The following is a 72089-nucleotide window of genomic DNA, read 5'->3' on the forward strand; positions in this document are numbered from 1 at the left end:
AAAAGCCTTAAGGAAAAAGAAAGACTGGGTGAAGCAGAGGCTGATCTTCGTTCAGAACTTATTGCAGTGCGCGCTGAGTTAGAGCAAACTCGTAGCCAAGTTTCCACTTTCACAGGTTTGGTTCTTTTCCTTCGCCGTTTATCGTCATTCTTTTCTCTTAGTTGTTCTGTCTGAGTCTCCCCACCCTATGTCCAGTGGGTGGCATCCCCGAGCTGGTATGGCTTCGAAACGAAAGAGCTCGGCAAAAATCTCGTATTAGAGATTTGGTTGAGAAGATTAAGAGTGAGGCTAGGAAATGGGATGCTCGGGCTGAAGTATGGCGCGCGCGGCATGTTCAGATGGTCGACATGCAAAATCTGTACAACCATGATCGTGCTTTATTTGATGGCACACTGCTGTGGACCAGTGATAATCTGCGGGAATCCCGCGAGCATACTTCCTTGTTGGAATCTAGGATTCAGCTATTGGAAGAAGAATTACAGACGGCGCGGTCCATTCCTCTTTCGGGGGTCCAAGATAATATGCTAGGTCTTGCCAGGGAACGAGATGATGCTCGTGCTGAAGTCTATGCTCTCAGCAATGCTCTTTCCGCGTCTCGTGCCGATGTAGCCCGTCTTGCTGAGTCTGAGAGGAATCTTGAAGTGTGCATGTATAGACTCAGCAAAGGGGTCTCAGAGATAAATAAAGAGGTCGACCACCTTCGTCATATGGACTCGATGAAGCAGGTAGAGTTAGATGCCTGTCAATTTACTCTCACCAACCTTCAACTAGACTATAAGAAATTATCCGCGGAATATGATCATCTTGATGAAGCGCGAGATGCGGTTGTTAATGAATATGAAGAGGCTTCGGCTTGTGTCGAAGGTATAATCCCAATTCATCGAGTGTGATCTTGTTTGTTTTCTACTCTAACTCCGTGGTGTTGTCTTTTTCAGGGCTCGAGGAACGGCTTCGCGTCACAAATGAAGAACTTGAAAAGGCTCAATCTTCCTTAGCACAGCAAAAGGAACAAACCAATCACTTCAAGAATTTAGCAGCCACCCGCGAGGAGGCCGTTGGTGCTGCTTCCAGAGAAGTGAACCGGCTATCCTCGTTATTATCCCAAGCCCAACAGCGGACAACAGTTATTAAACATAAGGCTCGTTGTCAATTGGCTGAGGAGACGAACAGGATGCTGGAGAGGATTGAGCTTGGCCTAAGGAATGAACATGGTCTCGTGAAGAACTACCCTCGTCGTCCCGTTCCTGCTGCATTGCCCAGCTCCTCGGGCCCCTCTTCTGGTGGGAGCGTCCCATCAAGTCTGCGGAAAAATCCGGATGACGGGACCGCCACCTAGGTAGAGCTGGCAGCGTTCTGTAGGGTCCGCGGCATAATTGTGCTTTTTGTAACGATGTAAAAGGAATGTTTTTTGATTGTGTATCCTTGGCTTTGGCCGTTCACTTCTTGTAATCACCCTTTATGAAATGAATTCTCTTCTTGATAGACCTACAATGTTTTTGTATTTTAAGTTTGTGAAAAATCAAAACAAAAGTTAAGTGTTTTTGAGTGCGATACGAAAGGAAGGTACCTCCGTGATCGTCTTGAGACCTGTCACCCCGCTGGCAAATCCTGGGCCAGAGGATTCCCAGACGGTGGGGGCCTGGGCAACGTTCTAGGATATGGGGCGTAAAATATGTACGCACCCATTCCGTCGACCCGTTGCCTTAAGATTGGTTGGGTATCTCTTTCTGCTGGGTGCCTTCCCCCTGGTCCTACACTTATGGACACTGATGGGGGAGCCCTGAGAGATTGTAGATTAACTACTTTCCCCAATATTGTAGGTAGATTCCTCAGACTTGATAATTTGAAAGCTTGTTTAATTGATAAGTTGAGGTTTGCAATTCCTCTTCCAGAGATAGAAACATGTTGGGCGGGGGGGCTCCTTTCTTCTTCTGGTATATTCCCAGCAGATTCAAATCTGCGTTGCTTCTATGGGAAGTATGGTTTGAGCCATTTAGCATTCCAAGGATGCCGGAGAACCTCACCTTTTAGATTACGGAGGTAGTAAGAACCATTACCCGCAATGTCGTGGATCATAAACGGTCCTCCCCATGTAGGTGCTAACTTTCCCCATTTCTTTTCTTGCTGATATCGTGGGATTGTTCTCAACACATACTGTCCCTCTACAAAATTTCGTAGCTTTACCTTTTTGTTGTACTCCCTTGCTAGTCTTCGTTGATAATTTTCCATCTTTTGCAATGCTACTTCCCTCCTTCCCTCCAAATCGTCCAACCTTTCTAACATCATATCTGTTGTTAGGTTTTTCTCCCAGGCTTCAGTCTTCGTGGTTGGCATGAGGATTTCTGTAGGTATGACTGCTTCAGCTCCATAAGTAAGAAGAAACGGGGATTCTCCGGTAGCGGACCTTCGTGTTGTCCTGTATGCCCACAAGACATTGTGCAGTTGTTCGCACCATCTTCCCTTATGCTCGTCTAATTGTTTTTTGAGTATAAGGGCGAGGGTCTTGTTGGTAGCTTCCGCTTGTCCGTTGCTTTGAGGGTATAAGGGAGTGGACTTGTTCTTTCTTATTTTAAAGGTGTCGAAGAGCATGTCTATATTTTTCCCTGTAATTGCTTGCCGTTATCAGACACAATTTCAGCAGGTATACCAAATCTGCAAATGATGTTCTGGAATATGAAAGTGAACACATCCGCGTCTCTGATCCTGGCCAAGGCCTTAGCCTCCACCCATTTACTGAAGTAGTCCGTGGCTACTATCAAAAATCGTCTCTTCCTGGATCCTTCGATGAAAGGCCCGACGATGTCTACTCCCCATTTTGCAAATGGCCACGGGCTATCGACAGAGTTTAGCAATGTTGCCGGCGCGTGGATTTTTTTCGCGAAGCGCTGGCATTCTTCGCATCGTCGGGACATCCTCGCAGCATCTTGTATCATGGTCGGCCAGTAATATCCTTGCGTTTTTGCCTTGTCAGCTAGTGATCTCATACCGCTATGATTCCCTGCGTCACCATAATGGATATCCTTTAGAATTCGATGCCCTTCTTTTCGGGATAAGCAGCGTAGTAATGGTCCGAGGAAATATTTTCTATATAGGACCCCGTCCCGAAGATCGTATCTTCCCACTTTGGAGAGCGTCTTTCTAGCTTGCTTCCGATCCGCAGGTAGGCTTCCTTTGTCGAGGAAAGCATGTATTGTCACCCTCCAGTCATCTTCATTGCTGAAATCTTCGTCTTGATTTGCTTTTGACAAGATGTCTTCTTCATCAAAGTCGTTATGGATGTCTTCTCCTACTTGGTCTTCAATATCTTCTTCCATCGTATCTTGATTGGTAGCGAAGGAGAATTGAGATGCAATCGAAGGCTCGTATACCCTTGCTATTTTAATACCTTCGGCATTTTTATCCCTCAACATGGATGATATGTATGCTAGGGCATCCGCATGCCTGAGGTCCCTTCTGCATAAGTGCCGGAACTTAATGTTCGGGATTTGTGAAGCCAATGTTTGGACCAATGCCATGTAAGCTGAAAGGGTGTCGTCGTACACATTATATTCGAGCTCGATTTGCCGTATGACCAGCTGCGAATCACTTGTCAGCCTTACATCGGTTATCCCCATCTCTATTATTATACGTAGGGCATGTATGACAGCTTCGTATTCAACAATGTTATTGGTATGCTCTTTGAATTCCAATCTAAGTGCCTGTATGATTCTTTCTCCAGTTGGGGTGATGATGACAATACCTATTCCTGCCCCTTCCTTATTTTTAGATCCGTCGACGAAGACTTCCCATTGTCTATGACTCGCAGGTTCGAGGATATCCATTGGATCCTTGATTGCTTCTTCGGCTTCTGGTATTCCCTTGATCTCTTCGTCGTTGTCTAGAGGGAGGTCTGCTAAGAAATCTGCCAGAACTTGGGACTTCTGAGAATGCTGAATTTCATGAATGATGTTGAATTGGTCCAGATGGGTGTTCCATTTGGCTATTCGGCCCACTTTTCCTGTGCTTTTGAGGACTGCTTCCAATGGTGCTCTGCATGGTACCCTGACGAAGTGAGTTAGGAAGTAGGTTCTTAGTTTTTGGGTAGCCCATACCAGTGCGAGGATGAGTTGTTCAATCTTAGTATAATTTCTTTCCGCGGGATTGAGTGTCTTGCTGACGTAATAGATGGGCTGTTCTATCTTTGTATTGGTTTTGACTAATACCGCGCTGACTGCGTCCTCCGTTGCTGCTATGTACAGTGCCAAAACTTCATCAGGGTCAGGTTTCTGCAGGATAGGGATCGAAGCTAGATGTTCTTTGATCTTTTGGAATGCTTCCTCGCAATCGGCGGTCCATTCGAACCTGCTCCCTTTCTTAAGAATATTGAAGAAATGTTTGCACTTGTCCGAAGATCGTGCAATAAATCTGCCCAACGCTGCTATGGACCCATTGAGCTTCTGCACTTCCTTTAGATTCTTTGGTGACGGCATCTCTACTATGGCTTGAATCTTAGCTGGGTCTACCTCGATGCCCCTTTTCGTCACCAGATAACCGAGGAACTTCCCTGAGGTGACACCGAAAGTACATTTCTCCGGATTTACTTTCATGTGATGTTGTCTCATTGCATTGAAAATATTCCTCAGGTCCTGGTGGTGATTTTCACGCAGCTTGCTTTTGACGAGCATGTCGTCCACGTAGACTTCTAGGGTTCCTCCAATCCATGGTTTGAAGATAGCATCGACCATCCTTTGGTATGTTGCCCCTGCGTTTCGGAGCCCGAAAGGCATTCTGGTATAGCAATAAAGGCCATGTGGTGTATAGAATGTTGTGTGTTGCTGATCTTCTTCTGCCAGGGCTACTTGGTTGTAGCCAGAGTATCCTTCCATAAACGACAGCTCCTCGTACCATTCAACTGCTTCAACCAGTTGATCTATGCTCGGCAGGGGATAGATGTCCTTTGGACACGCCTTGTTGAGGTTAGTAAAGTCGATGCATATTCTAACCCCTCCATTTTTCTTAGGAACAATGACCATGTTGGATATCCAGGTAGGATACTTGACTTCCTTGATAAATCCTGCGTCTAGTAGCTTCCGAAGTTCTGTTTCTACCGCCTCATGATATTCTGGAGCCACTTTTCGTATTTTCTGCCTGAACGGGGGTGTGCCCTGTTTGATGCGTAGTTCATGTTGGATTACTTTTGGGTCGATCCCTGGCATATCTCCTAACTTCCAGGCGAACACATCCGCATATTCCTTGAGTAATTTGGTTAAGGAATGTTCTCTCCCTTCGCCCATGATGGTCCCGATTTTGACCCTCTTTGGGTCTTCTTCCGTTCCTATGTTGATTTCCTTAGTGGGTTCCACGGGTGTGAACATAGGCCTTGGGTTTCCGAGGACTGGGGCGCTCTTTAATTGCTATTTGGCGTGTTTCTGCTCTTTGTTGATTGTTGAGGTACTTGTTTCCGAGCCTCGGACATTACCCTGTATCATCAAGCCTTTTCCTGTGGTTTCCTTAAGGAATAGTTCTACGGCTTTCTCTTGCGTGGTTTCTTGATTTCTTACTCTTCGGATTTTTCGATGTTCTTCTTGCTCGTTGTTGATATGATCCTGAGTGGCCTGGCATTCTCGTGTAGCGATTCGATCTCTCTTGATCTCCATAATTCCCTCAGGTGTTGGAAATCTTAGGTACTGGTGGTATGTTGCCGCCACTTCTTTGAGCTTGTGTACCCACTGTCGTCCAATAATGGCGTTGTAGGGGGAAGGGGTATCCACCACACTGAATCGGGTATCCAGTTTCATGGGCCCTGCGTTAACCTGTAACACAATGTCTCCCAAGGGCTTCGTGGCCGCTCCATTGAATCCGTAGATGGTGTGATAAGAGGTCATCAACTGTTCATCATGGAGCTTCATCCGTTTGAATGCGTCATAGAATAGGACATTCACAGAGCTTCCCCCGTCTATGAGGATTTTTTTGAGGTTACACCCCGCTATTGGTAATGTCAGGACCAAGGGATCGTTATGGTCTTCCATATCTTCTTCGATATCCTCGGCATCGAAGATGACGGGTAATTCCATCCATTTTTCATGTTCGTCCACTGTTATCCCATCAACCTTATATAACTCGCAGCGATCTTCGAATTGCTTCCGTAACCTTTTTCCAATCTGTGCTGTGAGCGAGGGTCCTATGGCTGCGGAACACGAGATGGTGTTGATTGTTCGGTTTTCTTCCGGAAGTTGGACTGGCTTGGTTCGTTTGGATCTGTCCTCGGTAACCTCCTTCCGTATGTAATGTTTGAGCTCTCCCGCATCAATTAATTTTTGAATCATTATTTTAAGGTTCTTGCATTTTTCGGTCTGGTGTCCGTTGAAACAGTGATACTCACAGTAATCTTTAGACTTTTCGGATCTTGGGGGATGCTTTCCCTTAGACCATGGCCATTCTAAGTTTTCCCTCCCTTTGATCTCCCGCAGGATACGAGCATAGCTAGCGTTGAGTTTCGTGTAAACTTGGTCTTCGAATTTTCGGTCGCCTGTTCTTCGTTCATCCCTCCGTTCCTTTCTATCTTCGTGAGGTCTCTCATCTGAGGAACCCCTTTTGGCCCCATTGGTTTGTTCTGCTGAATTGGTGCGGTGAGACCTCTGCGGATATGCCCTCGGGTTTTCCCGTTGAATTTCTTCAAGTCGAGCGTGCTTCTCGATAATTATTCGGAGATCGCCTTCTGTCTTGGGCACGCTCCCGTGAATTTCAACAAATAGGGGACTCATTCGGTCCAAGCCCCACTTATAGCAATTGATGCTCACCACTGGGTCCACGCTTCCTATGGCTTGGCAGATCCTATGCCATCTGTTTGTGTATTCTCTCGTGGTTTCCTTGTAGCCGATTGCTAGTGAGAAAAGCTTATCCATCCCAGTGTTTACAGTCTTGTTGTACATGTATGTTCTTAAGAATTTCTCTGCCAGTTGGTCGTATGAGTGTATGGAGTTTGGTGGCAGATTATTAAACCATGATAACGCCGATCCCTTCAAACTTGACGGGAAGTATCTACAGAGTACGGCGTCGTTCTGTCCCCATCTTGCTAGGACGCGGTTGTAGTACCGAACATGTGCAGCAGGGTCGCTGGACCCATCATAGCATTCGAACGTCGGGACAGGGCATTTCAGGGGAATAGGGGTGTTGGCCAAGCGATGCGTCAGGGGCGTGGAGTTAGCTTCTCTCATAACCTCTTCTAACCTTCCCCCTCCTTGTTTATTTTTCAATTGCCTGATCTCTGCCATCATCTCATCTCGCAGTTCCTCCATTGCGCGTTGGTGTTCTAAGTTCTTCAGATCATTTCCGTTTGATTCTCCATCGTCATAGTCCGGGTCGGATACGCTATGTCTCCTTGTTGCGTCTTCATTAGTCGCTAGGACGACTCTGCAGTCTTGGTTTGGCTCTGGTGCTTTGGAGCTTGCTTCATCAAGTTGTTGGTTGGTCTTTGTGCTTAGAGCAATCCGCTCCTTTAAATCTTGATTTTCTCTGGCCAAAAGTGCTACAGCTTCTGCGTAAACCTGTTGGTTCCTTCTCAGTTCCTCGAGCTCAGCCATTAGCTGGTGTGATTGGTTGGACCCCTGATTGGGAGTCCCCGCACGTGCCGCTACAGCCGTGGCGCCACCCTCCTCCATGGTCTGTACCAAAGGTGGCAGGGGTTCAACTTCTGTTGCTGGTGTTTCCAAATTGGAGTGAGCGCCCCTTTGCGGTGCCCGAGCCGTCGGTATGGTTTGGTTCTGGTTATTTGTTAGCGGCATTCCAAAGGTTAGCAGATGCGCGGGTTGGAATGTTCTGGATTCATCCACCCTTTCCCTTGGTTGGTTAAGTTGACTCATGGCGAAGGTATTGCTAGCCTACGCGGCCTTCGGGACTACCGCGGCTTCCCCGTATTTTATCGTTGCTGCTCTGAGAGCCGCCATTGCAACTGAATTAGCGTTCATGGGTGAAGTGATTTCAGTTGTATCCTGCCTTCGATTGGTCATTTTAGTTTTATCTCCTTTCTGCTTGCTTCGGGTGATGATCGGGGTTGTCCGGGGTGTTTCTTTTGACAAAGCTTTGGATTTTCCTGCTTCCTGCGTCTTCTCCATCACGTGCCTTTTTGTTGACGAAATCTAGCGTAAACTCGCCTTCTTTACTCACAACACGTTCTCTCTGTATAAATTTATTCAAACAGAAACGGGAATATCCGCGTGAAGCGGGTTAGTTGTCGAAATACAATTTTTCAAAAGCGGGTTTATTAAAGGCGATCTTTAGTATATATAAAAAAAACTATGAAAACTGTAAATCCGACGGATTAGGACAATAACCCATGCTTGGAACACTAACTCTTATCGAAGGCAAAAGGTGGGTTTTTGAATATAATACTGTTGACGAATGATCTATACAGTCAGAGCTGATAAAATCGGAGCAATCGTATGCCAAATTAGAATGAAATCACAGGACAAGATAAATCTTTTACCGGGACGAAGTCCCTGTTTCTAGCGCCAAATTGTGGACACACGAACTACGCGGGGTCCGAATGCCCGCAATCAATTGTTAAAGTCTAAAGAGATTACGATGATGATACCCGGATGTGGGTTCATTGGCTCAAAACCCACGGGTTTATCATGGCCTCCTCCAACTTCCCCATGCGTAGCGATTATGCATGGGGTACAAATATAAAAGGAAAACAACATATATAAGCAAATGCATGCGGAACTAAATAAATGCAAAGTGCTGAAATGTAAATAAGACCAAGGTTTACGTGGTTCAGCACTAAGGCCTACGTCCACGGGGTTTGTTGTTCTGCTATATTATTCACGGTTACACGAATAGTTTGAATGACTTGGGGTTTACATATTTCTCTCCACTATGGGATTCCTTACCTTTGCTATTCTCTCTCTCTCTCTCTCTCTCTCTCCTCTGATGTTTTTTCGATCCCCTTCCCCCTTTGTGGAGATTGGGTATTTATAAGGTAGGAATGTGGGACCCATCTCTGAAGACCGTTGGAACCTTATCTTCTAGTGTCTTGTGTCCATCACGCAGAGGTCTGCGTTTCCCCTAGATCCCGCGGAGGCATCTTCGCTCGTTCCACAGGTCGGTCGACACGTGCACTGCTCAGAGTGTTTAATGCGGGTGGTTGAGGGGTCTGCTCGTGTCAGACAAGTGTCTTCTGCCCCTGTCAGTCCGTGTCAGCTGACTTTCTCCCCACCGTTGATCTTAGCTCCTCTTCTGGGGATGAGATAAAGCAACTCCTAGGGGTTTATTTGGTGCTTCGCGACACATCGTGTTTTGATGTCTTGGCTTGCATGCTTTCCACGTACCTTTCTGTATCCACGTGTCCGATAGTGAGATATATGTGTACACAAGTTGTGTGTTATGATTTTAATTGTTCTATCGTATTGAGTACTATCTTCTCTAAGATTTGATTGAGATTTATCTCCGATAGGTAAGATATAAAAAATAATTACAAAGCTCTTCGTCTCATTCTTTGCGATTCCACAATAACTTCTTCTACTACCATATAGTTAAGTTATTGTGAGGTGATTGATATTTCTAGGTTGTTCTTCGGGAATATAAGACCGGATTATCAATTGGTTCCTGTTCACCTTGATTTATCAAAATACGGAACAAAATTTCATAGGTACTTCTGTGGGAGACAAATTTATCTATCAGAATAGACTTATCCGTGGGAGACAGATTTGTTTATAAGTCTTCGATTTTAGGTCGTAGCAACTCTTAGTTGTGGGTGAGATCATCTAAGGGAATCAAGTGCGTAGAGTCCTGCTAGGATTCAGAGACGTAAGGAACGCGATTGTACCTTAATCAGTGTGAGACTTGGTTAGGGATCAAATACATTCCAGTCCAAAGTTAACTTGTAATAGGCTAGTGTCTGTAGCGGCTTAATACAATGTGGTATTCAAAACTGGACAAGGTCCGGGATTTTTCTGCATTTGCGGTTTCCTCGTCTACAAAACTTCTGGTGTCTGTGTTATTTCTTTTTCGCATTATATTTGTGTATATAGTTGAAATATCACAGGTTGCGTATAATTCAATCAATTGGTAAATCCAATCTTTGGATGCTAATATAAATTGATTGACACTTGGACATTGGTCTTTGATACCGTCCAAGTTATTTCTCATATCAATCAGGATCACAGATTTCTATCTGTTAGATTGCAGACTGTATCGAAAAATTGAGATATAACTCTTGGATATTTTTCCTTGATTGAGTCTGACTGCCTAGTTGATTCTCTTGGAATTATATTGGAGTTAGTCCATAGAGATTGCCAAACAAAATATTGGGCTTGATTGTTAGACCCCCACTTTTTCACATGTGACAGCGTTAAATCTCCAAGCTTTGAAATGATGCAGAACTTTATCTGACATTTCTCAAGAGGCCTTAAAATCATGAATAAAATTCTCCCAAATTTCACTTGAAAACTTATAATGTAAAAACATGTGGTTTTCCTTCTCCTCTGTTTCCTGACAAAAATCACAACAATCATTTTGTATATTTTTATCCATATGCTTAAGCATCGAGTGAGTAGGCAAAGAGTAACTGAAATTATCCCATAACATGAAGTTAACCTTATCTGGAATATTCTTCTTCCACAAATACTTCTCAAACCCACAAGCTATGTTATCTTGTATTAGCAGAAAAATCTTCCATTATACACACTTTTTCCTCCATATCTCCCTCCAAAACAGGAACTGGACCAAGTTCATTACAAAGAAGGTTCCACTGAAGTTGTTCTATGTGTGACAAATTTCTCCTTGAAAAGCACACCAATCTCCCATCCTGCACCATGTCGGCTATAAAAGCATATGTCTTACTACAAACTCTATAGATATCAGGGTACTTGTTCTTTAAAGGACCGTCAATGGTCCATTTATCACGCCAAAACCTTGTTGCTTCACCATTATTAACCTTAAAAAAAAACATAATCCTGTAGAAAATAAGTAGATTTCAACACTGTCTTCTACAAACATCTACCCTGAGGCTTAGCATCATCTGAAGGCAGCAAAATAACACTCTTATTCCAGAATTTTTGTTATACCACTTTTCTCCAAAGTGCTTTCTTCTTCCTAGAATACCTACAAATCCATTTCGAATGCAGAGCCTTATTGACATGTCTGATATTTTTCACTCCCAGACCACCAGCTTCTTGCACATACAAATCTTAACCTATGACATCGAACACATCTTCCGTTTATTAGGTGTATCATTCCAAAAAAAGTTCCTCACTAACCTAGAGTTTCAACTCAACTGAAGCAGGCATATGAATTAAAGACAGAAAATAAACGGGCATACTTGACAAGCAACTTTTAATGAACACTAACCTCCCTGTTTTATTAAAAAAAAATTTCTTCCATGACGCCAATTTCCTCTTGCAAGGATGAGGAAAGATCCACTCATACTTTTATTCATACAATATCTCACAATGTGGACGTCTTTTTTTTTTTTTAAATTTTATCCTATTAAAACTTGAGCGGTAACGGATTCGTAGCTAACATTTTAGGAATATGTTTTCTTATAAAGTTGTATATACCCACCCAAAATGAGCATCTGAGACGTATAACACAACCGTCTCATACTTTGAAAATCTACTATTGAGAATTACCAATATTTTGACTTGTTGGTAAATAGTGAGGTTTTCAAATCCATTACCGTTTAGGTTTTATTCGAAAAAGTGGCGCCCAAAATGTGAGATTGTGCGGGAATAAAAGTGTGAATGGATCCCCCTCATTAAAAATTATTGTAATTTGTTCGGAAAAGCATAAGTTAACTATAAAAAAAAAAAGTACATCAAGAGGGTTATGGTGGTTGAGGCTATCAAAGATCATAAGATCATAGATAATTCTAAGTTGTCCATGTTTGAAATCACAGGCTATCCTTGCATTAGCTCACTTTGCTATCTGGTTTCTCTTGTTTGTTAAATGATTAAGTTTCTTTGAGTATATAATTGAGACCAAAAAGATAATTTTACTGTTGTATTAAAGAGAAGTTACAAATACAATTGTTTTCTTTTAGTATATGAATGCTTATCGAGGGGTCTGATTTTCCTTTCCAGAAATAATTTTAATTAAGTTGATGTAGTTAGACTCGATCGTGATTGTTGAAGTTTCACTCTCCTCTCCTAATTTCATTTCTTCAGTAGTTTTAATCACCTCTCTTTCATTGCTGGTTTTATTTTTTGTTAACTTGATCCTTACTTTCCAGTAAATACCAAAGACATATCTGAGCGATGCAGCTACGATATGGTCGGACCATATGCTTGAAATATGTGGCTCATCTTACTTTTTTGACATGTCTCCGAAACTGTTTTTCTTCCCTTTTTACGGAGATTTAGAAGGGGATACTTTTTAGGAAAACTAATTTCATGTTTTAAGTAAGAAAAAAAAAAAATTAATTTAAAACTTTTTTTTTGAAACGTGTTGATAGATAAATAGAGGACACATACTTAAAGTATGTAGCCCGATCACATCTAGTCATGGGGGATTCTGAGATCATGGTTAGAAATGAGATCTTCATTTATTTGTGCTATTCTGTAAATGTAGTGTTTATTTTGGCAATTCCTATTGCGGAGAAATTCAGATGTATCAGCCTCTGTGATTGTTGGGTTAGTCATCTAGTAGGATACTTGTCAACTGATTGGTCATGTAGTTTTCTTCTAAGGATTGTTTTGTTCCTGCACAACTATGTTGAGGGTTCTGATTAATTCCTTTAAGCACCTTATTACACCATCTTTCTAAATGTGCCATTTTTATTAAAACATAGTCAGCATTTCCAAATCCCTTGTGCATTTAGGATTTATATAAATTTAGTTGTAGCAAAAGTTGTTGGGGCCATGTTTTGCATACATTTAGACATGAAGAGCATTTCTCTTGCAGAATGTTTTTTTTTTCTTTTTTTTTTCTAGGAAAGAAATATATATTGATAAAGAGGAAAATTACATCATGTTTAGGCCAAATCGCCTGTTATACTGAATCTTCTACTATATTTGGTTGCTTTATCATCCCGGTCATTAAAATTTCTTCTAAGAAACTCTACTTTAATGAAACTCAATTCACTTAAGATAAAAATACAATCCTCTAAAATAGATTTGTTTCACCAGCTAATCTGATCCACACTTTTATTAAGAAAGGAAATAGTATTTTTAGCACCATTTCTAAGGCAGATTTTGTTGTAGTCCTTTGCTTTAGCCCACTTTGTAGCTTCAAGTAAGGCTAAACATTCAGCCTCTTCAGAATTCATGGCTTTCCCTGCGACTGTCTTGCATCCTTTGCATTCATCTGCTTGGTTGAAAATGACAATACTCAAACCAGATTTATTAGTGTTTGTATCATAAGATGCATCGAAATAAACCACATAACAGTCATGTGGTATCTCTTCATTAGATGGCGGCTCATGCACTTGACTAACAAAATGGTGATTATTAGGACTACTAGTGGTAAGGTATTCACTAGTATCACTAATAAGTTTAGAAGCAAGTCTTGCAGTACTTAAAACATTAAGTGGTTTTTGTTGGAATATGTGAAAATATCTATCTCTCCATAGACCCCGCTATGGTTAAAACGGATCAACACAGATCATTATTTGACAAAAGATATTTGTTAATTCAATCATAAATATTAACTATAGAGGCATAATCATGAAGAACTAAGTTACTAAACGGCAAAGAAGCTCATACAGCTCTAGAGAAAGAACAATGAAGTATAAGATGCTCAACCGTTTCAGGAGAATTAGAGGCACATATACTACAAGTGTTATACTGATTTGGTTTAAAAACATACAACCTATTCTTAGTTGGCAGAATGCCTTCTATGCATTTCCACAAGAACATTTGGATTTTAGGGAGAAGAGAAGCCTTCCAAAGGTTTTTATAGATAGGATTGGCTTGAATATTAGCATCAACAACAGGGAAATCGCTTTCCAACAGCTTGTACGCCGACTTGACAGTAAAACTACCATTTTTAGTGAAATGCCAAACCAATCTGTCTTGACCTGTCAAAGGAATCCTAATGTTCATGATTTTCTGACAATTTTCTTGAGTGAAAAAATATTATACTAGGTCTGGGTTCCAAGTTCTAGTATCTTGATCAATCAAGTTGTTAACACACATATTAGGATCAGGGTAAGATATGCGTAAGGGGGAAGACATATTAGGCACCCAATTATCAAGAAAAGCATGAATACTAGCACCATTGATAACCTCCCAAATAGAACTATTCTTAATGATGCTAAGACCATGACATATACTCTTGCAAAACCAAGAGGAATCCCTGATATCTTTATGATGCAAAGCATGACAGTTTTTGAAGTATTTACATTTCAAGATTTTAAACCAAGGTTCATTTTCAGAGTGAACGAGAAACCATGCAGTTTTAGCTAAGAGGGCTTCATTAGTAAACTTAATACTCTTAAAACCTAGACCATCTCTCATTTTGTGCATGCAAACTTTATCCCATTTTTTTTTTGGTAATAAGAGCCCCCATTAGATACTTTACCCCATCAGAAATCCCATTGGGATTGCTCCATTTTATGAATGAGATTATCTGGAAGAAGGAAGGAGTTCATATGATAGATAAAAGAAGAATTCAAGACATTATTTACCATGATAGACCTACCTGATTGAGACAATTGCTTACCCTTCCACTCAGTAACTCCATTAACAAAATGATCAGAGAGATAAGAGAAAGTCTCAGACTTTGATATTTTGGGGAACAAAGGAATGCCCAAGTGTTTATCATTAGGATCAATTTTCTTGACATTAAGTGACCTAATAACGGAGACGAAATGATCCAGATAAACATTCTTACTGAAGAAGCATCCATATTTTTGAAAATTTATCACTTGTCCAGAAATGAGACTAAATTCCTTAATGAGAGATATTAAGTTATTAGCCTCATCATGAGTGTCTTTAGTTAATAAAAGGCAGTCGTCCGCAAAGAGAAGATGAGATATACTAAGAGCCTCTTTGCTGACTTTATATCCATGTATAATATTACATTCTTCAGCATGAATCAAATAACTAGAAAATGCCTCCATACATAAAATAAACAAATAAGGGGATAATGGATCGCCCTGCCGGAGACCTCTACTAGGTTTATAAGAAGGATAAGGTGACCCATTTATTAAAACAAAGATACTAATAGTGTTGATACATTGATAAATGATCTTACACCAAGAGTTTGAAAATCCAAAACATTTGAGTACGTCGATTAAAAAGGACCATTCAACTCTATCGAAGGCCTTCGACATATCCAATTTTAGACCCATAATACCACATTTGTCTTTTTTCCTTTTTCTTTTCATAAAATGCACTAACTCATGGGAAATAATCACAGTATTCTGTATATTCCTATTCGGAACATAGGCAGATTGAAAAGGTGATATAAGTTTGCATAATAGTGGTTTCATTCTATTAAGAATAATCTTTGAGATTAGTTTGTAACTAGTGTTGCATAAAGAAATTGGCCTAAAGTCAGCTGGTGTAACCGGATTGTTGACTTTAGGTATGAGAGATAGAAATGTATGATTCATTTCTTTTAGCAAATGTTTAGAGTGGAAAAAACTTTGGACTATTTTGAAAACATTATTTTCCACAAGTTCCATGTTCTGTTTATAAAAACATGGTGGAAATCCATCAGGTCCTGGGGCAGACCATGAAGCCATTTGTTTAATTGTATCTCTCACCTCTTGTAAAGTAATGAGACTCAATAGTTTGTCATTGTCATCATTAGTTATACAAGGATTTATGCAATTTAGAAAATTCCTATTTCGAAAAGGATTAGACGTGGTAATAATTGAAATAAAATGATTAACCAAAAGGTTTTCAAGTTGATTCTTAGCCTTAGACCATTGGCCATTGTTCAATTTTAGGGAGATGATATGATTAAAGTGCCTTCTTCTATTCACATAAGTGTGGTAGAAGTTTTTATTTCTATCATGGCCCTTTATGTAGTCGACTCTAGACTTTTACGCATAAAAGACCTCTTGGATTTTTTGACAATGCTCCAACTGTGTCTCATCTTGCTTAATAGCCTCAAGGTTCTGAATAGTATTTTCATGATTATTCAGAGCTTGAAGTTGAGATCCAAGACTTTCTGATCAACATTACCAAAATGTGAAATATTCAAAATTTTCAAATATGTATTCATATTTCAAAGTCTGTTGAGAAATTGAAAGGCATGGGACCCACTAACGGGAGTGGAAAAAGCATTTTTAATCACACTATGTGAAGAAGGATCACTAAACCAACATTTAAAGTATCTGTAGGGTCTTTTACCTTAGTGAGAATGAGTATTGGTAACCAAAAGAATTGGTAAATGATCTGAACCTATAGAGTCAATATGAAAAACTTTGGGGTTGTCATAATGACTCGGCCATAGACCATTTACTAATGTCCTATCCAATCTAGCTCTAATATTTTCATCGCCAGACTGTCGATTATACCAAGTGAAACGATAACCCACAAAGCCTAAATCAGATAAATCAGATTGATCAATAATTTGTTATGAAAAGACGAGGGTACCCAAATATACCTCATTCTAAAACTTTTCCACCTATAAGTCCGTTCTCCGAAAGTGATTGTCTATAGACTGAGTCGAGACAATACAACAAATCGGTTCACACTTTGTGTGATCATCTATGGATACGAGATCGAGACAATACAATAACGAAGTATGTTTACTTGATAAAAGGTTCGGACTTAACCAAACACAGTAGGATTACTTATCAAGTAAATAGGAATTAAAATTTGTGTAATTTACTTTAAATTATAATAATAACAATTATAATTGCGGAAAATAAAAGTAAACGACACAGCAAGATTTTGTTAATGAGGAAACCGCAAATGCAGAAAAACCCTGGGACCTTGTCCAGAATTAAATACTGTCAGGATTAAGCCGCTATACAAAATCAAACCAACTTCGTATAGTTGAGTGATAGGTGTCTAAAAACACCTCTCTAGGTATCGATTGGTTATGCTTTCTTAGCTCTTTTCCTTGAGAAATTTTATTATAATCTTTCTTTTATATTTTATGGGAATTTTGGATCTTATTCCCGAAAAGAACAAGAAATCGTCCAATTGCCTACAAAAGAGGTAGAATTATCATTGCATGAGAATCACTGTGGGCAGTTGTGTGGGTGTTAAGAAGCAACTAACTGAAACCATGGAGAATTACTGGAGGTGGCTAAATAAGGAACCCATTTGATTCTAAAAGGGTTTTCTATAGGCACCCACTCAAGTTACAAAGGGCCACCAGCTCTCATTGACTACTTGTATAGACATAACAAGGTCATTCACGTCTCATCTCATTCCCGTGCAACTTGCACTGTACCAAGGGTCCACACCTGCAAGCCATGAGTCCAGGATCGTGCTCGAAGGGTTAAAATGGATATTAGAAGACATGGCGGAACTGAAGATTCAATCAGTTAAACTAATCTTAGAATGTTTATTCAAGCCGTGACATGAACAAGAAAGTTTGTTTCACTGCCATTAAGGGAGGAGGTTGCTGTCACTGAGTTTTATGGTTGAGTGGTTTGATTTTGCAGAAATTGGAGCCCGTGTATGTTTGGGAACATTGGGTTTGTGCTAAAATGTTTCAGGGAAGGAGATGAGACCGCCTTATAAAACAACAAAGCTTGTGTCTGTATTAACAGAAGAATGTAGTCGTACTGTTTGAGAAAATGCCTGAGAGACTTTCAGTCACGACAAGTTGCTGTACCTGGTTTGCCATCATCCAGTCATGGGGTTGAGGGTCGTTCGCCAGGTGATAAGAGCATCATGGAGCAGTAATGAGTGTCAGATTTGTTCGAGTGTGGGATGGAATACAGAGAGAGTGGATTTGTGCTGGTTGCTGGCAGTAATGAGTTTGTTGAGGTTAATGATGTTGTTGACAGGCTCGAGTAGACAAAAGTAGGTCGTGTTTGAATAATGAAGATGGAGACTCTCGAGAAGGAGTTGCAGTCACTGCGAATGATGAACGAAGTTTGGAGATTAACAGGGATGGTGATCGATGGAGTTAACAGACTCGGGTGTATTACGAAGATGGATGGAAGGGAGCTACATATCAGGCTATGTCTCACAAGATGGTAGAGAAGGAATGATCTTTGTTGCAGTCGAACTGATGGAGGTTGTCTAATGGCATGGCAGTGAGATGATGCTGGTGATTGATACGATGGAAGAGGTTAACGGAGAGGTTTGCAGTTGAAGATAGAGATTGAGATTGAGCTCGAGCCGGAAAAGTTTGATGGGTTACTGATGGTTGTAATGGTAGATTCCCGTTGTTGTTGCATGATGGATCATGAAGAACATGGGATGGCGTCTGCTGTGATGGGAGTTATATTGAGAAGACTCATAAACGGGTTTCGTGGACAGTAATCGAGAAAATAGATGTGGAGTCTTGACTCTTGATCGCTACTGCCATTGGTATTTGATATCGGTGACGGCAATGGACTTGAGTTGCTTCCGTGGATGTCCAAGAAAGATATAATGATCTCAAGACAGGACAGGAGAAAAAGATGGAAGTAGTGAATGCTGGAAAGAATGGTGATCAATGGAAGTGGCTGCTGATATTAGAAGCTTCACCGTAGATGATAGGTGTCTAAAACACCTAATTTACTATGTAGTAGCTATGCTTTCATTGTTATTTTTTCTTGTGAATTTTGTATTTTACGTTTGTTTTGAGTGTTTTAGGTATTTTGGAGTCGCAGGGAGGAAAATAAGAAGAAATCACCCAATTTGTGCGAACGAACTTGACTACACTATATTACTTGTTAATTAGGTGGAAAAATATTAATTAATTTGTTGTGGTTACGACACGCATCAAATTTTGGCGTCGTTGCCGGGAGCAGCGGACGATTTTTTGTTTTTATTTTTCTTTTTGCTTTATTCTTGCTTTGTTGGATTCTATATCGTATCTAACTTAGTTTTTGAGAATCTTATTTCAGGTACCAGTTTTCCATGTATGGTGGACAAGAGCAAGCATATTACAACAATCCATACAGTTTTCAACCTCAAAATTATGGCAACTTCCAACCATCCTTAGGATATAGACTTTATGGATATTCTCATACATATCAACAACCTTATGACGGGTATGTAAGTGAACAATCACTAGGAGGGGAGGATAGTTATGCTTCTAAATCTATGCGTGATCTCCTTGGTGTAAAGAAACCTAGCTTGAGGGAACTTGAGAGAAGGTTCTATCTATTGATCGATGAAGGCCTAGCATCGGATGAAGCAATTCTTGAAGCTAAAAGAGCTTTAAGAATGGAGCGTGAAAAAATTTACTATATGGGTTACGATGATGATTTTGAACCTTATGAAAATTATTGTAACAAGGATAAAGTTATTCCAACTCTGGATCATAATAACGATCCGTCACCTATTCAAAAGGAGGATATTGGGTGTGACTTACCTATTGTTATAAACGGTGTAACACTCTCACAAGAAGATATTGAGATTTACACCGAAGAAGATTTTATGAGAGAGGAATGGCCCGATTCCGATGGTGAAAATCTTGAAGAGATGATGCTCGAGAATGAAACCGAATTGAATGATTTTGTGGAATACCCAATTGAACTTTCAAATGATTATAATGATGCCAAGACTTTGGTTAAGGTAGAAAACGATGAAGAATGGTTGCAAGGTTTGATAGAGGACCACGATATACAAGAGGTAAGTAATTCACTTGAATTTTGTAAGGATGAAGAGGATTCCGTAATACAAGAGATTGTGCAAGGTTTGTCTAACTCTTTGCATATTGATTCTTCTCCTTTACCTCTTATTGGTTTGAATGTATGTGCTTCGAAAGTATTTTTGGATGATTTTGTTTCTAGATATCCACCATTGGAAACACTTGATGCTAACACTATGCAGGTTTGCCAAGAGGAATACATGGAAGTTCCCAAATTCTATGTTCTTTATACACTTCCGAGTGTGGACAAGACTAAGTGTAGGGGAAATTTCTATCGAGCGATAACATATTTTTATTTTGTTGTGCTAACATTTGTATGGAGTTATTGTTTGCAAAACAGGTATTGTGGGTGGATCCCCAAATTTTCAGATTGTTAGTATATGGGGAGTGAATCTTACAAGAAGCTAAGTCGGGCCGTCGACTTTAAAACAAGTGCTTAATGGGAGGCAACCCATAGGTTTTGTATTTCTTATCCTTTTACTTTTTATTTTCTTTTTGTTTTGTTTATTTATTTTTCTTGTTCCATATCATACTAGGATTTCCCACCTTGACTTTACATGGACGATTCAATTACATTGAGGACAATGTAAGGTTTAAGTGTGGGGGAGTGGTTAAGCATATTTTAAAAAAAAAATTGCATAAAACCTCCAACTTTTAGAGATTTTAGAGTCACAGCATACTTCTAGGTATGTTTACGTAGAGAATTCTGACAGACATAACTGAACTTGGAAGTGTTAGGGAACTACGTTCGGATTTCTTGCTTGTTAGAGTGTTAAATAATGGATTTAATCATGCCGGTGATGAAGATTAGGAGCAGGGAGACATGCATTATTAGAGTTGTTGATCAATCATTAGTGGAGACTACCCTATTTATATCATGTGAGGCACCGACAGATTTCTTTATAAATAACTAAAGAGCTTTCTTTTGAGTGTGTGTCAGCGTACATTAATTCCGGGTAGAACAGTGAGTTACCCAACCTCCCACCAATAGAATCACTACTCTTTGATCCCTTGAGTTCTAATTTTTTCAATCATGAGGGTGCGTCCATAAATGAAAGCCTCGTTCTTGTAGTTCGATTTGCAGTTAGCACCATTCTCTCTCTCGACAACAACGGGTCCATAGAAACACCATCATCATCAACAAGGGAGAGACATCAAAATCTACAATGAAAGTTGAAAACGTTCAAGGTTTACAAGCAACGGAACAAGAAAAGAGTAAATTTCATATCCAAGTAAAGCAACATATAATGAGCGGGTAGAACAGTGAGCTACCCAACCTCCCACCAATAGAATCACTACTCTTTGATCCCTTGAGTTCTAATTTTTTCAATCATGAGGGTGCGTCCATAAATGAAAGCCTCGTTCTTGTAGTTCGATTTGCAGTTAGCACCATTCTCTCTCTCGACAACAACGGGTCCATAGAAACACCATCATCATCAACAAGGGAGAGACATCAAAATCTACAATGAAAGTTGAAAACGTTCAAGGTTTACAAGCAACGGAACAAGAAAAGAGTAAATTTCATATCCAAGTAAAGCAACATATAATGAGCGGATTTTTTATATATAAATGTTGAAGACTTACATATAAGGAGCGTAATTTTATATCCAAGTTGAAGACTTATTTACAATAGCAAAGAAAAGCAAAAGGTGAGAATTTTTGAAGTTTATGATTTCGAGACGATACAAGTTGTGAAGAATCAAGCGGTAAAGTACTTTTTACGGCCATGGTTTGTTTTTATTTTCACTTTGTTTTGTATTTTATCTCTCTTGTCTCTAAAAAAAATTACTAAAAAAAATGATGGCAAGAGAAATTTTTGTTTTTATCTTTTATTTAATAAGCCGTGGGGAAGAAAAATCTATAAGGAAGTTTCAAGCGACAAGGATTTGAGGTAGAGAGTTACAAATTGTCAAGGAATTACGAAGTTCAAGTGTTTATCATCATAGTTGAAGCTGAAGGCAAAGACCAAGAAGATGAAGACGAGGAGCGGAATACGTTTTTATTGGATGCCGTGAGAGTGGTGTTATCATCATTGCAATCGGATGTGAAGGTGAGTAGGTAATCTCATCCTCGATAATAGTGGTTGATTTCCTTTCTTAGAGATCGTCAGAAAAATGGTTTTTCAAAATGTTAAAAGATGTGGGTTTTTAAAATATTTCGGAACTTGTCCTTCCCACCATTCAACGTGTTGCGGGATTTCTCTCTTCATTCCTACCTGCACACAAGTGATAACCATAAAAAGTACATCTTTTGAGTGCAATTTCATAAAATCCTTTTTGTTGAGGTAGAAGTCGAGGCGAAATGCTTATTGATCGCTTCTCAAACACGCGTTCTCTCATTATGGTGTGGTTATTTCTCACTCAACATTTAAGAATGAGAATATGTTCTTTAGTATTTCTAACTTCTTATTACTAGCATGCAGAAACTCTATGTCCTCATAACTCTTTGGATGCTTGGGACGCTGGAACGCTTTGAAGTTGTAAGTTTTAGTTTGATTTGCTCGAGGACTAGCAAAGTCTAAGTGTGGGGGAATTTGATAGGTGTCTAACACACCTAATTTACTATGTAGTAGTTATGCTTTCTTTGCTATTTTTTCTTGTGAAATTTGTATTATACGTTTGTTTTGAGTGTTTTAGGTATTTTGGAGTCGCACGGAGGAAAAGAAGAAGAAATCACTCAATTTGTGCGAAATGGGCAATATTATCATTTCATAGGCGAACACTATATGGAATCCATTCAGTGTTAAGGGGAAACTCTACTTGAAGGAGTACTAAATACAGATCAGCTGAGGATAAGGGGCGGGACTTTGGTCAACCCTTATCAGAAGTGACCGGGTGTCATTATCCAGCCTTACCCTAAACCTAAATTCGAGAGAGATGTCTCTCATTCATCCTAATCGTTTGCAAACTTAAAGTCAGAGAAAAAGAAAAGAGGCAGCAGTTGTTGCTGTTACTTCCGAGAGAACAGATCGAGAAGATATGAAGAAATTGAGAGATGGGTTTGCTGAGGATCGGAATCTTATAAAGGAGTTGATGGCCGTGAAAAATCGAGACAGAGATTAGCAGGATGACTCTGTGATTGAAGTCGACAGATAAAGATGCTGATTAGGTTTTGCTGTGGAGGATAAATGGAGTCCGATAACTGAAATTGAAGAACAAAACAGGATAAGGTTTGATTCAAAATGGGTTTTTGGTTTGAATCAATGAGTTAATTGAAGATGGGTTTTATTCTGAAGCTGAGATAGAGATGGTTTTGTCTCGGATCACTATGTTGTTGTTGAAGAAATTGCAGACACAGGGAATTAGGGTTTGATTCAAGATTGAATCTGGCAGCGAGAGATGATGGTACTATAAATGGAATTGATGGGTTCGATCTGAGAAGAAAGAGATAGATCTGTTGTTGTGAATAAAATGGGTTTTGTGATTGTTGATTGTCATGGGTTTGGTCCAGATTCGATAATGAAGAAATGGAGTCGAATAAGAAGATGCAGATGGTGGTGTTCTTGAAGTTGACAAGAAGCAGAGAAAAAATGGGGTTCGGTAGATGGTTTTGTTGCTATTATTGTGACTCAGGAGCTAATTGAAGATGGGTTTGGTCTGTAGAGTGAATCCGAGGAGTTTTGAGAAGAATTGAGTTGCTGCTGCTCTCTGAGTTCAAATGAGAAGATTTGAAGATGGGTTTTGTGGCCGGAAAATCAATAAAAGATGATGGAGATGCTGCTGTGTTAAGAATGGTGGTTTGAAGTGATAAGAGAAGTGGGTTTGTATCAGAAACTGCAGTTGTGAGTGTTGACGATCAGGGTTGGTGTTGTTGCAGTACAGGAATGGAGGAAGAATTGTGCTGATATGGGTTACAATGGTGGAGATTGTGCTGCAGTGAATCAAGAACAGGAAATTGGGAGATGAAGGTGGTACTGTGTTGCAAATGTTGAATGAATAGATGTATGTTAGGATTGTTACGGGATGTGAAGAAAAATTTCCTGAAAAAATGGCAGGAACATCACCAGAAACAGGGGAGGCTCTGCTGAAATTGTTACTCTACTGAGTTAACTCAATACCGACCGATGAGACGATTCAACCCACTCCAGTAAGACCATTCAGCCAAGTTAGACAGCTGATTGAGCTGACTCTCTCCTCCCTTGACTTTCTTGACTAACGGTTTGACCGTTCTGACTGTTAACTTTGACGGGAACTGTGACAGAATATTCCAGTGACCGGCAGGGAGCTTTCCGGTGGAACCAGTAAATTTCCGGCGACCTAATTTGTGAAGAATTCTCTAGACTCATGGGTTTGAGGAATTGGACTTGAATTTGGAAAGTGAAGATGGAAGATTTGAGAAAGACTTTGATTTGGAAGTTGAGCTATAAAGGGAAAGGGATTCTATTCCTAAGAGGATTGCTAGGAAATTGAAGCCTAAAAATAGAGAAGTTCTCTATACACTTTTGCACACCTTTTACACACACAACACTTCTCTTTTCTTTATTCTTTGTGTGAACTCCTTAGCATGAGTAGTTAATTTTATTGATTAAGGATGAATTCCTAGTTCTTAACATGTTTTGAGTTTTGTTTTTAAATCTACTTTGAAGTTTTTCACATGGTTATCGTTTGTTTTTACTAATAGGAATGTTATACATTCATGGTTGATTGATAGATTGTTTAGGAGGCCAACTAAATTGATTTGTCAATTGATCTAAAGCTAGTGAAAGTTAGGGGATAAGTAATCGTTTCTCGACTCTTTACACAAGTAGAAAACACGAGACCTTGCAGAGGGATTCCGTGGAGCAATTGTGTGTGGAAATAACGTTAGCAAGTAAACCTTGAGCTAAGAGTCTAACTTCTAATATCAACCTAATAAATTCATAAATCTTAATGTGTTTAACTAAATTACATCTTGAGTGAGCTACTAATAGGTGGTTTGGTGAATAGAATCCGGTAGTCGAGAACTTCCGTATCCGGTGATACTAGGGATTTAGGGGTTTAGCACTGAGCTAGCTGCTTTACCTACGGTTTGTGATAATCTGTGAATAATAAAAAAATAGAAAAGAACATAAGTTGATTTATTGTTTTGCAACGAAGAAGAGATTCCTTGATCTAATCTCTCTTATTAATTTCAACTTAAACTTTTAATTGCTTTATTTACTTTCTTTTGTTTTTAAAATCTAAAAACCAATCCCCCCTTTTTGTGACAACTAAACAACTAAAACCTCTTACTCCTCGTGGGAACAAACTTGACTACACTATATTACTTGTTAATTAGGTGGAAAAATATTAATTAATTTGTTGTGGTTACGACACGCATCAGTAGACGGAGAAAGAGCTCTAGCTAATGAAGTCGAGAATGGCAGTGACGAGGAGGAGTTGAACTAGAGAAGCTAGAGTATCGGGGTTGAGTCTGGTGTATGATAATTGGCATCAAAGATGGTTGACAGTGAATGGATGAGATGAGAAGTACTACAGTAATGATAATGCTTACACTGTCGGTTCCACGTGACTAACCGTTAAGCTACCAAGTGGGCTAGAACAATGCAATCCCAATAGTCTATCCAGCCAAAGTTGCACGACCAGAATAAGGGTGCGGCTATTCCAGAAGTTTCCTACTGGAGTTTCGATGATATTTGGTAAGAGTTTGGCAACCCTCTGGCACTGGAAGTGATGCATGGGACACGATTCTTAAGGAGGTGCATTCTCCTATTTTTGCTAGGTTTTCTAGTTTCTTCAAGAAGAGGTTACAAAACTATATATATATAGAAGCCTAGATACAATTTAGGAGATCTTCTATTCACCGTTTTTCTTCCCCTAAGGGGGGAGAACAATGATGAATTCAAAGTTCTAATTGTGAAGCTCAATTATTTGCAAGTTTATTTCGATTTTTAAAGTTAATCATTGTGGATTGTTTTTACTATAACGAATGTTTATGATTGATTCTTAGCTTGTTTTGCGTGGCCAACTAGATCAATCTGTTAATCATTCAAATGCTAGTAGAAAGTTGGGCCAATCCGTAATTGTCGCTTATCTCCTACACAAGTAGAAATCGCGAGACCTTGCGGAGGGATTCTTTGGATCAATTGCGAGTAAAGACAACACCAGTAAGTGGACCGAGCATACCGAGTTTAACTGTTGGAATCAAACCTAAATTCATAAATATTAATGCGTTCGGGGAATTACATCTTGTAAGTGAACCTCAAGGTGGTTCTTTTGAATAGAATCTGATAACTAAGCGAACCTGCTATCCTACGGTTGGTGATAACCGGTGACTAATAAAAAGGTGGAAAAGAACATAACTTGAATCATTGTTTTGCAACGAAGAACGATTCCTTGATCTAATCTCTCTTATTGATTTCAACTTAAACTTTTGATTACTTTGTTTACTTTCTTTTTTCTTTTCAAAACCAAACCCCCCACCCCCTCTTTTTGTGACAATTTTACAACTAAAAATCTCTTGCTTCTCGTGGGAACGAACTTGACTACACTATATTAATTGTTAATTAGGTGGAAAAATATTAATTAATTTGTTGTGGTTACGACACGCATCATTGATACCAAGAAACTAAACCTACAGTTCACCTAGTTCCGTCTGTATTCCCACGCCTCTGACCTGTAATAAATCACGTACTTGGAACAATTCATTTGGTTCATATTCCAAACAGCAAAGAAACAACAAATTTGTTTGGTATCAACTCTTTTCAACCAAGTGATGTGAGTTCGGCAAAAGGCTCTTCTGTTTATCTCAATAAACTACTTTGTCAGGTTCTTAGATCTATCTTATTATCAACTACCAAAGTAATTGTTAAGATTTTGCAATCAATACTTTTAATCACAAAGAATTGTATTGATGTCGATCTACACAACTAATCAATCTAATCTACCAAAAGGATAAACCGATTATAGTTGGATCCTCTTTTACCGAAACAAGTATTGTGCACACCAAAGATTATGAACCCAAATCAGAAATCTTCAAAGTCTTCTTTATCTTCAAATCTTCTTAGATATTCAATACACACCTGCACACAATCAACTTGAATCTCTTGTGATCAATCATGCACAGAACGAAATTTGATAACAATGGATTATCATAAGACGTTTTTAGATCTACAAAAAGTCTAAAGATCCTCGTCAAAACATCGATCTAGTTTGAGTAAATCTTATATCATAAGAGAAGATTCTCAAGCATAAACAAACTAGGTGCAATCAAAGTTCAACCACCGTTAGTCAATCAAATCAATCAAAAACAAAAGATAAACCGAAATTATCTAGTTTCCCACCAACGATACTAATAAAGATTCTCAAATCCATAGAAGTCTTTAAACTGAGCGTCCGTAAGAGATTTAACCTAATTAGGTACTCTCCTCTCTGAATTGGAGGATTCACTAGTAGCAGCACAACTGAGATAGTTTTGCTGTCTCTGAGGATCAGTTTGCTCGAAATGCAAACTTTGATATTTATAAACCAAGGAAGTTTGGACATCAAGGAATTTCCAAAACCGAAAATATTCTCAAGATATGCAATATATTCCAGATTCGGTTTCCATAATTTCTGGAAATGCTTTGTCCAAATAATGACCGAAAATCTCTTAGAAAATCTCCAACTAGCAAATGCACATTACTAATTTTCATTTTCCAAAATTAAAATTAAAAACCTTAAATAAAAGATTCTCAATTTATTTTGTTGGATCCGGGATTTTATTCCTTTAGCTATTAAGGAATATCTTTGAACAATTGAAGATAAGCGTTACTACACATGTCAAAGTATGTCGACACCTTCACTTTTTAAATCCTCTTTCATACTTACAATCTTGAAACCGATTTGCCGCACTTCCAAACAAGTTTAGAATTGGTTCATCTGATTTTCAAGAACTACGTGATTGATCAAGAACACTCAATCACCAAACATGGGTTTCACGGTTCTACCAAAACAAGTTTCGGTTCTACCTCCATGTGAGTACTTTGCATAGTCACGCTAGTTACCAAAATTCGGTTGACTAGGTACTAGGATCCGTTCCCCACATATATATGGTATCTAACTTGTACTTGCTGCACATGTCCATAGGATCGGTTCCCCTTTCTGCAAAAAAATTGTTGCACCTCATACAAGGATCGATTCCCCTTTGTGATAGGTTGCACCACTTACTAGGATCGGTTCCCCTTTACCCAGAGTCGGTCAAACCAATAACACTAAATCGATCATACCATCTCAGGTGATTACTTAAGATCGTTTTCACTAATAAAAGTCATACCAATACAAAATTCAGGCCTTTGTGAATAGTTTTACCAAGAACATAAACAAGTCATGAGCAGTTTTACTAATCACACATATTGGTAGTTCAAAAGATATGCAATGAATAACAATACCAATAATTCCCCGCGATTTCTCTTTCGATTCACAAAACAAGTTCATGAATTTACTTTCTTAAAACAAATGTAAAACATTGTTTCCTAGGATTATACCCATACATAATAACAATAGCATTCAAACGATTATGTCGATATCTTATCTACAAAGTTTAATGATTATGCAATAAACCTCGTATTGTATTCCTTAATATTATGTCTAACTAGAGTATAATCATTCATGCTTCACAGTTTTGTTTTCAATATGCATGACTTGAAAGATACGTTAGGGAATGAAATAGCTCTAGTCAAATATCACTAACCTCAAGTGGAAGGATGATGTTGTCATTGTAGCTCTTTGCTTCTTCACTTATTCAAGTCTTCGTAATACTTGTAATGTCTCATATCCTAATACTTTCAAGCTAACCTATACGAAGTTGACTCTAGTACATAATCAAGCGACTCTTTAAATGAGTTTTGGCTCACTAAAATATGACAACCAAACTTGACATACCAACGCTTGGTGGGTTCAACCGAGTTATGCTCTAACAATCTCCCCCTTTGTCAATTTTAGTGACAAAACTCTTACATCATATGGATAAACAAGAATTCATTACACATACGCTTGATTCCCGAATTCAACAGCACAATAACCTGTATACATTCAATCCTTAAATGTCGTTGTTGACATTATAATAACATAGCTAATACTCCCCCTAAAGGTAAGATAGGTAGATTTTATCAATCCGCACGTCCGTTTTATTCCCTTGTAGTCCATATAACTACAAGCATCATATGATATGCTACTCCCCCTTAGTCAATGTTTTTACTCTTTCGTTAGATAAACGTTTAAGCACCAATGTCCTTTCCCTTAGTGATACTAATCAATATAAATCAATACCGGTATCACTTGTTTACTCCATATATTTCTCCCCCTTTTTGGCACAAAATGACAAAGAAATGAAAAAATAAAGGACAAACCGAAAGGATCTTACATATCTCAATAGACCTGCAACCTATGAGTTAAGCAGGAGGGTTTCACACACCATTTTTGATAACCAATATCAAAACAGAAACTACAAAGTCATTTTATTTTGATACGTTACCATGAAAACAATTGCCCGAAGCAATTTTCCCTAATAGTTTAGCAAACCAAAAATCGACTAAGCACCTTAGTTCCTTTGCTAAACCGATTGTACAAATACAATCGCTTGTTCGATAATTCCAAAATAAAGATAACTATATTTTTCTCATCAGGTTCTAATTATCCATATAACTTAGACCTTTAAACAAGACAAGTACTAGGTTAACAAACTAGCATTTCTTGTTAAGGCATTCAATTAGACTTGAATAACCGAAACCTCCTCTTTGATAAGTCTAACTAAGATCAGAATTAACTTAGTTTCTCTTATCCGGAATCGAATTGGACTAAACAATTCATCCCGTAAACATTTTCTTTCGTTAAGCCATAAACAATTCATACAAACCAAATAAATCAACTTGCATAATTATTCACCTCAACCAGAAGCAATTGAAACAACATAGACATTAAAGCACCGCAATTGCACCAAAAATTTTAAGCCTAAACGATTGATATCAAACAATAAAGCAAGATAACAATAGTTTTTCTTAATCGGAACCAATTGAATCGCACACACATCCATACACAATAATGGAATAAAACATCAATTGTACCGAAATTTTGTTAAGCAAAAGCAATAAATATACGCAATAAAATCAGGCTTTTCTTAAACAGGAAAACGATTAACTGACAAACTTGTTACCTCAAATTTCGCATCCTCTTCTCCAATATGTTTGCATCTTCTTCCAGGGAGAATTGATATCGAAATATCATTATGTTGTCACCTTTACGCAAAACAAAAAAATAACAACAACCAACCTTTACCAGAGAAAGGTTGAAAACCGGTTTTTACATATTGCAAGCAAAAGTTGAAAACCCCGAAGCACATGTGCTTTTATGTAATGAGGTGTCAAACTCACAAAGAATATATTCCTTACTCTTCTTTAAACTAACTAGTAGTATACGGATAAGAAGGTTCGTTCCTAAGGGAGAGTTAAGCTGAAGTTGTCGATTTAATTTCTGAAAATATGAATAATACAAAAACTACGAAACAAATACGAATGTGAACAATGAGGATGAGAATGATTAGGGAGTCTTTCTCCACTAGTGGACATGAATCTTCTTCAAAATACGTTTACTAACAATCCTAGACAAGTTATAAGTTCAACAAGTCCATTAAACTCCAAAGTCACTTCGTAGAATAAGTTCTCTACTCGTGTCTAGTCAATCAAGCCACTTTGAACAAGCTCTCTAGTGTAACTTAACTAACCGGTATGCGTATGTTCTATGAGTCGGATTGATCCTAACCACATGCTCGTAAGTTCGACATGTTAACTTAGGGTTGTCAAATACACATCAAAATCCACAACATCCCATTGCAACGTTGATGTTTCGATACTTATGATTAAATCACCACAACAATTACGGATTATTGTTCAATAATCTAGCATTAGAATTGCAAACAAGTTATCTAATTGGCCACTCAAACACCCTGCAAACAATTCATGGTCATAAGAACAGTAAAAGACAAGCAATAAAACGATATTGAGAATAAAAATCAAATCACATAGCTTTGAAGTATCCTAACCAAACAAGTATTTAGCTAAGTTCATGGCAATAACAATCAAAGAGAAAGAAAACTATTAAACACAATATATTCGAAATCAAACCACGGCAGCAAACCAAGTTGCTGGTGGTCTTCTTCTATGCTGCGCTACTGCTCCTCGCTGTTGGTGCCAACAATTAAGGTACAGGTCCAGTTTTGTTCTCTTCTTTTGATTGGATGGTGGTGCGCTCAGGCTCTTCAAACAGCTGCTGTGAAGGTTGGTGTCGTGATTGCAAGGTGGAAGCGAACTGGTGATATGGATGATGGAGATTTGCAGCTGGTGATAAGAACTGTAGCTTGGTGGTGATGGGATGTATGGCTGGTGGTGGATGGTATGCACTGGTGGAGTGTATGCAGGTGGTGATGGAGATGGTATGAGAAGGTGGATGAAGATGCAAAGGTGGTGAACTGGATGCAGGTGGATGGAGATGCAGATGGTGGTGGTGGTTGTTCAGCGAGCAAAAGCTCGCTGAAACTAGGGTAGCTGCAGTCGTGAGGGGTATTAGGATGATTTCTGGATGTTGTAGACTTCTTTTTATAGCTCTATTCTGCCTTGCGTTCTACTCTTGTCTTCCTGCAATTGCGAATTCGATCAGAACTCACATTCCTTGTTTATCTACACTTCTAAAACTGGTGTTCAATCCATAACCATTCATCCATAAATCAACGGCAATAGTTTCCTGTCCTTGACTGTGTTACGTGCTCTTCTTAGCCAAGTCTCCTGCCAATTAGTCACTTAGATCCGTGTTGTACAGAGCTGCTAAATCTTCTCCTACTTCTTCTCGGATACCCACAAGAACCACTGATGGCAAGACCGGTCTAGTTACTTAGCTGCATCTGAACTTAAATTTGTCTCTCAGGCATTTTATCGAACACTTGCTGTGACTTCTGCTGATGATACAGTCTTCAGCTTGCTGTATATTTTTAAGCTCTCAATATCTCCTTCCCTGTTTCAATAATTCAATCACACAGCAAACACACATTTCTAATCTCAGAGACAGTCATTCAACCACACACGATGCAGCAGTGGCTTGTCCTCTTCACATCTTCTCTTGGCAGCAAAACGAGTTCAAACTAAACTAAACTCGCACAAAATCTCATTTCCTTCGCCGTCGACTTCATTCTAGAACAAACCCATGTCTCAGTTTCGATATCCATGCCAAAATCTCCTCCATTTATCAACATTGCCCAACTGCACTTGAACGGCAGAAATTCAATAACCTCCATGTTCCCTTGGCTCGAACTTCACCCATTCTATCTCTCTGATTCTTCGAAATGCTCTCTTGACTAGCTGTAAACAACCCACAAGGCATCGCTTGCCGGCAGTGGACTTGAGCATGAGCTCTGCTCTTGTTGGAGCGTCTTGGTCCGATTAGAAAAATGGACTGTACATTATTGTTTGAACTGACCTAGCTTTAGTTTATACAGGTGGTGGTGTCCCCTTAAGGAACTGTAGTCTGTCCTTAGTGAATCATTCATCTGGTTGCCCCTTATCCTCAGCTGGGCTCCAAATAACACTTGCCTATGAAATGACATTTTTGATCTTTTGCCCCGTTTCTTGTTCTTTTACTCCAATGACTCCAAAATGCCTATAAAACTCAAACAAAGCATAATATACGAAAAATACAAGAGAAATAGCTAAGAATAGCATACGAAATTGATATTCAAACGATGTAATTTAGGCTCCTATCAAATTCCCCCATACTTAATCTTTGCTAGTCCCCGAGCAAACAAAACAAAACTAGAATACAACAACTCCATGTCGTCGAGGATACGATTACTTTTAGCGAAAATGAACAAGCCTTTAAACCCCTACGTATCCCTAGTGGACGAGTTATAGTCTCGTGAGGGCTTAGTAGAGATATACCCACAAAACCTATACTTCCAACTTACAAAACGTTCCAGCGTCGCAAGCATCCAAAGAGATATGAGGACATAGAGTTTCTGCATGCTAGTAATAAGAAGTTAGAAATACCAAAGAACATACTCTCATTCTTAAATGTTGAGTGAGAAATAACCACACCATAATGAGAGAACGCGTGTTTGAGAGCGATCCATAAGCATTTCTCCTCGACTTCTGCCTCACCATAGGGTTTTATGATAATTGCACTCAAAAATATAGCTTTTTTATGGGTCTTACATGTGTGCAGGTAGGAATGAAGAGAGAAATCCTACACACGTTGAATGGTGGGAAGGAAACTTTCTGAATTATTTCCGGAGACTCCACTAAATCGTGGAAAATAAAAATATGTTTCTGATGATCTCTAAGAAAGGAAATCAACCATTGCGAGGATGGGAGTACTTACTCACCTTCACATTTGATCAGCAGTAATGGTAGAACCACTCTCACAGCATCCAATAGAAACGTCTTCCTTCGGCTCGTCTTCTTCATTTTGTTGGTCTTCGTCTTCAGTCTTCAACTGTTGATGATAAACTCTCGAACTTAGATCATTGACAATTTGTAACTCTTTTCCTCAATTTCCTTGTTGCTTGAAACGTCTTTATATATTTTCTTCCATCCACTAAAAACAATAATAAGTTTTTCACTTGTCTTATTTTTTAATTTTTTTTTCTCTTTTTCTCTTTTCTTTTTCTTTTTCTTTCACTTTTTTTTTAAGACAAGAAAAAATATACAATACAAAGTGAAAAATAAAACACAATAATGAAATAAAGACGGCCGTGGGAGAAGTATTTTAACGCTTGAATATTGTATTGTCTTCGTATCGTAAACTTCAATAACTTTCATCTTTTGATTTCTTTGCTTTTGTAAATAAGTCTTCAACTTGTATATATAAATCTGCTCATTGTATGTTGCTTTACTTGGATATGAAATTTGCTCTTACTTGTATTGTTGCTTGTAAACCTTAAACGTCTTCAACTTCCTTGTAGATTTTGATGTCGCTCCTTTGTTGATGATGATGTGTGTTTCTATGGATCTGTTCTTGACGAGAGAACGGTGCTAACTGCAAATCAAACTATAAGAAGGAGGCTTTCATCTATAGACGTCACCCTCATGATTGACAAAATTAGCATTCAAGAGATCAAAAATAGTGTTGAAATGTTGTGAAGTTGGGTAGCTCACCATTCTACCCGGAATTAACGTACGGTGACACACACTCAAAAGAAAGCTCGTTAGTCAGCTACTAAGAATTTTTGGCCTGGTGCCTCTTTTGATATGAATATGGATAGTCTCCACTAATGATTGATCAGCAACTCCAATAATGCATTTCCCTCTGCTCCTCATTTGCATCACCGGCATGATTAAATCCATTATTTAACACTCTAACAATTAAGAAATCCGAACGTAGCTCCCTAACACTTCCAAGTTCAGTTATGTCGGTCAGAATTCTTTATGTAAACATACCTAGAAGTATGCTAGTGACTCTAAAATCTCTATGAGTTGAAAGGTTGTATACGTCAATTTTTTTAAGGAACCCTACCCCCACACTTAAATCAAACATTGTCCTCAATGTTTCAAACCATTGCAAAAAGAATAAGAGGAATACTTGAAAAAGACAAGGAAATAAGAATTGGAATTGTTCACCTGATTGACGCATACGAGAAACATTCAAAATAGATTCCCCATATATCAACAATCTGAAAATTTGAGGATCCACCCACAAAACAATCTGCATATATAGCTAAAGCTTCACAAGAATGTTAGCAAATGGTGGGAAAAGTGAAACTATCATCTCAAAAGAGTCACCCCACACTTAGTTTTTTCTACACTCGGAAGTGTATACGAAACATAAGTAGAAGGAACTTCCATTGATTTCTCTTGGAAGACCTGCACGGTGTTAGACTCAAACACATACGGTGGATACTTAGAAGAAAGAAATTCGGATAATATTTTTGAAGCACACAATTCCAGTCCCAAATGAGGTACCTTCTTAAAAGATGGATTAACAACTCCTTGGGAAACTATTTCTATTTTGGGAGGATCATCACTAGATAGAGATTCACATAAAGGGTTAGACAAACCTTGCATAATCTCACGCATTACGGGATCCTCGGTATTTTTGAAAAAGTCCATTGATTCTCCTACATCACAAGTATCGCAATTCTCATTCAAACTCTTTACGAGCCATTCTTCATCAGTGTCTTCTATAATTTCCAAATCTTCATCATCAGAATCGACATCTGCTCCAAGTAATTCATCGTAATCCTTATGGTATTCATCACAAGTTGACTTCTCATTCAAAGTATTTACAATCTCTGAATTAGGGGTGTTATTCACAAAGAAGTCATAACCATCATCGCTCTCGTAGATCACATAAGTCTTACCATCAATAATCGTAGTGTTTTTAGACCCAACTTCTTCCTTTTTAATAGGAGAATGATCATTATGATCATGAGTTGAGCTAGTAGCACTATCATTATCAACATTTTCCAAAGGTTCGTCATCCTCGGAATCTTCTTTTTGGGGCTCTTCTCCATTATCCATACGACGGCTAACCTCATTATGTATGGACCTGGTAGTTGCTTGAAGAGTCTCTTCCGTTGCTCCCTCTTCTTCCAACTGCTCATATTTTCTAAAGAGTTTCTTTATGTTAACACGTTTTTACTATTCACAATAGGTTCTTTAGACCACGTCTCTTCCCGTTGAATGTGTGAAAGATCATAAGTACAATCCGGAACGGGTCTATATACACTATCATATGTTTCACTTGGTACGAAACTTGGCACGTTGGGAGTTGAGTTAATCTGGTTCCATGTACGTCGCAAATCCATAAATTCATTAGGCATCTGCAAGAAACTAGATTGGAACGTATGAGAAGTATAACTATCCCCCCATCCTTGTGATTTTTCACTTACATAACCACCAAAAGGTTGTTGCGATGTATGAGAATAATCACAAGGTCTTGTAGGATAGTCATCATATCCAAAAGATTGGGTTTGATTATATCCCACATATGGTTGGAAGCTATTGTAAGAGTGAGACTAAAAATCAGAATTATTACCATAGTATGCTTGGTCTTGTGAACCATATATGTTGTCCCAAAAGGATACATCTTGAAAATTATGCACACAACTCGTTTAGAGACTTACCTCTTCTTCCCAATTGTGCACAGGCAAAACAAGTGATTTGTACCTGAAAATAAGATTCTCGAAAAATAAATTAGTAAAAGCTTATAACCAAAACTAAATGCAAAACCAGAAAATTAAATAACAACTCAAAATACCGACTTCTCTCCGGCAGCGGCGCCAATTTTGATGAGGTGTCAAACTCACAAAAGATATATTCCTTACTCTTCTTTAAACTAACTAGTAGTATACGGATAAGCAGGTTCGTTCCTAAAGGAGAGTTGAGCTGAAGTTGTCGATTTAATTTCTGAAAATATGAATAATGCAAAAACTACGAAACAAATATGAATGTGAACAATGAGGATGAGAATGATTAGGGAGTCTTTCTCCACTAGTAAACATGAATCTTCTTCAAAATACGTTTACTAATAATCCTAGACAAGTTATAAGTTCAACAAGTCCATTAAACTCCAAAGTCACTTCGTAGAATAAGTTCTCTACTCGTGTCTAGTCAATCAAGCCACTTTGAATAAGCTCTCTAATGTAACTTAACTAACCGGTATGTTCTATGAGTCGGATTGATCCTAACCACATGCTCGTAAGTTCGACATGTTAACTTAGGATTGTCAAATACACATCAAAATCCACAACATCCCATTGCAACATTGATGTTTCGCTACTTATGATTAAATCACCACAACAATTACGGATTAAGGTTCAATAATCTAGCATTAGAATTGCAAACAAGTTATCTAATTGGCCACTCAAACACCCTGCAAACAATTCATGGTCATAAGAACGGTAAAAGACAAGCAATAAAATGATATTGTGAATAAAAATCAAATCACATAGCTTTGAAGTATCCTTAACGAAACAAGTATTTAGCTACACATAATAGTGGAGTTCATGGCAATAACAATCAAAGAGAAAGAAAACTATTAAACAAAAGATATTCGAAATCAAACCACGGCAGCAAATCAAGTTGCTGGTGGTCTTCTTCTATGCTGCGCTACTGCTCCTCGCTGTAAGGTACAGGTCCAGTTTTGTTCTCTTCTTTTGATTGGATGGTGGTGTGCTCAGGCTCTTCAAACAGCTGCTGTGAAGGTTGGTGCCGTGATTGCAAGGTGGAAGCAAACTGGTGATATGGATGATGGAGATTTGCAGCTGGTGATAAGAACTGTAGCTTGGTGGTGATGGGATGTATGAGCTAGTGGTGGATGGTATGAACTGGTGGAGTGTATGCAGGTGGTGATGGAGATGGTATGAGAAGGTGGATGAAGATGCAAAGGTGGTGAACTGGATGCAGGTGGATGGAGATGCAGATGGTGGTGGTGGTTGTTCAGCGAGCAAAAGCTCGCTGAAACTAGGGTAGCTGCAGTCGTGAGGGGTATTAGGATGATTTCTAGATGTTGTAGACTTCTTTTTATAGCTCTATTCTGCCTTGCGTTCTACTCTTTTCTTCCTGCAATTGCGAATTCGATCAGCAATCACATTCCTTGTTTATCTGCACTTATAAAACTGGTGGTCAATACATAACCATTCATCCATAAATCAACGGCAATAGGTTCCTGTCCTTGACTGTGTTACGTGCTCTTCTTAGCCTCTGAAATCTCTTCTTAGCCAAGTATCCTGCCAATTAGTCACTTAGATCCGTGTTGTACTGAGCTGCTAAATCTTCTCCTACTTCTTCTCGGGTACCCACCAGAACCGTCTAGTTACTTAGCTGCATCTGAACTTAAACTTGTCTCTCAGGCATTTTATCGAACACTTGCTGTGAATTCTGCTGATGATACAGTCTTCAGCTTGCTGTATATTTTTAAGCTCTCAATATCTCCTTCCCTGTTTCAATAATTCAATCACACAGCAAACACACATTTCTAATCTCAGAGACAGTCATTCAACCACACACGATGCAGCAGTGGCTTGTCCTCTTCACATCTTCTCTTGGCAGCAAAACGAGTTCAAACTAAACTAAACTCGCACAAAATCTCATTTCCTTCGCCGTCGACTTCATTCTAGAACAAACCCATGTCTCAGTTTCGATATCCATGCCAAAATCTCCTCCATTTATCAACATTGCCCAACTGCACTTGAACGGCAGAAATTCAATAACCTCCATGTTCCCTTGGCTCGAACTTCACCCATTCTATCTCTTTGATTCTTCGAAATGCTCTCTTGACTAGTTGTAAACAACCCACAAGGCACCGCTTGCCGGCAGTAGACTTGAGCATCAGCTCTGCTCTTGTTGCAGCGTCTTGGTCCGATTAGAAAAATGGACTGTACATTATTGTTTGAACTGACCTAGCTTTAGTTTATACAGGTGGTGGTGTCCCCTTAACGAACTGTAGTCTGTCCTTAGTGAATCATTCAGCTGGTTGCCCCTTATCCTCAGCTGGGCTCCAAATAACACTTTCCTATGAAATGACAATTTTGCTCCTTTTGCACCTGTTTCTTCTTCTTTTACTCCAATGACTCCAAAATGCCTATAAAACTCAAACAAAGCATAATATAGAAATAGCTAAGAATAGCATATGAAATTGATATTCAATCGATGTAATTTAGGCTCCTATCATTATGCTAAACCAAACGATTCAACATATTGTGACTTTTTCACATATTGTTTCTATCAGAACCCCTCATAATCCTTTGATAAAGCCTACCAATATGGGCTAGAACTTAATCCTGCTAAACCAAAAAGTCACCCAAACCATAAGGGTTCACAATATTATGAGATCGAATATCAAGGTAGTAAAACCGAAATCAAACATCCCATAAACATAATAATTTTTATAGTAAAATAAAAAACATCATACTATTACACATAAAACCAAAACACAATTTTAAAGTTTCACAATACTTAAAAAAAATGTTCAAAAGATAAAGCAGTCTTATGGTTACAACAAGAACCAAACAGATTTAGACAAGAGTCTAAGAGCTAGAACTAGAGTCACTCAAGCCAAAGTCTTCATCAGATTTTGTATCCTTATAATTTTCAGCAATCTGTGAGAGGTCTGAAGCAAGTTCTGGATGCTTGAGAGATGCAAAGCTGACTCGGCGCTCCAGACAATCATTCCTCCTACTAAGCCTTCGATAGAAGGTTTCAAGATCAATATCTTGCACAGATGTACTATGAGCAGCACTTGTGCTTGTTCCAGCACGACTCTGTCCCCTCATTCTATTGATAATAGAATGATTATGAGGTTTTGGTACAAGTTTTTGAGAATCATTAGCACCAATTTCAAAAACACTTCAAATTCTTGTGATAAGACATGGAAAACCCATGCTCTTCCCACTACTCCAGACTCTTATCATTTGCTTGATAATAAAACCAAAAAAATCGAAATTGGGGGTACAAATTACCATATGATAAATCAGTTCAGCCACATCTCCACTCCATGTCACCTTGTGCATATTGCTGGGTGCCAAATTGGGAACAACAAGTTTTCCAAAGAACTTGAGATGTTTTGAGATTCCCTTGATACAGAGACTGTTTTCACTCCAGGAATTTCCACCAAGAACTTCAACAGTATGTTCTTTGTTGAAATCACTGCCTTGAGGAAAAATGTATTTTCTAGATTACATCCCAGAAGATAGCCAATAACATTTCTATTAACTTCGAAGCATCGTCTTCGAACCATGGTGAAGAACCTACACCTCTTAGCATCCATAACATACATGTTGCCATAGAATTCTGCAACAAGATTGGGTGACCCAGTATAGTTCCCAGTGTGTATATCTTCCCAGTCATTCCTGTTGTGATACAGATTCATATCTTCTCGAAATTCAACATTCACAAAATTTTTCTCAACAATAATCCTATTATTATGCATTGGAACATATTTGCTAAAACACTCTTGATTAACAAAATAAAGTCCTGTACTAACATCGAAAATCATTGTTGATAAAGTATCAACGGTTTCATCAAAGAAGGTGAAATTTGGGGTACTTCTTCTATAGTTTTCATTCGAACCATTTCCACTAGTGAAATTTCTATTATGCATGTTATTATGATTGTTATAGGAACACGTAAATTCAAACAAGAGAAAAAGAAACTTACACTCGAAATTCCCTGTTGATGTTCGAACTTTCCTTTCCGAAGAGTAGTTGAGGAAGATCGCAAGTACCTTTTGAGAAATGACGGATGAGAAACCAAAAGCTTGTTTCGAATTCAAGAGACAATCAAAAACATGAATTTTTTAGTTCGGATTGAACTGCTCTCTTTCATTAGGTTTGTACGAAGAAGAGAATATGAAAAGAAAACTTTATTTCTTCGTATATATCACCGACCCACGTGTCGTTTCATTTCGGTTTTCCATGAATCGGTTCTAGAGTCTAACCATGGATCTGAATCTCTTTCCTCAAGTGGGCTAACCATTTTAAGTCCGAGGGACTTTGTGGGCTTGGAGTATGTTGAATTTTCAACGATACTTCTTTGAGATTCAACAATTTTAGTCGTTTGTTCCTCTTTACAAACAATATCTGTATATGGTATGTTGACACAGATATCTAACTTGTTTTCAATAGGGTTTGGACACAAATCCATGTTGAGATTATCTAGAGAAAAATTCATGCAGTAGTCATGAAGATATTGGATTCTTTAAGACATAGGTTCTCTAGAAGCTTGTTTTATGGACTCTAGTTCCACAAGAAAAGTATCCACTTCATCCTGTAGTTGGTGACTATTACTAAGGATTTTACAGGTCTTTTTGAAAGACTCCTCCTCCTTTAACTCGTAAATTTCGAGTTCTAAAGACAGATCACTGATCTTTTTCTCTGTTTCAACGAACTCAATGAGTTTTCGACTCATTTCGTCTTTGTGATCTTCAGTGAGTCTGAGATACAATTGTCATTCTTCTACATACCAAATTTCTTAGGAACATAGAGACTCAACAATTTCATTGTTTGACATTTCTTCAGACAATTTTGAGTCATCTAATCTTGCCATTACGTTAACTGAATCATACATAGACTCAATTTCTTATAGGTTGGATCGTACCAAATACATATTGTTAGATATTTTCGTGTTTGCCTGCTCTGATACCGATTGAAAAGACGAGGGTACCCAAATATACTTCAATCTAAAACTTTTCCACCTATAAGTCCTTTTTCTGAAAGTGATTGTCTATGGACTGGGTCGAGAAAATACAACAAATCGGTTCACACTCTGTGTGATCGTCTATGGATACGAGATCGAGACAATACAACAACGAAGTATGTTTACTTGATAAAAGGTTCGGACTTAACTAAACACAATAGGATTACTTATCAAGTAAATAGGAATTAACGTTTGTGTAATTTACTTTAAATTATAATAACAAAAATTATAATTACGGAAAATAAAAGTAAATGACACAACAAGATTTTGTTAACGAGGAAACTCCAAATGCAGAAAAACCCCAGGACCTTGTCCAGAATTAAATACTCCCAGGATTAAGCCGCTATACAAAATCAAACCAACTTCGTATAGTTGAGACCAAGCAACTAAACCTATAGTTCACCTAGTTCCGTCTGTATTCCCACACCTCCGACCTGTAATAAGTCACGTACTTGGAACAATTCCTTTGGTTCGTATTCCAAACAATAAAGGAACAATAAATCTGTTTGGTATCAACTCTTTTCAACCAGGTGATGTGAGTTCGACAAAAGGATCTTCTGTTTATCTCAATAAACTCCTTTGTCAGGTTCTTAGATCTATCTTATTATCAACTACCAAAGTAATTGTTAAGATTTTGCAATCAATACTTTTAATCACAAAGAATTGTATAGATGCCGATCTACACAACTAATCAATCTAATCTACCAAAAGGATAAACCGATTATAGTTGGATCCTCTTTTACCGAAACAAGTATTGTGCACACCAAAGATTATGAACCCAAATCAGAAATCTTCAAAGTCTTCTTTATCTTCAAATCTTCTTAGATATTCAATACACACCTGCACACAATCAACTTGAATCTCTTGTGATCAATCATGCACAGAACGAAATTTGATAACAATGGATTATCATAAGACGTTTTTAGATCTACAAAAAGTCTAAAGATCCTCGTCAAAACATCGATCTAGTTTGAGTAAATCTTATATCATAAGAGAAGATTCTCAAGCATAAACAAACTAGGTGCAATCAAAGTTCAACCACCGTTAGTCAATCAAATCAATCAAAAACAAAAGATAAACCGAAATTATCTAGTTTCCCACCAACGATACTAATAAAGATTCTCAAATCCATAGAAGTCTTTAAACTGAGCGTCCGTAAGAGATTTAACCTAATTAGGTACTCTCCTCTCTGAATTGGAGGATTCACTAGTAGCAGCACAACTGAGATAGTTTTGCTGTCTCTGAGGATCAGTTTGCTCGAAATGCAAACTTTGATATTTATAAACCAAGGAAGTTTGGACATCAAGGAATTTCCAAAACCGAAAATATTCTCAAGATATGCAATATATTCCAGATTCGGTTTCCATAATTTCTGGAAATGCTTTGTCCAAATAATGACCGAAAATCTCTTAGAAAATCTCCAACTAGCAAATGCACATTACTAATTTTCATTTTCCAAAAATAAAATTAAAAACCTTAAATAAAATATTCTCAATTTATTTTATTCGATCCGGGATTTTCTTCCTTTAGCTATTAAGGAATATCTTTAAATAATTAAAGATAAGCGTTACCGCACATATTCAAAGTATTTCGACACCTTTACTTTGTAAGTCCTCTTTCATACTTACAACTTTGAAACCGATTTTCCACACTTCCAAACAAGTTTAGAATTGGTTCATCTGACTTTCAAGAACTGCGTAATTGATCAAGAACACTCAATCACCAAACATGGGTTTCACGGTTCTACCAAAACAAGTTTCGGTTCTACCTCCATGTGAGTACGTTGCATAGTCATGCTAGTTACCAAAATTTGGTTGACTGGGTACTAGGATCGGTTCCACATATATATATATATATATATGGTGTATAACTTGTACTTGTTGCACATGTCTATATGATCGGTTCCTCTTTGCCTAAAAACGTGTTGCACATGTCCATAGGATCGGTTCCCCTTTCTGCTAAAAACTTGTTGCACCTCATACAAGGATCGATTCCCCTTTGTGATAGGTTGCACCTCTTACTAGGATCGGTTCCCCTTTACCCAGAGTCGGTCATACCAATAACACTAAATCGATCATACCATCTCAGGTGATTACTTAAGATCGGTTTCACTAATAAAAGTCATACCAATACAAAAGTGGGGCCTTTGTGAATAGTTTTACCAAGAACATAAACAAGTCATGAGCGGTTATACTAATCACACATATTGGTAGTTCAAAAGATATGCAATGAATAACAGTACCAATAATGCCCAGCGATTTCTCTTTCGATTCACAAAACAAGTTCATGAAATTTACTTCCTTAAAACAAATGTAAAACATTGTTTCCTAGGATGAAATCTTCACCTGATACCTATACATAATCCCAATACCATTCAAACGATTATGTCGATGTCTTATCTACAAAGTTGAATAGTTAAACAATAAACCTCGTATTGTATTCCTTAATACTATGTCTAACTAGAGTATAATCATTCATGCTTCGCAGTTTTGTTTTCAATATTCACGACTTGAAAGATACGTTAGGGAATGAAACAGTTCAAGTCATACATCACTAACCTCAAGTGGAAGGATAATATTGTAGTTGTAGCTCCTTACTTCTTCACTTCTTCAAGTCTTCGCAATACTTGTAATGTCTCATATCCTAATACTTTCAAGCTAACCTATACGAAGTTGAACCTAGTACATAATCAAGCGACTCTTTAGATGAGTTTTGGCTCACTAAAATATGACAACCAAACTTGACATACCAACGCTTGGTGGGTTCAACCGAGCTATGCTCTAACATGTTGAATAATAGGGGATTCTTCAATAGTGGGGCTAGTGACAGTAGACCTCTCATGAGTGAACATGGTGATATTGAGGTCACCAATAAGAACCCATGGAAGGTTAGATTGTTCACCAATCTGATTAATATAATTCCATTGTTGTAACCTCTCATCTTGGTATACAGAACTATAAAGAAAGGTTACAAGGAAGTCTGGTTTACTGGGGTCACAAGAAATAATAGCATTTATCATTTTATCAGTTTTATCTACTATTTCTAAATTGAAACCACTCTTCCACATTAAAACTATACCACCAGAGAGACCGGCCGAGGAAGATATCCAAATGTTAGGATAACTGAATCTTTTCAAATATTGGCTCATTTTAGTGGAATCATTTTTGGTTTCTCATAATAAAATCACGTCGGGGTTTTGACTCTTAATAAGATTACCTAATGCAGTTCTAGTTATAGGGTTGGCGAAGCCCTTGCAGAATATTTGATACTCCATACTTTGTCCCATTGAGGATTAACCAAGTATTCAAACCAATATTTTAGTTTCAGGGTCAAAATGTTAAAAATTAGGTCCATATTCAAAGAATTTGGCTGCATAAATTTTAGGTGGCGCACGAGGTAACTATCATCTGGAAGTCAGACATAGATATCAGTGGGTGGTAAAATCCAGTTGTCTGTGTGTTTTTATCATAAACAATTTCTTACATGCAATGAGGTTCATGAAGATTCCTTTTTGGATTAATTTACACAACCAAGAAAAAGATTTGCTAGTTTTTGTGTCTAGGAGATGGTAGCACTTTCTAAAATATTTATCCTTGAAGTTCACAACCCTATCTACCTTTTGTTATTTGTTAGGTTTTGTGCTAATCTACCTGGCTAAGCCATGTTATTAGGCTTTATGTCATTGATAAACACCCAAGTTGGTTGGTTTACTTAAATTATGCCAAGCCTTTAAGTAAAAGCCTTTTTGCCGTCTTTTTCCCTCACCAAAAGTCTTTTTGTAAAACAATGAGTTGATTGGTAAAAAAAAACTGAAATCTTGTAGCATCTTATTTGATAAATTGTATATATGATATTGCATAATGGATTTGTTCACCACAATATTTGCATCTTGAGAACAAAATTTTCCTTTCTAAATCTACAATCTTCCCATAAACCTAGCAAATGTTTAGTCAAAGCATTTTAGTTTATAGGAGGATATAGACATAGATGTTCCTTCGCAGTTATATGTTAACCTGATCTTCTCCAACTTGAGAATCTTAATAATCATTTTACCAAATTTATCCAGTAGTTTATAAGGTAGGCCTAATTTGTCATGTCAAAGGCATTACTTATAACCAACTTAATTTCCGATAGACCCCCTCATTTCCTTTATATATTATTTCATGGTATATATAGACTACTTCCTGAGACATAAATGTATCGCCTGTGACCACCACAGTCGATTGGAAGGGAGAGATGATTCTTGATCATATTTTTCTAAACGTATTAGCTGCGATATTAGAAATAATCTTATAAGTAGTGTTACACGAGATAATAAGGCTGAGGTATGCATATTGGATTGTCGATTTTAGGGATGATGGATACAAAGGTTGTGTTTATTTCTTTGAGGATGTGTTTAGACTAGAGTGTTGATTTATGTGGACTACATCATTTTCCGGATTTGGACATTAGTGCTTAAAAAAATTAACATCGAACCCATCAGGGCTTGGGTATTGTCTGAAGCAACTAAGTTAACTAATTTAGAGATCTCATAATGAATAGGGGTGACAACAAGTTTTAAAAATTATTCTCATAATGAGTGATGACTCAAATTTGTATCTCAAGTTTAATCTATTCTTGGAATGAATAATTTCTCTGCAAATTAATGAGATAAGAATACCAACTCGTAAGCGTATGAAAAGTTTTCCTTGAAAAACAAAAAAGAAAAGTGCAACAATTGCCCAAACAAGTTTTGGGATGTTTTGTACCTTTAAGTTTGATATGTATCATAAGCGCAACAAACTTCTTTAGATATTTGGCACTAATGCTAACAAGTAATATAGCGGCATTAAGAATCGCTCTCATATAGAATTGTGTAATTGATATGTTATCTGAATAAGAAAACAAGAATAAAAACCAATAACTTAAGGATTAGTTTACTAACTAAAAAGACAACAAAGAAACATCAAGAATAAAAGATGATCTGAAAGTCGTTCGTCGTTACCAAACGTCAACCCAATTGGTATACTTACTTTTTCAGAATAATTCAACACCAATCATAGGATAAGAGATATGCTTAGATATCTCTAGAACCTCTTGTACCACCGGATAACATGTACTCTTAGATCCAAATTTTATTCGTGTGGACAACCATGAAGTACGCTGGCAAGGTGTAACCCAATCGAATGTTTAAGATTTATCAATTTAAGTTGATCCCAGTATTTAAATTCAATATGCTTGGTTCATTTAGTAGGGAATTTTAAGAAAATTCCCATGTGGGGAAATCCAAGTAATAAACTGACCACATTTTTTTCAACATAATTGAATGCCCATGTCGTAAGTAAAATCGCCAGGACCCACCAAATTAGTAAGACCTCGTGGACTAAGTAAATTTCATCTAATAAAATGATATTTTGATGGAAGAAATTTCAAATCTTCCTATAATGAATAATCGACTCAAAATAGGTCTCATGAATAGTGACCGTTGGATTAAGTAGTCTTTGTGCGTCCAACACCTTTCTGCCTCCGGCTACAACAACGATTTCTCCACCGATTCAATAGCTTGACTAAATTTTACTAATCGAACAAGCACGCAGACCCTAACTTGAAAGCTACAATTTATTCTTGTTATAGAGCAATAGTTCGTGAGAACCATCCAGTACAAACACCCATCAAACAAAATCAAAATATCCAATTGATTGTGCCCAAAAACAACTTCAAATCGGTTGACATATGGACCACAATTTCATTGCACCAAGAATTTCACCAAGAACCACTTACCCATGTCAACAACTTGAAATCAGATGCATATAAACCAAAATTGGATTTTCTGCAATGATTCCCAAACTAAGAGTTTCATAACAGAGACTCACCACAAACCCAAGCTATCAAATTCTTTAATAAAGTATTTCCTTACTCAATAACAACCCCATTCAAATCCAATCTTGGAAATATATAATCCCAAAAGTAAACCTAGATTCAGACTACATCTCAATACTATTATGTAACCTTATCCACCAACTTCAAAACCTTATCATGACTTCATCCAAGTTAGTTGGTCCATCTTTTGTGTCTTTGTTGGTATCACTACCTCCATAGTCAACCACTTTCAGACCAAAACAAACCCCTGAAATCCATCTTCACTTCTGCCTCAAATCTGCATACTACCAAGACTAACACAGGCATGTGATATTCACCATGTTTGATTATGCTTCTTAAATAAAAAATGGTTTCATTGTTAATCTTTGGTTTGAGTATGACCGATAACCTGATTCTCTCCATATGAGTATGGAACATTTTTCGATTGCAAGTCATCCTTATCTAATATAAATACACCATTTGTGCCCTTGTTTCATGTTCTTCCTTATTTTAGTAAACCGAGTACAAAACCGATGAGGGGGGACACTCACAATACAACTAGGTTATATTGGACTAAGCTTTATCAAGCTTACTACGGATATCAGATTCTTTGTTCATGTTATACTTTGAGGATTTTTGCCCAAAATCATTCCTCTTTTTACTTTGACCTTTCCTTGAGATGATACAAGTAGGATCATGAGTAATAGATGAAATGATATAAGAGATATCCGGGATTTGAAAATATCTTTTTATTCCGTCGATGAGATCTTCGTAAAAAAATTTCATCCTAAGGATTTCCTTATGACAGACCTCAGTTTTTTCATCAGAAAAACATAGGATTGGCTGAAACCTTTTTTTTATTGATTTTGTTATTGAATTTTTTTTCTCTTTCCCTTTCTTATGGCTATTCCTCACGGGTGATAACCCTTCATATTAGCCTATTAGCAAGGGAAAGAGAAAAAAAATTGATTTTATTGATTTTGTTATTGATTTTCTTATGGCTGAAACACATGTTTTTTCATACTGAAACCTGTTTTTTATTGATTTTGTTATTGATTTTAGAACCTCGGTATACAGAAGGCTAATAGGCTTTAGGAGTTTGACCCAGCATCTCTTTCGACATTAGAATCGGATAAAAAATATGTGTTTTTTACAACCTTATCTCTAGAAGGAGATGTTGATGTAGTAGCATATGCAATTTCTGGACTTCTGTTATCTTGAGTTACGTTAACTGAATCATTAGGTTCATCCCTAAACATTTTAGATTCTAGTCTTCTAGGTTGGATCAGACTAAACACAAATTGTTAGATATTTTCGTGTTTGCTTGCTATGATACTAACTGAAATGACGAGGGGTACCAAGTATACCACAATATTTTCGATATCAACCTATAAGTCCTATACCGTACGTGATCTAATATAGAAATATATTTTCAAGAAGATAATAACCACAAGGTATACACTTGGTACATATAGTTTCTAGTTCGAAACCGAACCTTAAACTATAGGGAACAACCCAAGTGTTTGGAATTAACGTACATGTGCAATTACTTTAATTATAAATTAAACAAATTATAATGTGGAAAGTAAAGTAAAAGCACACAAAAAGGTTCTGTTAACGAGGAACCCGAAAATGCAGAAAAACCCCGAGACTTAGCTTAGTATTGAATACTCTCAGAATTAAGATGCTATACAAAGACACTATCAACTTCGTATAGTTGAGACCAAGTAAACTATCCCTAGTTACCTAGTTTCCTCAGAATCCTTGCGCCTACAACCAATTTGGATAACGCATGTGAATCCTACAATAGAGTCAGCTATCTTAAGTTGCTTCAGTCTATCTGAAGACATTAAGCACTCAACCCTTTCGATCTTCTTCCAAACTGTAAATGACTAATCTGTTTGGTAATCACTCTCCTACCTCAGGAAATCAATCATAGGTATGTATGTTGAGTGTGACAAAGACTTTTCTATTTAAAATCAATTAAAATCCTTTGTCAGGTTTAGATCTTCCAAGATCTGGATTAAACAAGTTAACCAGATTTAGTTAAACAGAACTACCAGATTCGGATACTGAAGAGTACCACCAAATGATAGCTTATCGATCTAAATACAAATAGCAATAACAAGTCTACCAAAAGAAAAACTAGATCTAGTCGGATCCCAGTCGATCAAGTTTGTGCATGAAGAAAATTACAAAGATACGAAACCAATAAGAAAAATCTTATTGTCTTCAGATCTTCAATAGTCTTCTGTACCTGCACAATAACAAACTTGATTCCTGACTTATGATCGATCACTCACAGAACTGAGTCTGTTAACAATGGATGATCACAAGTTAATGGTAATCTCGTTATCTAGTTTCAGTGACCTTATGTTAGAAGATAACTCTCTCAATAATAATCAAACTAGATGCAATCAAGAGTTAACATCAGTTAGTCAATCAAATCAATAATTGAAAACTAAAATAATAATGCAATTCTAGTTTCCCACCGACGGTACTAGTAGACGCTTCATGATCCCAAAGAAGTCTTTAAACTAGCGTACATAAGAGATTTCGCCTAATTAGGTTACTCTCCTCTCCAAGATAAATTTACGGGAATATTATTAGTCGGCTACACCAGAAACAACAAAGATGAAGTTTGTCTGGCTCAAGATAAGTTTGTAAGAAGAACAAACTTCATTATTTACTGACCAAGGTAGTTTGGACACCATGGAATTTCCATCACAGAGGATATTCTTAAGATTTGCAATAAAACACCTAAATTTGATTTTTTCCAATTCCAACCAACATCCAATTGTATAACCAAAATATTCATGGATAACTCAATATTAGATATCACTTAACTAATATATTTTTCCAGAGATATGTTTTGATTACTGGTAAAACAAAACATATTAATTTCGAAAATCTCAAAAAGGTTCTCTACTATTTCGGTTTGGGATCTCACCTTGAGTATCAAGGAATATCTTTGAACAATTAAGAAATAAGATTTCAGCACATGTTCAAATTACTCATTATATCGGCACCTTGAACTTTCCTATTTTGCAAACCCAATTTCCAAATCATACAAACCCTAAAATGTTTGTGACTTAGAGATATCGGTTTTTCCTATTGGGACCGATTCTACCATGACTCCTTGTTAGAGCATAGCTCGGTTGAACCCACCAAGTGTTGGTATATCAAGTTTGGTTGTCATATTTTAGTATCAAAACTCATCTAGAGTCACTTGATAAAATACTAGAGTCAACTTCATTTAGGATAGACTAGAAAGTCTAGGAATATTGTGACGTACAAGTATTACTCTTAAGACCTGAAGAATGAGAAGAAGTAACGACTGCAACGAAGACATCATCCTTACACTTGAGGTTAGTAATACTGACTTGACTTGTTTCCAATTCTAACGTATCTTTCAAGTCGTATTATATTGAAAACATAACATGCGAAGCTGTATATATATAATACTCTAGTGATTAGACTTGGTCATATCATTATGATCAAATTGTCAAGGAATTTATTGAATTACGAAGTATAACGCTTATATTTTGAACTTCGTATATACGACATCACCATAATCTTTGTAATTAGTTACTTGGTTATGTGTAATATATAGGTGTGATTTTATGTATTATTACATTGGTTTAAGGAAGTAGATGTATGAACTTGACTCATAATCGAAAGGGAAGTCATGATTGGTCTGGTTCGTTATTGAATATCTTTTGGATGACCAATGCAATATGACAAGGTATAACCTATCTTAACTTATGTTGAGAATTGAGGTATAACCGGTGATAGCCTATAATGTGTAGCATGTGGTAATCAGTCATGATCTACGTACTTTGTGAAGCAAGGTGTAACCGGTCACAATCTACATTGGGAAGTTAGTTGTAATTGGTCACAAGCTACTTTGGAAAGCAAGGTGTAACCAATCACAAGCTAATTTGGGAGGTAATGTGTAACTGATCACAAGCTACTTTGGGAAGCATGGTATAACCGGTCACAACCTATTTTGGGAAGCATGGTATAACCGGTCACAACTTAATTTGTGAGTCATGATATAACCGACCCCCAAGGAGCAAAATCGAGTTTCCAATATTATCTCTTTATGTTTTGTTTAATTCTGGAATTAGTGTTTGCTGAGAGAAACTTCTGGATGTCGACATTATTTGAACATGTATATAACTTTTATCATTAATTTTTCAAATATATTCCTTGATACTCAAGGTGATCCCAAACTGAAATATTGAAAAACATTTAATTATGATTTTCATAATATATGTTTTAATTACCAGTAATTAAAGCATATCCTCTGGAAAATATTATTAGTTAATGTGCTACACTAATAATATTAGTTTTGTAAGAGAGATTTCGGAAATATGCTTTGATATTTAATTGGAAATAGGAAAACCAAAATTAGGTACTTTAATGCATATCTTGAGAATATGTTCGGTTTTGGAATTTCTTATTGTCCAAACAACCTTGGTCTGTAAATACTTGAGTTTGCATTTCTTGAAAACTATCCTAAGAGACATGCAAACTTCATTCTTGTTATTTCTGGTGGAGTCGTCCCTAATTAGGAAAAATATCTTACGACTGCTCGTTTAAAGACTTTTGTGGGATCGAGAAGATCTACGAGTACCGTTGGTGGGAAACCAGATAATTGAATTATTATTTTAGTTTTCTACTATTGATTTGATTGACTAACGTTGTTGAAACTTTGATTTCACTTAGTTTGATTATTCTTGAGAGCCTTCTCTTCTGACATAAGGGTCACTCAAACTAGATCAAAGTATCGACGAGATCTTTAGAACCATTTGCGGATCTAAAGACATCGTGTGATAATACATTGTTAACAGACTCAGTTCTGTGTGTGATTGATTACAAGAGGATTCAAGTTTGTGTTGTGAAGGTTATTGAGAAGACAATCGAAGACGAAAAAGATTTACTTGTTACTTTTCGTATCTTGTGAATATATTGCACAAACCTTGATCGGTTGGGATCCAACTAGAATCATGTTTATCTTTGATAGACTTGATTTTCTAGTTGTGTAAGATCAACATTGCTTTACAGTTACTCTTTGAGTTTTATATTGAATGATTGCGAATCTAGAAATTGGTTATTTCGGTAATCAAGTTTTAGATTGATGTAACCGGACAAAGGATTTTATTAGTTTAAACGGAAGATCCTTTGTCAACAACTCATACATCTTTTACCAAAGATTGATTGGAGTGGTTACCAAACAGTTTCATTCCTTTGTTGTTTGGAATACGATCCAAAGGAGTAGTTATTCACGTGCATGACTCTAGAAATCGAAGGCGCAGGGATACTTAGGAAACTAAGTATCTAGGGGTAGTCTACTTGGTCTCAACTATACAAAGTCGGTGTTAGATTTTGTATAGTAGCTTAACTCTGAGAGTATTCAAAACTGGACTAGGTCGCAGGGTTTTTCTGCATTTGCGGTTTCCTCGTTAACAAAATCTTGCTGTGTCATTTACTTTATTATTCCGCAATTATAATTCTTTTATTATAATTTCAAGTAAATTACACGTGTACGTTAATCCGAATTACTTGACGTTGATCCAAATTGTCAATCGGTTTTTACGATAACTATTGTCAAGTAAATATCTTGTTATTGTATTGTCTCGACCATAGACAATCACACAAGGTATAAGACTTAAGTTATATTGTTTCGACTCTGTCCATAGACGATCACTTAAGATACCAGACTTATAGATTGATATTTAAAATATTGTGGTGTATTTGGGTACCCTCGTCTTTTCAATCGGTATCAGAGTAGGCAAACACGAAAAAATCTAATAATATGTGTTTGGTGCGATCCAACCTATAAGATTTGAATCTGTGACTGATTGAATTAATGTACCATCAAGATTAGGTGGATTCAATCTCTCTTGGTAGAAGACACAGATGAAGATTGTGAAACTCTCATTCCAGAAACCGTTTGGAAGCTGGATAAAAACTAGCAGTATCCCAGGAAAACTTCTCTTAAACCTAGAGACAACTCAAAGATTCCTGCTGGGGCTGAAATGGTCAAATAAGGGAATCAATTCAATTCAACAAAATTTCGTTATGTAATTCCTCCTCAATTGCTTCCTTGTCTCACTGTATATGTTGTTTCATCACTATGAGAAATAGAATCTCGTGTTTTGTGAATCTTGTTTTTGCATCATCAATATTCACAAAAAATCCTAATAGATTAGATTTTAGAAGTAAACAAAGATAAAACTATTTTTAAATAGAGAATAAAAACTTTCATTCTCTAATAACTCGAGATGTTACTAATGGAATAAGAATGTTTGTTCTATTGAAGAAAAAAAATATTGTGATTAAATCTTATTACAGTTCAGAAAATACTATAATCTTATGAGAATGCAAAAAGGAAGTATTTCCTCAACTTCTCCATTGGAAATAGAAATATGCACTCTCCACATAATTGTTTCCTTGAAACCAGTGATAGGCTAAAAGGAATTTGAGTTATCTTATGTTTAAAACTTCTTCGAACATAACTATCTACTGTGTTATGTTCGTAACTCATGGTTCAGTTTCCGGTACTATAGTCATATGTTATGGTCGGATTCGGTTCCTGAAATCCCATATGTAGATCGGTATCCTCTTAGATAACAAAATTTCTTGTTTCCGAAAATACGTTGATCCTTTAAAAATGGATAAATTTCCAGTATCAGAAATAAATATAAAAACTTGGTTCCTTCTACAAGTTTTTGAAATATTTTCGAAGAAGATAAATATACTGATTTTTTGAAATATTCATCTTGATATTTTCACAAATTTGTTATAAAAAATGGTACCGAATGAAGACTTAAGAAGAAAACTGACAACCATGGTTCTCAGCGACGGAGGAATGCAGAGACAACTGGGGTCCCTAGACCACACTTGTTTTTCAATTTTAGTGGAAAATTGGTTGGTCTTTTGGAAATTTTGGTACGTTGTGGGGGAAAACTTAATGGTACTATAGGTATTTTTCTTCCTAAGAGGGTTAAACATGTAAATTTTTTAAAGAGTTTTTTATTTGTCCCCGCCCAATAAGTTTCTTGGCTCCGTCGCCGATGGTTCTCACTGAAAAACTTTCTCGCTTGTTTAAGGGAAAGTGTTATCACATTCTCTATAATGTGGATGGAATAATTTGCGGGGAATTTGTTAGTGACCATTATCTCTAAAAGATTGAGAAATTTCTTGACTCCTTAAATATTGAGAGACTGAATTGTGTGCCGAAACATGTCATAATACAATTCGACTCTCATCTTCTTCAAGAGTGCATGCATCCAGTTTGCTCGATGGTGTATTAGAACTAATCGGAAAAAGAGTTCTACTTGACAAAAAAATTAATGCTGAAAGGAAACGTGTAAGCTCGTACGAAAAACTATTAAGTATGTCTTATGAGAACTCATCAAATATTATTGAACATCTTACTAACTTTCTTAATCACCACAAGAATGTTTTGATGGAGTTTCAGTCTCTATTCAACGAGATTTCTTCTTAAATATGAATGTTGCAAGAGACATCAAGAGGACTCTTGCATGGAAACAAAGTAGAGAAAAAAATAAAATAAGATTGAGGTTTTATTTAGGAATAGACTATTCAAATTGTTGATTTACTTCGATATTTTGTATAAGGTCTATTTGAATAAAACTATCAATTATTATGAATGAACAAAAATTTATTTTATAATCTTTGTTTCATTATTTGGTAGTTCCGATTGCATAGCCCGTGTGAATGATTATATTTTATGCTTTTGCTTTCGGTTTATGAGATGTTAGTTTAGGTTTTTATTAACCTAATTATTCGATCTCATATTATGGTAGCCTTTATGATTTGTGTGGCTTTTTGATTTAGTGGGATTAAGTTGTAGCCCTTGTCGGTAGGATTTATCAAATGATCATAAGGTGATACGATTAAAACTCATTTATGAAAAGTCACAATATGTTGATATCAATTTATGTTTACATAAGTTGTGTTTAGCATAACATATTGGTTTTGGGTTTAAACTTTTGCTATTGGCACGCATTAATTAAAACCGATTCAAACTTTTTCTGGTAAATGTTGTTCTTTTGTTCTTGCGAGAGGATGACAACAAACAGGGGGAGAGTTCTTATTGAACTTGCTCTTAAATGATATATCTTTCAGGGGAGAAGTGGCTGCGGAAATCAAAGTAACGATTTTTATTGTTAGTTAAAATTTTTTCCTGTTTAAGAAAAGCTTGATTTTATTGCATATATTTTGCTTTTGCTTAACAAAATTTCGGTACAATTGATATGTTCCATTATGTTGTATAGATTGATTATTGTGATTCAATAACTTCCGGTTAATAAAACCTGTGTCAATTCTATTGACTGCTTAATAACTTGGTATCTTCTTTATTGTTTGATTTCAATTGTTTTTGCTTAACGAAATTCGGTGCAATTGCTTGTGCTTACATTGACTATACTTGTTTCAATTTCTTCCGGTTGAGAAAAAGTATGACAAGTCAATATTTTGGTTTGTATCTATTGTTTTTGCTTAACAAAAAACACGGGGTCATTTGTTTAGTCCATTTGATTCCGGATAAGAGAAACTAAGTTAATTCTGATCTTAGTTAGATTTCTCAAATATAGGATTCAGTTATTCAACTCTAATTGAAATCCTTGACAACAAAAACTAGTTAACTAACCTAGTGTTTGTCTTGTCTAAAAGAAATGTCTAAGTTATCTTATGGAATAAGTAGATCCTGATAAGAGAAATGGAGTTAATTCTGATTTCTATTTGTGTCTTGTAGAAACAAGCAATTGTACATACACAATCGGTTCGGTTAATAACTAAGTTATCTTAGTTGATTTGTCGGACTAAGGGAAAATTGCTTCGAGCAATTGTTTCCTTGATAACGCATATCTAAATTACTTTTGTAGTTTCGGTTTCAATATTGGTTATCTAAAATGGTATGTGAAACCTTCGTACTAAACTCTTGTGGGTTGTACAAGTCTTATGGATTTGTAAGATCCTTTTGGTTTGCTCTTTTGTTTGTTCGTTTCTTTGTCATTTTTGTGACAAAAAGGGGGATAAATATATGGATTAAACAAGTGATTTATAATCACTACGAAAGGATATATGTGGTTAAACGTTATATCTAGCGAAAGAGTAAATCATAGACTAAGGGGGAGAAACATATCATCATGTGTATTTCATACTACAAAAGGGGAATAAAAAAGATGTTCGTATTGAATATTTACCTAGTTTTCTTTTAGGGAGAGTAAAGATTTTTTTATTCAAATGTGAACAACGGCATTTATTTCTGTATATGCAGGTTATTGTGTTGTTGAAACTTGGAATCAAGCGTATGAAGGATGGGTTATTTTATAATTCGTTTAGCTCCATATGTTATAGAGTTTTGTCACTAAAATTGACAAATGGGAAGATTGCTAGAACATGATAAGAAACGATATGTTTCTTATTCAACGACCAGCAGCTCAAGCTCAAAAGTTCATGATTCAAATAAATCAATAAACCAAGGGGTAGCAAGCTGCTTAATAATTTTCTTATTATGATTAATCAACTGATAAGGCCTATTTATAGACTACACTACTTGGAAAATAAGAAAACAATACTGCTCCTAAAATACTATTCCAAACAAATATAAACTCTAAATAAAATAATTAAATACTTAAAACATAATAAAATACCTAAATAAATATATTATCTGTAATAATAAATAATTTATGATATCTAATGCCTTGTGCCTCCATTGGACTTGTGTGCTTGCTGTGCCCTTCACTTGCTAGCCAGGGTGGCTTCCAAAATCTTGAGAGACTTGACCCATATAAAGGATCATATAAGCCAAATATACCTTAATGACGCATCGGGTCAACACCGTTGACATGTTCCATAAAACGTAGTCTTATCATTCCACCCTCCTTAAATGTGACTTTTCCCTCAAAGTCCAGTATATATATATATATTGATACTGGCTCCACATGTTCCATAAAACGTAGTCTTACCATTCCACCCTCATTAACTAGGATCTTGTCATCGGGGTCCGATTTTGAGGTACTTGGAATTTGGTTTTCTTCGTCGACAACTGTCGAAGGAACATTAACGGTATCAGAAAAATTAATCTTACTGGATTTTATTGAAATAATCGGATGTAGTTGCAACAGGTAGTGGATTCACGAATTTAGCTCTTTGATGCTCCTTGAACTCTTGGAATGCAGATCTCCAATAAGCACGACTTTCGTCTAAATCTTGGTGCAAATTAGCTAGTGCTAGCGTTGGGTCATCACTTCCGAAGCGCTTCAATAAAGTAAAACAAAAATTCTTCCAAGACCTTGAAATATAATCTTGCATCCACTTGTACCATTTGACCGGACTATCGATAAGGTGATCGCTTGCTACCTTCACAAAATCTTCTGATGGAATTTTCCGGAACTCAAAAATTAATTGTGCTTGGAACACCCAACCTTCCGGATCTTCTCCGTCGAACGATTGGCAAAGCAACCTTTTTGTGCTTTTCAGTTTGTGCATACTTTCATAGACGTGGATAGACTGCTGGACTTGAGCTTAATATGTGTCTAAAACAGGTCCAATTGTTAGCGAACCAAATTAGTGGGTATTTTTGGCTTAAAGTCACCTGCTGGGAAACTAGCTATATCGGTTATGTATGCAATGCAATTGGACGGTGTACTGTTGATGAGGTGTTGGGGGATTTGGGGACCTAGGTAGGAACTAATAGAATTGGTACATGTAGCAGACGTATGCAAAGAAAGTTTGTGGTTTATGCCACATGTAGGTTTATGAAGCTAGGGTTGACTAACTGGCGATGTTTATGTATTGATATGCATGTGATGGAATGGTACGCTGATATATGCTCTAGGTATGAAATTAAGATGTAATAATAATATCAACCAGTAGAAACTCATCGATTACCCCAAAACTCTTACCAGTTCTACGGATAAGAATAATCGAATTTGAGCAAAGAGAAGGCAGTACCACACCTTTCAATTAAAGACCTTGATGACAGCGCCGCAAATAAGATCAGGTTGCAACGAGGATTTTTTTTTTTTTTTTTTGGATAATGGTGGTGGTGGATGAATCGATAAGAAACGATATGTTTCTTATTCAACGACCAGCAGCTCAAGCTCAAAAGGTCATGATTCAAAGAAATCAATAAACCAAGAGGTAGCAAATTGCTTAATGATTTTCTTATTATGATTAATCAACTGATAAGGCCTATTTATAGGCTACGTTACTTGGAAAATAAGAAAACAATACTGCTCCTAAAATACTATTCCAAACAAATATAAAATTTAAATAAAATAATTAAATACTTAAAACATAATAAAATACCTAAATAAATATATTATTTGTAATAATAAATAATTTATGATATCTAATGCCTTGTGCCTCCATTGGACTTGTGTGCTTGCTGCGCCCTTCACTTGCTAGCCAGGGTGGCTTCCAAAATCTTGAGAGACTTGACCCGTATAAAGGATCATATATGCCAAATATGCCTGAGTGACGCATCGGTTCAACACTATTGACATGTTCCATAAAACGTGGTCTTATCAGAGCATGCTCGGTTGAACCCACCAAGCGTTGGTATGTCAAGTTTGGTTGTCATATTTTAGTATCAAAACTCATCTAGAATCGCTTGATTAAATACTAGAGTCAACTTCGTATAGGTTAGACTAGAAAGTCTAGGATGTTGAGACGTACAAGTATTACTCCGAATACTCGAAGAATGAGAAGAAGTAACGACTGCAACGAAGACATTATCCTTCGCTTGAGGTTAGTAATACTAACTTGACTTGTTTCCATTCCTAACATATCTTTCAAGTCGTATTATATTGAAAACATAACATGCGAAGCTGTATATATATAATACTCTAGTGATTAGACTTGGTCATATCATTATGATCAAAGTGTCAAGGAATTTATTGAATTACGAAGTATAACGCTTATATTTTGAACTTTGTAAATACGACATCAACATAATCTTTGTAGGGTACATTATTTAAATACCCTTAGTTTTGACACCCAACAAATGTACCCTTCTATGACAATAAATATACCCCTATCATTTAAAAACCCTATCCATTAAAAAATAGATTACCTCAATACCCTCACTTGTAATTGTTTTTCATTTACAAACCTTATCCATTAACAAATTTATTTCTCTATTACTTCACAGCCACTACCATCACCACCATTCCACCAGCACCGCCGCCACAACCATTCCACCACCACAAGCACCGCCGCCACCACCACTCCACCACCACCACCACCACCACCACTTACTAACTACAACCACCACTAAAATTGCACCGCCACCAGCACTGTCGATGATATCACCCCATTGTTGTCGCCGTCGTCACCACCACCATTGACGCCGCCGCCACCGCGCCATCAAAATTTGGTGTCAACAAACGAAGTTGATCCAAAAATTTAAAAGTTTAAAAAAAAAAACTTTATTAATACATATTCCAGTTCTTTTTATGTCAACAATCGAAGTTGATGCCAGTGAATGGAGTCAACAACCAAATTTGATACAAATATTAAAAAAACGTTCCAGTTCAGTTACGTCAACAATCGAAATTGATCCCAATGAATGGGGTCAACAACCAAAGTTGACACAATAACTGGAAAGATACTCCAGCTTTTTTATGTCAACATTGGAAGTTAGTCCCAGTGAATAGAATCAATAACCAAAATTAACACAAATAACTGAATATTCTAATCCAGTTGTGTCAACAATGGAAGTTGATCCGAGTAAACGGAATCAACAAACAAAGTTTCACACAAAAACAATGTGGGATTTTGTGTTTTCCCCCCAAAAAAGATAGCTACTGTGCGAAACCCCCTTCTTGAACCAATAATAGGTAAAACACCCCCTACGTTATAACTGCCGTGACTATCTCTACATTTGCACGTGTTTATGATAAAAAGATAATAAACGTTAAAAATCCCAAAATAGCCTTCAGCTTAATAAAAATAAAGAGAGAATGAGATCAAGCTATCGTTCATCGTCGTCCCCTCCGTCCAACTTCTCTGCAACAAAATCCCTAGCCTCTAATGGTACCATCATTTTTTCATCATCCGTTTTGTCATTACTAATTACAAACCAATGAAGTTGCATCATCTTTTGTTACTATCAATTTGGTTAGATCTCCGTGCGGATCTTCACAGGGGAAAGAAAGAAAAAAAAAACCTAATTTCTTAATTTTCCCCATCAAAATCTCAACTAATTCGGTGATACATACCCGTACTGTTTCTCCTGCTACATCCGGATTCAGTCTTCATTATCATCATCGTTTCACACTTGGGTTGGAAAAATGTTTTCTCCTATCAATGTATAGGTTTGATATTTCTTCGATAACCCCGTCTCTCTATGTAAACAAGAGGTACTAGTGAATAGGTAATGGAGATATGGGCAGAAACCCATTTCATCCAGCATGTAATAATGGGAATCCTATGAATCAATTTTAGAATTTCAATTTGATATTTGATGTTGATTAATATTAAATCAATTTCAAAAATTAATCTTGTGGGTTTAGATGATTCTTAATTGGAAGTGTTTGTAGTAATAGAGGATGGGGAGATTGACAGTACGATGGTTAATAAGGGTCTCATGTGAAATGAAATTTTAGAGGTTTTGATTTTTGAGAAATATCCCATGTGTAGTATCAGATAAATGGGGATTTTATTGATTTTTATCCACTGATATTTAGCAATCGTTGTAATGCATAAAGATTAAAAAAATTATTTATCTTCATTTGGATTGTATGTATCTTCATTTCACAGTAGAGAGCCATATGCTTGTAGGAAGTTTTAATGGCGGATATATTTCTTGATGGGGAATAACAGAGTTTCTGGGAGAGGAAATGTCAATCATTTCTGATCCAAAGATCAAACCGTAATACTACGACATGTGTTTCATTTTTAATTTGTTTAAAGGGTAATTTCGGGTGTTCAATACTAAATATTTAGTATTTCATGCACCTGTACTACACGTGCACAGTTAACAGCATAGTCACGGCAGTTATAACGTAAAGGGGATTCACCTGTTATCAATTTAAAAAGGGGTAATGCAAAATAGCCATCTTTTGAGGGGAACACAAAATCCCCCAAAATAATATATGAATGAGTGAATTTGGTGTGAGTCGAACACGCATCATCTGACGTGAAGTCAATCATGCTACCATTGCACCACAAATTCAATATTTGAAGAACTTTACAGCTATAACATCCAACACCACCATCACTGTCATCAGTCGAACAATAATACACAAACACAAACCTACAAGAAATTAAGCTAATTTTTTTTTAACAAACATGATTTAAACTACAAACATGACTATACTAATCTAAGGAAACGTTGTCAATAATAGGAGTCAGTAGTTGATCCCATAGAAAATGTTGTCAACAACAGAAGTTGATCCCATAAATGGGATCAACAACGGTAGTTGATCCATAAAAAATGGTGTCAACAATAAAAGTTGATCTCATTTATGGGATCAACAACAGTAGTTGATCACATAAAAACTGAAGTCCATCGACAATGGAAGTTAATACCTAATAAAAACCATATTTGTAAAATGGGTCTGCAACAGTATTCGCTCCAATAACACATACAAAACAACGATAAAAATCAACAAAAATATGGTTATAAGTAGTGAAACACCTTCCACATGCTTCCAACAAACAACTACTAAAGAAGAAGCAAAATAGAAGGATTAGCCCATTACCTTTCTCATTAACAAAATACAGTAAGGCATCAACCATTATCACTCCCAAACAAGTACTTATTAATTATCACAGATACAAAGCTAGTTTTCGTAAAATATCATTTACATTCAATTAATTATGACCTATTACTTAATTAAGAAGGCTTTACTTTCAGTCAATAATTAGAATTTACAAGAACACAAATTATTCATGTTTTTTATATAGTTTATAATCATGATGCATCAATGCAATGGATGGTACCGGACATAGTTTATAATCATGATGCATCAATGCAATGGATGGTACCGGACGAAATACTTATCTCCCTCCTTTTAATGAGCGCAAGGAATCTCATAATAGCGCTAACCAACTTTGGTGTATGCACGTTTTTTTCGTCGCCGTTTTTTCCGTTGGTGAACGTATTTTTCGTTACGCCCGTACTATTGACATGCGTCGTTAGATTGTATCCATCTCCAACTAAAGTCTTTAGATCTCTCCTCGACTGAGAAATCGAAATTTTTAAACTACAAAGACAGGAAAAAAAGAGTGAATTGAAATGAAGAGATAAGTAATTACGAATCTTAAATCCCCAAATTTTACTTACATGATGATGATGCTGCACTCTCCCACTAATTCACGTTGATGTTGGATATGAACCACCCACAATTGACAAAGCTTTGTTGTAGGTAAACCTTCGGACTTCAAAAACTGTTAATGTAAATTTCGTTAACAAGCTTGCGCTTTGTTCAACCAAAATTCCCAGTGATTGATAGAAACCCACCTTTCTCAATTGCTTTGGATTAATCACTATCAGTGGTACTTTTGCATGATAAACCAATGAGTATCAATTTTAATTTTTTGCGTTTCTTTTCATATAATTTGATTAGTAATTGTGGGGTTGATTCGATTTTGTGATTATTAGACTTGAAGATGGCATATTTATGAATTATTGGGCATTCATAAATATGCAAAATTGAAGCATCAATATGCTTGGATTTGGTTTGCCCTGAAATGGGCATCTGTTATATTAGTTTCAGATTCATGCTCCAACTTAGTTTCCAGTATTGAATTAACTCTCATCCATAAATTATAAATCCTACTCTTTTACTTCCACTCGAGAATGTTTAATCTTGCGGATTTGTCACTAGGTTTTGTCGAGGAATGTTTTTGATGTATCCTTTTGACTTTGATTGCTTATTAGGCAAAAATTCAATAATATGGTTCATAATCAAGTAGCATCAGTAGTTCTATATCCGAATTTGATCGGTCCACAAGTTGTTCTCTTGACTTAGTTGATTATCCTTCACAACTTCAGAAGCTAGAGTAGCACATATATGATATATCCCAGCATACGACTCCCCAGAGATGTAAAATGGGTGTGATAGGAACTCCTATGCTCTTCATTTTCATACACCATTATATCAAACTCCTCTTCTCTGAATTCAGCGAATCAGACATATTTACATGTCGGTTACGAGCTCGACATACAAATGAAAATAAATATAGACCTCAGATGTAGAACTTTTAGTTGCTAATCTCATTTTCATATTATTTTTGGACAAAGCAGGTACCAGTCTTATATGTAGGATAATAAGAAGCAGGCATACCTGCAACGTGGCGCTGTCCTCTTTGGTTTCTTTGTGCATCTTAATGAAATGAGAGTGGAAAGTAATCAGGTGTTTTTTAGTTCCACGCTTCAAATAGCTTTCAATCAGGTGATTGTTCCATTATCTTGCTTGGTGTCTTTCGTAGTTGTTCTAATTGGTTGAACAAGAACAAAGTAGATTTTGGACTTCACTACATTCTTTTTTTTTAGTTTGTTGCTTGAGAACTTTAATCATTGTTCTTTCTGTTTTTCATATTAAAGTCTATGTTTGCACATCTTTATACTAATTTGTACGTGTTGGTATTTAGTACTCGAGTAATGTCTTCGAGAAGGACAACTGAATGCAGGTGCTTTCTTGGCCTATTATTTGCCGACGTGCAACACACGTTCACTCCACTTACAACAAAGGAAATTAAGTGCGAAAAACTATCATTTACCGACGTGCAACGCATGTGTTTTCTACTTGTTGATATTAAAGAATCATCTTCAAACATATCCAATGCCTTCTCATACATCTACATATTTAAGAATTCCTGAATAAGGGATAAAGATATGAAGTGACATAATTTGATTAACAAAGTTACATCCATTAGATCAAGAAAGTACATTACTACTCTACTAATGCTCCTACAACATAATATAAAATGATAAAATTTATCTCTAAAACTTCACCATCGTCACACCCATAACAACAACACTACTTTCCATAATATGACTCATAAGATCAATCTGTACAAGTAAATAACTATATTGAGATTCAATACATATTTTTCTAAATGAAAATACGAACCATTCCATATGTACGTTAACACACCATAAACTAGCACTTAACCCCGGGAACAACCACCAACATCACACCATCGTTAACAATTAACCATCTAAACCATTTTGCATTCATTTATAAATAAAAAAAATCATCAAAGCTACCCATACCTCATTGGGTATATAGTATTTTTACCTCAGTGAGCTGGTATCATCATACTCCGAGAACCGCAAGACCAACAACGTTATATCTTAGTGATCTTCATGATATCCTTGACGTATGATACAATTCCAAGTCTATAGTACCCATAGTCCAAGAAAGAGCATAATTAGAGTCTCATGAGTCACTACTCTCCCAGTACCTGCTCCATATCACAAATCACCTCCACTATCTTGGACATCTACTCCTAACTACTACAATCACCACCATCTCCACCACCCACTCCAGTATCTGCCCCATACTACTATAAACACATCCTACAACTTTAATTATGGGTACTATAGAAACTAAACCCAACTCTCCATGAATCAATCAAACGTTTCTCCGTCTCCTCAATTTGAATCTCAGATCCCTTTATTCTTCAATTCATGATAGATGAGAAAAAAATGAGCATCTCCCCTCTTTGTCAAAGCAGCAACAGATGAGAACGAGAGAGAAATCTTTTTTCTTTGTTTCATGAATCCTCATATCAAAACCACCGATCTCTCTTCTTCACCGAAAGCCATTACTCATCTCTCTCCACCGAATTCCATCACCACCACCACCATCAATTACTAAAACATAGATCTAATATCCTTCTCCACCGCCGCCACCACTACCATCAACTAATGAAACGACGACTTGACATCCTTATCCACCACCGCCACCACACCACCGTCATTACCAAATATAACATAATTTTATGAATATAAAAATAAAAATCATTTGGACGGATTAACTAGTAGAGATTTGATATCTTCCATCTGATCATCATTAAGTCCGGCAGAAAAGAGGCAGAGAAAGACGGTGATGGCGGAGCTGAGGGCTGTAAGAGAAGAAGAGATACAAAAATTTAAGATCTGAAATTGAAAATGATTGATTTTCATTAAGACTTTAGTAATGCATAGAGGGTATTTGCAGGATTATGAATAAAATCAATGTCTGCTGGAATGCATAGGGGTATAATTATTGACGAAAAGGGCATATATGAAGGCCCATCAATAGTAGGGCTATTAATTTAATTTCCAGATCTTTGTATTTAGTTACTTGATTACGTGTAAGATATAGTTGTGATTTCATCCTAGAAAACCATGTACTATTATTGGTTTAAGGAAGTAAATGTATGAACTTGAATCATAATCGAAAGGGAAACCATGATTGGCCTGGTTCTTTATTGAATATCTTTTGGATGACCAATGCAAGATGACAAGGTAGAACGTATCTTAACTTATATTGAGAATTGAGGTATAACCGGTCATAGCCTATAATGTGTGGCATGTTTTACTCGGTCACAAGTTATTTTGTGAAGCAAGGTATAACTGGTCACAAGTTACATTGGGAAGTTAGTTGTAATCAGTCACAAGCTACTTTGGGAAGCATTGTGTAACCAGTCACAACCTTTTTTGGGAAGCATGGAATAACCGGTCACAACTTAAATTGTTAGCCATGGTATAACTGATACCAAAGAGCAAAATCGAGTTTCCAGTATTCACATATCTCTTTATGTTTTGTGTGATTATGTAATTAGGGTTTGCTGAGAGAAACTTCTAGATGTTGACATTATTTGAACATGTACATAAATCTTATCATTAATTGTTCAAATATATTCCTTGATACTCAAGGTGATCCCAAACTGAAATATTGAAAAGTATTTAATTATGATTTTCATAATATATGTGTTACTTACCAGCAATTAAAGCATATCCTCTGGAAAATATTATTAATTAATGTGCTACACTAATAATAGAAGTTTTCTAAGAAATATGGTTTTAATGCATATCTTGAGAATATATTTGGTTTTGGAATTTCCTTGTTGTCCAAACAACCTTGGTTTATAAATACTTGAGTTTGCATTGCTTACAAACTAACACAAGAGCCAGGCAAATTTCATTCTTGTTGTTTCTGGTGGAGCCGTCTATCCGGAGACGAAAGTACCCTAATAAAGCGCAATTTCTTACGACCGCCCGTTTAAAGACTTTTGTGGGATCAAGAATCTCTACGAGACCATTGGTGGAAAACTTGTGACAACCCTGAATTAGATATTAATAGTTCGGCCGGTCTTACCAATAGTAATTCATGATCTTTCCACACGAACATAAGTCTGCATAGCTCACGCTAGACAGAAACGTCTAATTGGAAATATTGTTGAAAGAAAAACATCTTTTTCATATAAATGAGTACTGAGTTGGATCTAAAAAGTTCTACTAATGAAATACTTCAGTTTTCACAAAGTTTTGATAAGAAAAATATTTGAAAAGAATAATAAATAACAATGTGATAACCTTGTATTAAATAAAGAAAAACAAATTTAACAGAAAACCACATCAAGGAAGAGGTTCCACTTCTTCCCAGATACTGCATCGGAAGCTCAAGAAAACCCCACAACTAGCCCATTTTATTATTCTGCTACCTGAAAGGGGAAAAGTCAACACAAGGTCAGAGCCTTGAATGAGCAAGTTCGCTCTCATTCCATCATATACACCGATAGCATATACGCAACAATTATTTCAAGTAAGACTACACTTTTTATTTTAACCATGAAAATAAGAAACACAGAAGTTTATAATTCTAAACCAACATTACCACTTACCTTCGGGCATTCACAATTAAAAGATACAAACACCTACCACCATAAATTATTTTCATTAATACTTGCTTCCCACCGGTGCTCACAAGTTATTTGAATAGCCGAGGCCCTGAACTCGGCAAACTCGACAACCCCAATCTTTATCCATGGACCGCAGCCCAAATCATAATCAACCTATTGCCCACCGGTGCTCACAAGGTATTTCTTTCTATTGTGGCCCTGATCTCTTGGATATAATGCCATATACTTCCCACCGGTGCACACGAACTATTTGAATAGCCGAGGCCCTGCTCTCTTAACAAGTTGATCCGCACAAAACGAATCACCAATTAAGGATTTCAATCACAATTATACTTCAATAAAAATAAAACAATTTTAAAAGTCTAGGAATTAAATCCATACATCACAATGTAATATTCATAATCATAAGGGTAACACAACGCAGAAAACCATCCCAGCACCACACCAGTTCAAAAACTATCCCAATAGGCTTACATCATCAATCACAATTTGTCTTGGAACATCCCCTATGTATACTGATCTGATCCTAATGAAATTTTCACCATACATCCACAAGTATATCATAAACATTGTGCAAACATTTCACAGGAAAATAACGGTTGGAAACTAGAATATGACCGATTCTATATGCACATCGGAAACTGAAATCCTAACGATTCACCTGTAAAAGTCAGTTGGTTGAGGTACTTCCCAAACTTGGTTTCTCTTGAATTTAATAGAGAATATACATCACTTAACAGGTTACTCATATTAAATATTCAGGTCAATCCATTCAGTAAAACATCTATTTTTGTGGCTTTCGATCCCTGCCAAGCTATCTGAATTCTGTAGCACAATCACCTGTTCCTCCTTGTTTCTGTCATGATTCCAACTCCGATCATACTCAACATTTAACAGAGATTTGGTAATAATTAAACGCACGACATATCTAAAAATTACAGAAATCTAATGGTTTGATCTCAAACTAAAATACAAACAGTAGTTAGGATTTTAGGTGTTAGAAAAACCCTAACTCGAAAATTAGATCAAGGATTCCTAACCTCAACTAGGTTTTCAAGTATAAGAGACAATTGAAACTTAAAATACTATCAATAGACATGATAAAGCAAGCATAAACTTGCCTTAAGGTGGAGATGAGGCAACCAACAAGAACGAAAATCGAAATAAAGTTATCCCCAGCTCCCTCCTCGGTTTTGCACGACCGTTCCTTTTTCTTTTCGCCTTCTCTAAAAGTTTATACAAGTCTAGGTATATACGATTTATTAATACTATAGGTTGACATCTTATAACCCAAACCATATATCAAAGATAAAGGGCAACCTATTTAGCTAATACAACCATAAGTCATCTTACACCACTAATACACTCCTATATCGAATAGAATTCAGCTAATCATTAATTATTGAGTAACGGGGTATTATATTCTTCCCCCCTAAAAGAAACGATTTCGTCCTCGAAATCAACATACCTCAAAGTAGAACAAGAATAAATCATATCTTCAGTATAACACTGAAACCAACAATGTCAAGCACAAATAAATTAGTTATAAAGTCTAAACACTCTAACTGCTAACAATACTCCCCCCATCCCAAAAAGCCACACCATAAAACCGCGAGATCACTCTTTTAAAACCAAGGCAAAACGGATAAAAAACTTGGCGTTCAATACTCTTGAAAAACTGAATCAGTTACTCAAACGCTTAAATAAATCATCATATGATAAAAATTTATTTCTTTAACACTAACTTTCATAAACCGGTAAGCTCATACGCACAGTCCAAGTAAATTGGAACCGTGCTCTGATACCAATTTTGACAACCCTGAATTAGATATTAATAGTCCGGCCGGTCCTATCAGTAGTAATTCATGATATTTATGCACGAACATAAGTCTGCATAGCTCACACTAGCCAGAAACGTCTAATTGGAAACATTGTTGAAAGGAAAACCTCCTTTTCATATAAATGAGTACTGAGTTGGACTTAAAAAGTTCTACTAATGAAATACTTCAGTTTTCACAAAGTTTTGATAATAAAAATGTTTGAAAAGAATAACAAATAACAATCTGGTAACCTTGTATTAAATAAAGAAAAACAAATTCACCAGAAAACTACATCAAGGAAGAGGTTCCACTTCTTCCCAGATACTGCAGCGGAAACTCAAGAAAACCCCAAAACTAGCCCATTTTATTATTCTGCTACCTGAAAGGGGAAAAATCAACACAAAATCAGAGCCTTGAATGAGAAATTTCACTCTCATTCTATCATATACACCAATTGCATATAAGCAACAATTATTTCAAATAAGACTACACTTTTTATTTTAACCATGGAAATAAGAAACATAAAAGTTTATAATTCTAAACCAACATTACCACTTACCTTAGGGCATTCACAATTCAAAGATACACACACCTACCACCATAAATTATTTTCATTAATACTTACTGCCCACCGGTGCTCACAAGCTATTTGAATAGCCGAGGCCCTGAACTCGGCAAACTCGACAACCCCAATATTTATCCATGGACCGCATCCCAAATCATAATCAACCTATTGCCCACTAATGCTCACAAGTTATTTCATTCTATTGTGACCCTGATCTCTTGGCTCTAACACCATCTACTGCCCACCGGTGCACACGAACTATTGGAATAGCTGAGGCCCTGTTCTATTAGCAAGTAGATCCATACAAAAGGAATCACCAATTAAGGATTTCAATCACAATTATACTTCAATAAACATAAGACAATTTTAAAATTCTAGGAATTAAATCCACACATCACAATGTAATACTCATACTTATAAGGGAAACACGACACAAACAAAAAAATCCCAGCATCACACCAGTTCAGAAACTATCCCAATAGGCTTACATCATCAATCACAACTTGTCTTGGAACATCCCCTATGTATACTGATCTTATCCTAATGAAATTTTCACCACACATCCACAAGTATATCACAAACAATGTGCTAAGATTTCACAGGAAAGTAACGGTTAGAAACCAAAATACGACCGATTCTATATGCACATCGGAAAATGAAATCCTAACGATTCACCTTTAAAAGTCAGTTGGTTGAGGTACTTCCCAAACTTGGTTTCGATTTAATTTGATATATAATATGCATCACTATAATGGGATACTCATATTAAAAATTCAGGTCAATCCATGCAGTAAAACATTTATTTTCGTGGCTTTCGATCCCTGCCAAGCTATCTGAACTCTGTAGCACAGTCACCTGTTCCTCCTTGTTTCTGTCGTGAATCCACATCCGGTTATACTCAAAGTATAACAGAGGTATGGTACTACTTAAACGCACAACATATCCAAAAATTACTGAAATCCAATGGTTTGATCTCAAACTAAGATACAAACAGTAGTTAGGATTTTAGGTGTTAGAAAAACCCTAACTCGAAAATTAGATCAAGGATTCCTAACCTCAACTAGGTTTTCAAGTATAAGAAACAACTGAAACTTAAAATACTATTAATAGACATGATAATGCAAGAATAAACTTGCCTTAAGGTGGAGATGAGGCAACCAACAAGAACGAAAATCGAAATCAAGTTATCCCTAGCTCCCTCCTCGGTTTTGCACGATCGTTCATTTTTCTTTTATCTTTCTCTAAAAGTTTATACAAGTCTAGGTTTATAAGATTTATTAATACTATAGATTGACATCTTATAACCCAAACCATATACCAAAGATAAAGGGAAACCTATTTAGCTAATACAGCCATAAGTCATCTTACACCACTAATACACTCCTACATCGAATAGAATTCAGCTAATCATTAATTATTGAGTAACAGGGTATTACAAAACTAGATAATTGCATTGTTATTTTAGTTTTTGATTATTGATTTGATTAACTAATGGTTGCTGAAATTTTGATTGCATCTAGTTTGATTATTCTTGAGAGCCTTCTCTTTTGACATAAGGGTCACTCAAACTAGATCAAAGTATTGACGGGATCTTTAGAACCATTTGCGGATCTAAAGACATCTTTTTATAATCCATTGTTAACATACTTCGTTCTATATGTGATTGATGACAAGAGGATTCAAGATTGTGTTATCCAGGTAATTGAGAAGATAATCAAAAATTTGAAGACGAAGAAAATTTTCTTATTATTTATCGTACCTTGTGAATATAGTGCACAAACCTTGATCGGCTGGATCCAACTAGAATCATGTTTATCTTTGATTGATTTGATTGTCTAGTTGTGTAAGATCAGCATCACTTTATAGTTACTCTTTGAGTTTTATATTGATTGATTGTGAATCTTGAAATTGGTTATTTCGGTAATCAAGTTTTAGATTGATGTAACCGGATAAATGAGTTTATTAGTTTAAACGGAAGAGCCTTTGTCAACAACTCATACATATCTTTTACTGAAGATTAATTAGAGTGGTTACCAAATAGATTCATTCATTTGATGTTTGGAATACGATCTAAAGGAGTAGGCGTGACTCTAGAAGTCGAAGGCGCATGGATACCGAGGAAGCTAGGGGTAGTCTACCTGGTCTCAAATATACGAAGTTGGTATTATATTTTGTATAGCGTCTTAATTCTGAAAGTATTCAAAACTGGACTAGGTCCTGGAGTTTTTCTGCATTTGCGATTTCCTCGTTAAAAAAATCTTGATGTGTCATTTACTTTATTATTCCGCAATTATAATTTGTTTATTATAATTTAAAGTAAATTACATGTGTACGTTAATCTGAATTACTTAACATTGATCCTAATATTCAATCGTATTTTACCATAACTATTTTCAAGTAAATATCTTGTTGTTGTGTTGTCTTGACCTCGTCCATAGACAATCATACAAGGTATATGACTTAAGTTGTATTGTCTCGACTTTGTCCATAGGCGATCACTTAAGATATCAGACTTATAGGTTGATATTTAAAAGATTGTGGTGTATTTGGGCACCCTCGTCTTCTCACTCCTAAAAAAAGTTAGGATTGGTTTTACCTTGACTCCTGAAAGGACGAGGGTACCCAAATATACCACAATCTTAAACTTTTCCACCTATAAGTCCTCTTATCGGAAGTGATTGTCTATGGACTGAGTCGAGACAATACAACGAATCGGTATTCACACTTTCTGTGATCGTCTATGGATACGAGATTGAGACAATACAACAATCAAAGTGTGATTACTTGATAATAGGTTCACACTTAACCAACCTCTATAGGATCACTATCAAGTAATACGGAGTTAACGTTTGTGTAATTTACTTTAAATTATAATAACAACAATTATAATTACGGAAAACAAAAGTAAATGACACAACAATATTTTTTTAACGAGGAAACCGCAAATGCAGAAAAACCCCGGGACCTAGTCAAGAATTGAATAATCTCAGAATTAAGCCGCTATACAAAATCACACCAACTTCGTATAGTTGAGACAAAGCAACTAAACCTATAGTTCACCTAGTTTCTTTAGTATCCCTGCGCTTCCGACATTCAATAAGTGCACGCACTGGAACAATTCCTTTGGTTCGTATTCCAA

The sequence above is a fragment of the Papaver somniferum genome, chromosome 8, assembly GCF_003573695.1.
Source record: "Papaver somniferum cultivar HN1 chromosome 8, ASM357369v1, whole genome shotgun sequence".
Lineage (NCBI taxonomy): Eukaryota > Viridiplantae > Streptophyta > Magnoliopsida > Ranunculales > Papaveraceae > Papaver > Papaver somniferum.